The 72,089-nt window shown below is 40.0% G+C and overlaps 1 protein-coding gene across 1 annotated transcript; it reads left to right on the top strand.

Annotated features, from left to right (window-relative positions):
• Positions 1-18,560: 18,560 nt before the first annotated feature.
• LOC309401282 (uncharacterized protein) lies at positions 18,561-52,980 on the top strand (the record flags this gene model as incomplete). The annotated part of the gene is made up of 5 exons (XM_081970350.1): positions 18,561-18,742; positions 21,833-22,118; positions 22,796-22,914; positions 46,600-46,885; positions 52,228-52,980. 5 exons carry the CDS (start codon positions 18,561-18,563, stop codon positions 52,978-52,980), a joined length of 1,626 nt encoding a protein of 541 aa, XP_081826476.1.
• Positions 52,981-72,089: the final 19,109 nt, after the last annotated feature.

Raw genomic sequence — 72,089 nt, 5'->3', positions numbered from 1 at the left:
ATATTATATGTTTATACATTTTCTTTTTTAAAATTTTCAAAAAAAACATAAAGAACCTTCTTCTTTACATACTGTAGAAAGTGTATGAGTTGGTTACAAAAAGCTTTCATGCATCTCTTCCACCATCATCAAGTTTAGTTCATATTAACTCTAGTATTTTAACTCAGTTGTTTACACATGTTACCATCATCATACCTCCACTTTTATTTGACTATAATCATTTAAACGTCTTTCATCATAAAATATACCAAAATTTGGTACATAACCACATACTGGCATTTAATTTACTATTTCTAAAATCCTCCATTAACATTGAATCCTTATGTCCTATTCTAGCTAAACATCCGTAATATTTAATAACAAAAATGTCTAATCCTCCTTTCTAAATCACTGTTTACAATTTGCATCCAGTTTCCTTTTATTATACCCATACATATATATGAATTATTATCATTATCCTTTTTTATTTGACTATATCCTATATCATAACATTTCCCTCATAATAATCAAAAATTAACTGTGTCTAATTTAATTCTTTTTATTGTTATTATTATTATTATTAACCTTATGTATAATCCAAAAGGATTTCTAGCCTTCCCTTCATGGTTTTCATTCAATATTCATATCCAGTTATTGCTTATCATAACACTACACATTCTATACATTATTATCATTATCAATTTTTTATTTAACAATACCTATTATCACTAAATTTCACTATGTTTAGCTAGTTTTGAATTATACAATTCCATCTATCAATAACAAAACACTCTCATATCTTCTGCCATTTGTGGAACTAGTCTTCTAAACATTTTCTTAATCAGATCTGTGTGGACTTCTCTTAGCAACTCCTCACTTGTAAAATCTCTCATCTACTGTTGATGCCCTCTTTCTTTTTCCTTGTTCAGTTTGTGGTTTATACATTTATAATGTATTGTATTTATTAATATTTGCTTCAATTCTTGTTTCCAAATGATTGTTGCATTATTTGTTTGGTCTTAATCTACAATTAAAATAAATGAAGGCAAACCAGCAATATCCAGTATAAATCCTCCATCCCTTCCCTCTTTTTATATCTATCATGTATTATAGCTTCATTCCTTTCTAAGAAGTGTCTCATTCAACAACAGTGTTGGTGAAAAGATCACTTTTGACAAAAATGGAGAATTAATCGGCGGATTTGATATTATCAACTGGATCACATTCCCAAACCAGTCGTTTATTAGGGTCAAAGTTGGAAGAATAGATCCCACAGCTCCACCTGACAAATTCTTCAATATCTCTGTGGATTCCATCACGTGGCCATTAGGAATTCTTCAGGTTAGATGTATGAATTTTGGTTTCACTTCCTTCATTTATACAACCTAAAATGTCTCTCTATTGATGGAATATTCATAGCACCATCTCTTGGTTAAGCCCTGTAAAAAACCCACTGGGAAAATGTAAAAAAAAAGATGTTTATATCTGAAATATTTGGTATAGAAATATGCTTTTTTTTATAAATAAAATTTTATTGGTTTTTTGGGGGAATAAAAAAGGAAAGGGGTAATGGAAAGGTTACAAATTTTGGCAGTTGCAGTGTGCGGCAGGTGTCCCCTCCCCCCATACTCATAGTATGCATTTATTCCAAGTTCAATACTAAATAGCAATATTTAGTCAGCATGTAAATTCAGTTAATAATTTCTATCAATTTATATCAAGCAGATTTTCTTACTCATTTTTGTGATCTGAGTTTTCTTGGTATTGCCCCTTCTCCCCCCGCCAGCAGAGCTCAGGCCCCTCCCGTGTCCTGTATGTCTGTTGTGGGATCATCTGGTTTATCTAGGAATGCTTTATTTTTTTCCATAAAGGCCTGTGCCTCTATGGTTGTGTTGATTCTAACTCTTGTGTCCTCCCAGAATATTAGCATACCTTCAAGCATCAGCCATCTGAACCACACCCCCTTCTGGTAAAGTTTCTTTGCTAATTGCGAATAGTTTTTCCTTTTCTCCTTCACTTTCTTGGGGATCTGTTTCAGAATGGTTACCTCCCTATCTTGGTATGTCAAGGCTTGCCCCCTTTGTGCACTCAGAATTTCATCTCTTGTACTTTTTCTGAGAAATTTAATGTGTACCTCCCTGGGTACATTGTGTGTTCTAGAATATGATGAATTTACTCTATAAACCAGATCTAGTTCCCACCCCATCTGTTGCTTCTCTTTCTGAATGTATTCAGCCAAAATGCTTGTCATAATGTCCCTTATGTCTTCATCATCTGTCTCCATCACGTTTTGAAATCTAACATAAAAGGACATTCTTTCAAATTCTGTTTTCATCTGTTGGGTCTCAAGTTCTTTGGTCCCCTTCTGCACCCCTTCCATCTCCCCTCTCATCTCAGCCGTAACCACTCCAAAATATCCAGTCTCTGTGAGTTTTTACTGATCTGGTCCTGGTTCTCTTTAATTTCTTCTTTCATCTCTTTTAATTGTCTTTTTATCTCCTCTTGTCCCTGCAAGATTTGTTGAAAGATTTGTTGGAATTCAGTCTCAGTAGTTTTAGGCTGCATCAGAGATGTTATCGTTGATTGTGTACTGGGATTGGATGTTGTAGATGTCGGGGCAGAGGCAGCAAAGACGGGCTTCCCAGGAGGTGGTTTTTTACGTGACATTGTATATACAATAAAGAGTTCAGTCAATACGGAGAACGATCAGTCAGAGAGGTAGAACCACCAAGAGAGTTCAGGAGATTAAAGGTCCAGGCAGGAGGAGATTTTTCTGGTCGCACTGGCAGTAGAGTACAATTTTTCACTCCAGAGAGTCCAAAAAGTCACGATCAACAAGAAATTTATCTGAGTAGCACGGAGACAAAGACCGGAAGCCTGAGGTTTTATAGGTGGAGTAAATTTTCACTGTTTATAAAGACAACGGAAGTGAGCCATCTTACCCTGCCAGCTTCGGGGTTAGGAGGCATAGCAAAAGTTTCAAAGTTTCCAAAGTTTTCAGATCATCATTCAATTGTAAGGTTAAATCCGAAATTCGCCTTTGCTATGAGCGTGGCGTCATTAGTTGGCTCTCTCCCTGCCTCCTCCCCTAGGGCTGAGAGTGAAAACAGTTTACAGCCGCCTGTCTGAGGGGGGGGAATCCCCCTCCCTCCAGCCGTGCTTCTCCAAACCAAGTTGAAGGAAAGTTTTAAGTAGCTGGCAATTTCTTTACAAGCAAGCAAAGGGAATGGAGAGAAGTTTCCACCTCATCGGAAGCCGCGTCCTTCTGATCGCTCATTCTTCCAGCTGCCTCCTCACGAAGACGCCGGAGCGCCTCCCCATCATGCTTCCTGATGCCTAGGGCGATGAGCCACCCCCCCAGCTGCCACCGACCCAGGGGATCAACCGCGGTGCCGCCCCTTCGGCAGGAGCCTCTACATGGCATCCTGTGCCCCCCAAGGATTGAGGGCCCCACCGGGAGAGGGCGGGGCGAGCAGAGCCTGCCAGTCGCAATCAGCAGCCGGAACCGGAAGTGGTATAGAAATATGCTTAAAGCCTATAAAATGTCCCCTTTCTCTTGTAGTACCCCTAAATTGGGATTTCTCCCTCTGGAGGTCAAGATGGTGCCAATCATGCTGGAAATTTCTAGGACCCTAAAACTCTGGTTTTATGCCCATGTTTGGAGCTCGTACCATATGAAGGGAAACTGTACTTAGTTGTATGAGTGATATAATTGTAATTTTTCTTGGTTGCTTTGCATTTATTTTCCTATAACAAAAATATTATTATTTTTATTTCTTGATAGGCACCACCTTGTTCTTTATGTAATCATCCTTGTCAGGCAGGATACAGCAAGGTCAAGAAAGAAGAGAAGTCATTTTGCTGCTATGATTGTCTTCCATGTCCAGAGGGGAAAATATCAAAGGAGAAGGGTAGGGAGATTCAAGATATATTAGGGATAGAGTTATAGTACCTATTATTGTTGTAACAATTGCCACCTCAAATGGCCCTCATAAAAGGGTCAAATTTATGAAGATCGAAAAGGAGAATGAATTAAGGGTTCAGTATGTCACTGTGTATAAGCCAGAATATACAACTCTGTTTTGTTCTTTTTCAGACATGGCTGATTGCTCTCGGTGCCCAGACGATCGTTATCCAAACCCTGAAAGAAATATATGCCTTCCAAAGCAGATTAGCTTTTTATCCTATGAAGAACCCGTGGGGATAAGTCTTACAGCCCTTTCCCTTTGTTTTTGTTTTAAGACTATTTTGGTGCTTAACATTATCATTAAACATAAAGATACTCCCATTGTCAAAGCCAACAACCGGAATCTCACCTATACACTCCTTGTTTCTCTCCTACTTTCCTTCCTTTGTGTGTTTTTATTTATTGGGCAACCAAACAAAATTCTGTGTCTCCTTCGTCAACCAGCTTTTGGTCTCATCTTCTCTGTGGCAGTGTCTTGTGTATTGTCCAAGACCTTTGTAGTGGTTCTAGCATTTATGGCCACCAAACCTGGCTCCAAACTGAGGAAATGGGTGGGTGGAAGAATGGTTACTTTTATTCTTTTTTCCTGCTCCCTTGTTCAAACCACTATTTGCATAGTATGGTGGACAATTTTTCCACCATACCCAGATGTTGATATGAAGTCAATGTCTGAAGAAGTCATCCTGGAGTGCAATGAGGAATCGATCATGTTCTACTGCGTTTTGGGATTTATGGGCCTCCTGGCTATGATCAGCTTTTCTGCTGCTTTTCTAGCTAGGAAGTTACCTGACAGTTTCAACGAAGCCAAATTCATCACCTTCAGCATGTTGGTCTTTTGCAGTGTTTGGCTTTGCTTCGTTCCAACTTATTTAAGCACAAGGGGAAAATATATGTTGGCTGTGGAGATCTTCTCCATGATCTCCTCCAGTGCTGGATTATTAGTGTGTATTTTTTTCCCCAAGTGTTTTATCATTGTAATTAGACCTGAACTGAACGATAAGCATCAGTTAATGAAAAGAAAATAATAAATCATCTTTCTGTACATATGTGGCTGATAATGTTTCCAAGTATACATTTAAGCCAGAGAGTATACAGCATGTGCAATTACATAGCGGAATGGGACATGTAGCCTTGGCCAATCTGTTACAGTCAACTCATTGTGGGACAACTCACCATGGCCAACTCACCAAATGACAGTTCACCAGGGACAAAACCAACTATTCAATTTAAATATTTAAAACAATTTTAAAATATTTTAATTTGTATTATTCATATTTCAATTGGTTCCTCCTTTCTTTAATGATCCCATTCCACTATTTCTTCAATATTGGTGTAGTTCTTGTCTTGCTTGGAATTTTCCTATCATCAATTGGCTGCAGCAAGTTGGCTGGGGAAGTTGATTGTTCTAAATTGTCTACTGCAAGTTATCTGTGATAACTGGTCCAAGACTCATTAGATAGAACTTCTGTGCTTCAGTGTCTACCTTATGAAAAAGATCCCTCTGTATGATTTAGATGGTTCTGACCCTTTTATCTTCTTTAAGGATGTGAAGAACAGAGTTTTCTCCCAGATGTTAATTTGTTACATATATTTATTGCATGATACCTTGGAATTTTTTTTTTTTTGCATTGGATTAAAGTCTAAGGAAAGTCTGAGGTTTATGTTCTGCTGCTTGTGTTTGCATTGTATTCAATTCCAATAATACATGGTCACATTCACCCAAAGTTCTTGTAATTTTAACCCATTCTACCACCACATTTTTCTCTGTTAGCAAGAATTAGCAATAGCAATAGAAGTTAGACTACTGCAGCACTTTACGGCGATTAACAGCCCTTTCTAAGGGGCTTACAGAGTCAGTATATTGTCCCCAACAATTTTGGGTCGTCATTTTTCACGCTTTGGAAGGATGGAAGGCTGAGTCAACCTGAGCCTGGTGAGATTTTAACTGCCAATTTTCTGGTAACCAGCAGCCAGCTGTCAGGAGAAGTACCTGCAGTACTGCACTCTAACCATTGTGCCACTGTGGCTCATTAGGTCCATTAAGGCAGCCCCTGTATTCCCTCCTCTACCTTTTGGATGATAAAGTTGTCACTTAGTCAGTCCAGAATGTGTTGATCTCTCACTTCATGTTTCCAAGTTGATGTCAAGTAATTGAAGTCATGTCTCAGCGTTCCAAATATCATGTAGAATTAAATCATTGTCCAAGGCAAAGTGATCCTTAAAACTCCAATTTAATAAGACAGGCATTTTGGCATTATGCTGTTAAATTTCAACTCTAACGTACATCCTGTGAGTTGACCCAGTTAAAAGTTCATCATCTATCCCCACACCCCATAATTCATCACATGGTCCAATCTTCATCTTCCACGCTGGCATGTACACCCCTCTTCTTCCGGCCAGGATTCGAGGTGCGGAGACAAAAGATGACCTTGAGCTTCTAAGAAAATCCATAACAATACATTCCACAATTCTACTCCTTTCTATTCCCTCCCCTCCCAACTACTACACTATTGAAACAGCATAGAAAATTATAAGAAAGTGTGGCAGGCCAAAGATCCTAAAGAGAACATAACTACAGGCCTGACAGGCAGCCTCTCCTCAAAAGAAAAATGTTTCCTGAAAAGAGAATAACATAAAAGTTAACTTATTAAAATTTAACCACCTCTTCCTCCTCTGAGGTGGCCAGGGCGTTTTCAGTGGCTCCGCTCTCTGCCCCTGCTGGCTGTTGTGCCAGACGACTTTTTTCTGGTGGTTTTCTGGGGGTTTTCTTGATTGTGCTGGCAGGTGGTTGGCGTGGTTGTGGAACTGGGGCTGGAGCCCAGCATGTAGATGCCCGGTGCCCAAGCTGACCACAACGGTAGCACTTTATTTTGGGGCCCCAGGGTTGGTGGGGGCTTTTCAGTTTGCTGCCTCTGCGTTCGGTGGGCTAACGGTTTTTTTTCAGGAGTTCTGGTACCCGGCTTTGGATAGGTGTTAATCTCATGGTCCAGTATGATTGCCGTGGTGTACCATTCTTGGATACGATCTGGGGTCCCCCTTACAGCACAAGCTTGTTTCAGCTTGTTTCAATTTGGGATCTAAGGCCTTTTTGAACGTATAGACCAATAGTATTTCTGGCCAGTATCGTAGTCTTCTAGCTATTCTCTGGAATTCCCAAACTAATTCTTTGACCGGCCGACCCCCCTGTCATAATTCCTGGATCTGGTCTTCAGCATCTCCCTGTTGGGCCACATCGTAAAATCGGGCCCGCATCAATTGGATGAACCCCGTTATGTCATCTAACTCAGGAGCTGCTTCCTCATGGAGTTCCGCTATCCATTGGGCTGCCTCTCCTTCATTCATCCCCTCTGCTATTTCTTGGATCAGTTCTCGATCCGTCAGGTATTGTGGGCCTACTTGGTCAACGTACGCCAATACTCGATTCATAAAGTAAGCTAGTTTGTCTCGGCTGCCATCATAGGTTGCACGGAACCTTGGGGGTGTGGGAGGAGGAGGGGGTGCTGGTGGTTGAACCGGATCAACCTGTCGGCCTGCTGCTTGGGGTGGTAAGCTTCTTTGTGGGGCCACACCCATCGGTTGGGCAAAAGCCTGCTGAGGCATTGGGGGGGGCTGGACCCTGTGGTGGTCCCAGTCCCTGGCTCTGCCTCTGGGCAGCTATTTGGGGTGGCGCCATTAGTTGGGAAGGGGCAGGCGTCCACTGGCATTGAGCCCATCCACGACCCGGGAAGAAAGCCCAACCTGCATTGGCTTGATTGATGGGTTCAGAGCCTCACCTTGCAGAGGGGGGGAGGTGAAAGTGTTCCAGGCCCCTTTCAGCTGGTTAGTTTTTACTTCCCAACTTTTTTCCACTCCAGGAGGGGGGGGTACTGATTCGCTGGTGGCTGTGTGGAAAGAACCAAGGTCTCCACTCCATTGCACAGCAGTTTCTCTGCTGGGAAAGGATAATGTGGGCTTTGCTAGGCTCCACCCGGGTGGTTCTGGGGGCCCCAGGGGTTTTTGTTCACTCACATTTAGGCGTCAGAATTGGTCCTGAAGGCCCATCAAAGACTGGCTGCGAGAGAGCGACTGAGATCTCCATTCATTTGCTCTTCTCCCCATGCTCCAGTCGTCTGTCAGAGTTCCCTTGGGGGGGGGCCCTCTCCTTCTAGCAGGAATTCCTGAGAAGCAATAAATCCCAAAGCTTCATCTCGCAGGTCTAATTCCGTCTGTGAGGAAAATCTTGGTTTCGGTTCCTTTCGCCGGGCGCCCAGCTGAAGTTCCCTTTCCCTCGCCTCTGCATGTTGAACTATTTCTTTAGAATGTGCATAGATAGTTTCGACAAAAATAAGCGATCCATCATCCTTAGCTTTCTCTGCTGCATTCTTTCCTTCCTCCATCTTCACTGAAATTTCGTACTGCCCAGGATTGGGTCAGAACTGGGATTCAGTACCCCGATGAAAGAAAAAAAAATTCATGGGAGAGTTGAAATAATGTCAGCGTTCCAAATATCATGCAGAATTAAATCATTGTCCAAGGCAAAGTGATCCTTAAAACTCCAATTTAATAAGACAGGCATTTTGGCATTATGCTGTTAAATTTCAACTCTAACGTACATCCTGTGAGTTGACCCAGTTAAAAGTTCATCATCTATCCCCACACCCCATAATTCATCACATGGTCCAATCTTCATCTTCCACGCTGGCATGTACACCCCTCTTCTTCCGGCCAGGATTCGAGGTGCGGAGACAAAAGACGACCTTGAGCTTCTAAGAAAATCCATAACAATACATTCCACAATTCTACTCCTTTCTATTCCCTCCCCTCCCAACTACTACACTATTGAAACAGCATAGAAAATTATAAGAAAGTGTGGCAGGCCAAAGATCCTAAAGAGAACATAACTACAGGCCTGACAGGCGGCCTCTCCTCAAAAGAAAAACGTTTCCTGAAAAGAGAATAACATAAAAGCTAACTTATTAAAATTTAACCACCTCTTCCTCCTCTGAGGTGGCCAGGGCGTTTTCAGTGGCTCCGCTCTCTGCCCCTGCTGGCTGTTGTGCCAGACGACTTTTTTCTGGTGGTTTTCTGGGGGTTTTCTTGATTGTGCTGGCAGGTGGTTGGCGTGGTTGTGGAACTGGGGCTGGAGCCCAGCATGTAGATGCCCGGTGCCCAAGCTGACCACAACGGTAGCACTTTATTTTGGGGCCCCAGGGTTGGTGGGGGCTTTTCAGTTTGCTGCCTCTGCGTTCGGTGGGCTAATGGGTTTTTTTCAGGGGTTCTGGTACCCGGCTTTGGATAGGTGTTAATCTCGTGGTCCAGTATGATTGCTGTGGTGTACCATTCTTGGATATGATCTGGGGTCCCCCTTACAGCACAAGCTTGTTTCAGCTTGTTTCAGTTTGGGATCTAAGGCCTTTTTGAACGTATAGACCAATAGTATTTCTGGCCAGTATCGTAGTCTTCTAGCTATTCTCCGGAATTCCCAAACTAATTCTTTGACCGGCCGACCCCCCTGTCGTAATTCCTGGATCTGGTCTTCAGCATCTACCTGTTGGGCCACATCGTAAAATCGGGCCCGCATCAATTGGATGAACCCCGTTATGTCATCTAACTCAGGAGCTGCTTCTTCATGGAGTTCCGCTATCCATTGGGCTGCCTCTCCTTCATTCATCCCCTCTGCTATTTCTTGGATCAGTTCTCGATCCGTCAGGTATTGTGGGCCTACTTGGTCAACGTACGCCAATGCTCGATTCATAAAGTAAGCTAGTTTGTCTCGGCTGCCATCATAGGTTGCACGGAACCTTGGGGGTGTGGGAGGAGGAGGGGGTGCTGGTGGTTGAACCGGATCAACCTGTCGGCCTGCTGCTTGGGCTGGTAAGCTTCTTTGTGGGGCCACACCCATCGCTTGGGCAAAAGCCTGCTGAGGCATTGGTGGGGGGGGGCTGGACCCTGTGGTGGTCCCAGTCCCTGGCTCTGCCTCTGAGCAGCTATTTGGGGTGGCACCATTAGTTGGGAAGGGGCAGGCGTCCACTGGCATTGAGCCCATCCACGACCCGGGAAGAAAGCCCAACCTGGATTGGCTTGATTGATGGGTTCAGAGCCATCACCTTGCAGAGGGGGGGAGGTGAAAGTGTTCCAGGCCCCTTTCAGCTGGTTAGTTTTTACTTCCCAACTTTTTTCCACTCCAGGAGGGGGGGGTGCTGATTCGCTGGTGGCTGTGTGGAAAGAACCAATGTCTCCACTCCATTGTGCAGCAGTTTCTCTGCTGGGAAAGGATAATGTGGGCTTTGCTAGGCTCCACCCGGGTGGTTCTGGGGGCCCCAGGGGTTTTTGTTCACTCACATTTAGGCATCGGAATTGTCCTGAAGGCCCATCAAAGACTGGCTGCGTGAGAGCGACTGAGATCTCCATTCATTTGCTCTTCTCCCCATGCTCCAGTCGTCTGTCAGAGTTCCCTTGGGGGGCCCCTCAAGATCCTAAAGAGAACATAACTACAGGCCTGACATCATGCTTTATTACTGTGGTATGTTTCCCAGGTACTTTGGTTAACGAAATAGCAAAATAAATTTATATGTATTTGGCTATAATTTCTATCTTTCTTTTTCTGGATCAATGCCTATCATAATTTTCTAATTTTCTAAACATATAATAATATAAGCTGGAAGAGTTACTTCACTTCATCAGATAAGTTAGAAGGTGTCCAGTTCCGGCTGTAGAACGTCACGGGCGTGTTTTGCTTTCCCCGCACGCTCTTGGTGGGCTCCCCCCTAATGGGGGGGTTTCAGGGAGCCTCGTAGGGGCCCCTGTCGAGGGGGCGGCTAGCTGGGAGTCCTCTGCGTCAGTGGCGGCCGCGGTGGGGCTCCCTGCATTGCCCTTGGCACCAGGAGGCAAAAGGGGAGGCGTGGGGACTCCTCGCGCTTACGCGTTGAGACAGCTGGGCGAAATTGACAATTGGAAGGCTGCAGCTGCAATGTAGTGAGGTGGAAACTCCCCCTGTTCCCCTTTTTGACTGAAAAAAAAAGGATTGCCAGCTTTTTAAAGCGTTCAATCTGCTCCTGGGAAGTGTGACTGGAGGGAGGGGGATTCCCCCCCTTGGATAAGCGGCTTTAAACTGCTCTCTACCCCCGGAGGAGGAGGAGGGGGGAGAGCTCTGGAATGAAATCACGCTCATTGCAAGCAGCAGATGAATACTCTGTTGCAATTGTGAAAATGAGGTGATGATCTGACTTTTTTGAAAACTTTGAAAACTTTTGGTTTGCTGCCTTCTGATCCCGGTGCTGGCAAGGCAAGATGGCACACTTCCGTTGTCTTCATGTATTCTGAAATTTGACTCCATCCACAGAAACTGCTGGCATTTTGTCTTTGTCTCCGTGACACCCAGAGATATCTCTTGATATACTATACTCTGGACTTGGAACAATGGATTTTATTGCCTGGATTTGAACTATAGAAAAGGTCTCTATTTCCCTGGACTGCCTGCGTCATGCTCTCTTTTGGCTATCCACTTTTACAGTCGCCTTCTCACTGTATTGACACAGATATTGCTGAGCTCTTTTTACTAAAATGGCACCAAAAAGACCACCACCCGGGAAACCAGGCTTTGCTGATTCTGCCCGAACATCCTCAACATCCAGCCCCAGCGGGCAACAGACACTAACATCTCTGTTGCAGCCCAAGGTCCCGGAGGAGGAATTAACCCAACAGATGCTCCAAACGATTTTAAAGGAGCACGAGGAATTGAAGAATCAACTAAAAGAAATGAACGAACAGCTCAGAGAAAATCAGAACCGAACGGCTCAAAACGCGCAAAGACTGGAAGTTTTGGAGAGGGGATGGCTGAGATGAGGGGGGAGGTGGGGGGGGGGGTCCAGAGAGGAAACCAAGAACTTGAGAACCATCAGATAAAAATGGAGTTTGAAAGGATGTCTTTTTTCCTTAGATTTCAAAATGTAATTGAAGCTGATGATGAAGACATAATAATAATAATAATAATAATAATAATAATAATAATAATAATAATAATAATAATAATAATAATAATAATAATAATAATAATAACTTTTATTTCTAGACTGCACCCTTTCCTAGGCAGGACTCAGGGCGGTGTACAATCATGTTAAAACCATAAAGAAATACATATACATGAACATAGACATAGACATAGACATAGACGTGGACGTAGACGGAGGAGTTAAAAAATATACTGTACAATTCTTAGCTAAAATACAAATATTAAAATTCCCTTAAAAATTCCCCAATAAAATGTTTGCCAGGAGGTGGAAGATGGAACTGTAAATCAGCTAAGCCAGCTAGTCGGAACAGGTGAGTCTTGAGCTTCTGTCGGAAGGAGCGGAGGTCATTAGTAATTTAATATTGGGAGGGAGGTCATTCCAGAGGGTTGGGCCCATCACAGAGAAGGCTCTACTCCTAGGCGTCACCCGCTGGCACTGCTTGGCGGATGGCACCTGGAGGAGTCCCTCCCTATGAGAGCGGATAGGTCGTAGGGATGTATGAGGTGAGATGCGGTCCCGCAAGTAACTAGGTCCCATGCCATGGAGCGCTTTGAAGATAGTAACCAACACCTTGAAACACACCCGAAAAACCACAGGCAGCCAGTGCAGCTCGCGCAGGAATGGTGTTATATGGAAGTATCTTGATCCTCCCATGATAACCCGTGCGGCCGCATTCTGAACTAGCTGTAGTCTTTGGGTGCATCTCAAGGGGAGCCCCATGTAGAGAGCATTGCAGTAGTCCAGGCGAGACGTCACCAGCGCATGAACTGTGCATAGGGCGTCCCGATCCAATAGGGGGCGCAATTGACGCACCAGGGGAACCTGGTGGAACGCCCCCCTCGCCACAGCTATCAGATGGTCATCCATCGACAAACGGGCATCAAGGAGGATGCCCAGATTGCGTGCCCGTTCCACGGGGGGCAATAATTCACCCCCTATGGCCAGTGATGGCTTCAACTGGTTAAATCGGGGCGCCGGTAGCCACAGCCACTCAGACTTGGAAGGGTGGTTTGATGGAAGTTATGACAATATATATATTTAATATATTCAGCCAATAACTTTGTCATAACTTGATGGAAGTTATGACAAAGTTATTGGCTGAATATATTAAAAAAGACAGACAACAGCTGGGATGGGATATTGACCTGGTCTATAGAGTCAATTCAGCTTACGCTAGAACACACAATGTTCCAAGAGAGGTTCACATTAAATTTATTAGAAAGACTACAAGAGATGAGATTCTGAGTGCACAAAGGGGGCAAGTGTTAAAATACAAGGATAGAGAGATAGTCATCCTGAAACAAATCCCAAAGAAAGTTAGAGATAAAAGAAAAAAATATTCACTCTTAGCGAAGAAATTATACCAGAAAGGGGTTTGGTTTAGATGGCTTCTGCCAGAAGGTATGCTGATATTCTGGGAGGACACTAGAGTTAGAATTAATACAACTATGGAGGCTGAGGCCTTCATGGAAAAAAACAAAGTGCTCCTAGACAAAACTGATGATACCACACGGGACACACGGGACATGGGAGGTGCCGGAGCCTTGTTGGTGGGGGGAGAAGAGGCAACACTGAGAAAACTTAGATCACAAAAGTGAATTAGAAAAATAATGCAATTGCTAATACAGAGAACTTTTTCTGTTTGATATAAAATAGATTGAAATTACTTGAAGATAAAAGGTTAAAATATGCTGTCAAAATATTGTTAAGTAGTAACTATTCAATATATTAATAAGTGAAAGTTATGAGAATTGGGAGGAGTGCCATTTCCTGCAAAATGTAGATGTCAAAATTTGTAACCTTATCCATTATTCCCTTTCCTGAATATTTTTGTAAAACCAATAAAAATCTTTGTTTGAAAAAAAAAACAGATAAGTTAGAAGAATGGATATAAATATAAATATATTTATAATTTTAATATAGTTTTTAATTAAAGATTTAAATTAAATTAAAAATTAAAAATAATCAAGGAGAAGTAAATTCTGAGCAGGATTTAAAAAGCAAGGAATAGAGATAGGGTGGTGGCTCTGTCTCCAAATTAAGACAAGATATAAAATATATGTAGAACAGCATGGCATTAATGGAAACAAATGGAATTGGATGAGATATTGCAAGGGACAGGAGAGAAATGATGACCAAAGCATACATTAAATTTGAAGGATATGCGTAAAATGGAAGACAAAACATGAAGGAGATGATGATAAGTTGAGCTAGAAACTTTGGCTATAGTATTGAATTAAATCACCAGGATAAATTAGGGGAGAAAATTGCAAATTGATGGTTTCAAAGCCTATAAGGAAAACTTGTATAAAATATTTTACTGTTGGCATTTCCCTTCAGCGAGTTGGTCAAAATGTTTCCAAATTGCTCACCTGAATGTTGGAGATGCAGCTACAAACAAGGAACCTTCTACCATATGTGGTGGACCTGTACCAAAGCCAGAAAGTATTGGCTTAAAATAAAGAAATGGAACAAATTACAGAACAAAAGTTCAAATTGAACTATTCTTATTGGGCATATTAGGTGAAAAAATGTGCAAAAATTTTCAATATATAATATTACATATACTAACCACAACAAGAATCATATTTGCTTGGACTTCCGGTTCCAGCGGCTGACGGCGATGGGCAAGTCTTGCTTGCCCCGCGCTTCCCCGGTGGGCTTCCCCACTCCTTGGGGGGCACAGGACGCCCCGTAGAGGCTCCTGCCAGAGGGGCGGCACCACGGGGGATCCCTGGATTGTCGGCGGCCGGCGGGGCCCCCCCGCCTCGCTCCAGGCACTGGGGAGCACGATGGGGAGGCGCTCCGGCATCTTCGCTGTGAGGCTGTGCGGAGAAAAAGAGAGCAGTAGGACATGGCTGCGGTGCGGTGAGGCGTAAACTTCCCTCCATTCCCCTTACCAAGTTGAAGAAACTGTCAGCAGTTTAAGTTTTTTTCCTTTCGGCTTGATTTGGAGAGGCACGGCTGGAGGGAGGGGGATTTCCCCCCCCTCGGACAGGCGGCTGGAAACAATTCTGCTCTCAGGGGAAGGAGGAGGGGGAGAGCCAACCAATGATGTCACGCCCTTACTAAGTGAATTTTCGGATTTAATCCCATAACATAATGATGATCTGGAAACTTTGGGAACTTTGAACTTTGAAAACTTTGTTTTTTGCCTCTAAACCCGATGCTGGCAGGGCAAGATGGCACACTTCCATTGTCTTTATGAACTGTGAAACCTGACTCCACCTTTAAAACTAATAAGAACTCACAGAGACTGGATCTTTTGGAGGGTGGGATGGCTGAGATGAGGGAGGGGATGGAAGGGGTGCAGAAGGGAAACAAAGAACTTGACACCCAACACATGAAAATAGAGTTTGAGAGAATGTCTTTTTACCTTAGATTCCAAAACGTGATGGAGGCAGATGATGAAAATATAAGGGACATCATGACAAGCATTTTGGCAGAATACATCCAGAAAGAGAAACAACAGATGGGGTGGGAAATAGACCTGGTTTATAGAGTGAGCTCAGCCTATGCTAGAACACACAATGTACCCAGGGAGGTACACATTAAATTTCTCAGAAAAAGTACAAGAGATGAAATTCTGAGTGCTCAAAGGGGGCAAGCCTTGACATACCAAGATAGGGAGATAACCATTCTGAAACAGATCCCCAAGAAAGTGAGGGAGAAAAGAAAAAGTTATTCGCAATTAGAGAATAAATTATACCAGAAGGGGGTGTGGTTCAGATGGTTGATGCCTGTAGGTATGCTAATATTCTGGGAGGAGACAAGAGTTAGAATTAATACACCCATAGAGGCGCAGGCCTTTATGGAAAAAAACAAAGCACTCCTAGAAAAACCAGATGATCCTTCAACAGACATACAGGACACGGGAGGGGCCGGAGCTCTGTCGGCAGGGGGAGATGGGGCAATACCGAGAAAGCTCAGATCACAAAAATGAGGAAGAAAAACCACCTGATATAAACTGATCGAAATTATTAACTGAATTTATATGCTGACTATATGTTACTACTTGTTAATGAACTTTGTGTAAATGTATACTATGAGTATGGAGAGGGGGGGCACCTACCGCACATCGCAACTGCCAAAATTTGTAACCTTTCCTTTACCTTTTTCCCTTGTAAAATGTTAAAAAAACCAATAAAACTTTGTTTTAAAAAAAAGAATCATATTTGCTCAAAATTGGAAGCAGAATAATATCCCTTCAGATGCAATAATGATAAGAAAGGTACTTGAGTGTGCAGAGATGGATAGGTTGACCATGGAACTGAAAGACAGAGACGAATCAGAGTATTATAATGTGTGGGGTAGTAGGCATATATGGTTGGACAATGGACACAAAAATACTGTGTAAGAATTAAGTATTATCTACAACAAATATGACAACATTGTGTATATTTGTAAATATTATTACCGTGTTTCCCCGAAAATACGCCAGGGGCTTATATTTTTTTGACCCACGAAATATGGCCTTGGGCTTATTAAAGGGGAGGGCTTATTATTTTTGGGTTGCCGGGCGGCTGCTCCCTTGTGACTGGGTTCCCGAAGAGCCGGGCACAGCCTCAGGGTCGAATGGCTGTGTTGCGCTGTCGCAGCAGCAACGCAGCAGCCATGAGGTGACCAAGCTTATGAGCAGCCGCCCGGCAACCCCCCTTTCCAGCCGGGTACAGTGCCACTGACTGACCTAGCAGTACCCAGAAGGCACCAAGCAACGCGAGCGCCTGTTCGCCGCCCTCCACCTCCCGTGGCTCGGTGCCTTCGGAATGCCCCTAGGTGAGTGAATGGGGCTCTGCATGGCTGGAGGGGAGTTCGCAGTGGCTTTTCCTCTCCCCGCTCGCGCGAAGGGCATCTGCGCTGCTGGCGCCGTCCGCCGCTTGGTTTTTTTTTTCAAAGCACGGAGGATGGATGCCGCTCTGGAAGTACGCTCTATGGTTGTGGGCTGCAGATTGTACAACCATACAACACGGGTCCAGTAAACATGTAGTGGCTCGCAGTTGCCCACGCAACCTGTCCATATCCTCGGAGGCAACAAAGTCAAACTCCTCCCAGAATGGTCCCTCAAGACTCGCCTCTGATGAACCCCCTAGACCACTGAGGGGGACACATTCACTCTGGATTTGAGCGATTTTGTCCTGCAGATATTCCCCAAATTCCTCTGCTCTGCCCTGCAAAGGGGCTTCCCGCGGCCTCTATAACAGGAGGGAGCGGGTCACCCAAAACAGAGTGGTTGTCTGCGGACGCAATAAGAGCGGCACAGTGTCAATGCTTGGCCGCTCTCAATGCCACAAGGTAGGTCTGTAAATAGGCTCTTAACCTGTGTTCGGTCAGATTCGGAGCGTGAAGATCTCCATCTGCACTCTAGGCGTCTCTTGTCACGTTTCATCACCCTCAGCTCCTTGGTAAACCAAGGGGCCCGGGTAGTTCGCTGCCGCAGGAGAGGCCGCAAAGGCGCAACCCGGTCCAAGGCCACGGCAGCCGCACTATTCCATGCGGCCACTAGGTCCTCCATCCAGAGCGAGTCAGTGCTACAGGAAGTGGCGCAAGCTCCGTCTTAACCTATCGGACCATGACCATGACAGGGGCGTGTCCCCCCCCTCATCTCAGCCGCCCCATCCTCCAAAAGACCAGTCACTGTGAGTTCTTATTAATTTTATCCTGGTTCTCTTTAATTTCTTCTTTCATCTCCTTCAGTTGCCTCTTTATTTCCGCTTGTCCCTGTAGAATTTGTTGAAACATTTGATGAAACTCCAGGCCCGTAGATTTAGGTTGCTTGAAGGCTGTTAACGTTGATTGTGTGCTACGACTGGAGGTTGCAGATCTTGGGCAGAGGCAGCAAAGCCTGACTTTCCAGGAGGTGGTCTTTTAGATGCCATTGTTTATGAAGTAAAGAGTCCAGTCAGTATAGAGAAGGATCAGTCAGAAGAGTAGAACAGCCAAGAAAGTCCAGGAGACAGAGAGTCCAGGCAGAGGGGGATTTTCTAATCACCCTGGCAGATGAGCAAAAGTTTTTCACTCCAAGGAGTTCAAAGGCAAACAATCAAAAAGAGAATTATCCAGGTAGCACGGAGACAAAGACTGGAAGCCTGAAGTCTGGAAGGTGGAGTCAAATTTCACATTTAATAAAGACGACGGAAGTGTGCCATCTTGCCCTGCCAGCTTCGGGTTTCGAGGCAACAAATAAAGTTTTCAAAGTTCAAAAGTCCCAAAGCTTCCAGATCTCATTATTTTATAGATTTAAATCCGAAAATCCGCTTAGTTAGGGTGTGGCATCTTTATGCTCTCCCCCTCCTCCTTCCCTTGGGGCTGAGAGCACACTTGTTTCTAGCCACTTGTCCGAGGGGGGGGAAATCCCCCTCCCCTCCAGCCACGCCTCTCCAAATCAAACCAAAAAAGAAGTTTGCACAACTGACGAGTTTTTAAATTGGTAATAGGGATGAAGGGGGTCTACGTCTCACCGCTCCGCCGCTGCATCCTTCAGTTTTCTTTTTCTCCGCACAGCCTCTCAGCGAAGACGCCCACGCGTCCTCCGATCTGCTCCCCGGTGCCTTGGGCGAGGTGGGGGCCCCCCCGCCAGCCGCCGCCGATCCAAGTATCCCCTGCGGTGCCACCCCTCCGGCAGGATGCCTCTGCGGAGCATCCTGTGCCCCCCAAGAAGTGGGGAAGCCCACCCGGGAGCCGAAGCAAGCAACAAGTTGCCCGTTGCCATCAGCCACCGGAACCGGAAGTCAACAACGGACCCTGTGTTGCATAACATCAGCCTCATGCCCTGGCTCTGTAGGTCCTGGCCATCTAGAGTGTGGGGGTTGGTGCAAGTGACCGGGCGTGTCCAATGGCCACGTTCTCCCAACCGACTACAAGATTTTCATCTATCCTCGCACCCACCCCTCCCTATGACCGTTGGAATAAAAAGGCCCTCTGCAGGAATATCATTCTCCCTCCCCTCCCCCACTCCACTCACTCCCCTCCCGACCACACCTGTTCGCCTGGCACTAATCCCACTCCTGGCCTGGTTAACCCTCCCCCCCCGGAACCCCCTAAAACAGTTAAAAAAATCTAGTTAAAAACCCCCTGAGTCTCTGCTTCCTCCACCTCTCTGGATCAATGAATCCGTCATCAAAGTGGGCCCTTGAAAGGGCAGAGGGCCATACCTGCGAGAGGGGGGGACTCCCGCAGTAGGAGCAGGTCTGACCTCAAATATATGATGAACTTATAACTGCAGCGGGGCCAAAGCTTGTTTCTGGGTACTGTCGATGTTAGCATAAATTAGCAAGCCAGGGTTCCATGCGAAAAGAGGTTAACAAGTGCTGATAGTCCACATCCTAGATGGAAGGGATGGTAAGCTGGTTTGATGGTCTATAGATGGGGACTGGAAGATAGTCAGTGGTGGGCGGTAAGGGGCAGATAGCCCATAGTTGGTAGTCGGTAGTGAGCGGAGGAGGCAGATGGACAGTAAAACGGCAGGGGTAAAGATGGTAGGGGGGTGGTCCAACAGGCGCGCACAGACAAGGCAAGTTGCTTCTCTCCTTAATTAGTTTCCACCCATTGCTTCTTGTTCTACACTTAGGTGCCTTGGAGAATAAGTTGACTCCCTCTTTGTTGTAGCAGACCCTGAGATATCGGAACACTGCTATTAGGTCTCTGCTAGTCCTTCTTTACATTAAACTTGACATACCCAGTTCCTGCAACTGTTCTTCATATATTTTACCCTCCAGTCCCCTAATCATTCTCTGTGCTCTTTCTAGAGTCTCAACCTATTTTTTACATCCTGGCAATCAAAACTGGATAAGTATTCCAAGTGTAGCCTTATCAAGCTTTATAAAGTAATATTGACACTTCATGTGATCTTGATTCCATCCCTCTGTTTATGCAACCTAGAACTGTGTTGGCTTTTTTGGCAGCTACTGATCACAGCTGCCTCATATTTAAGTCATTGTCCACTAGGAGACCAAGATCCCCCTCACAGTCACCACTATTGAGCAAGGCACTACATACAGTGTACTTGTGCATTTTTGGTGAGGAGGGTTTGCCTAAATGTAAAACCATACTTCTTTCACCATTGAATTTCATTTTTTTGAGATAGTGTCCAATGTTCAAGTCTGTCAAGATCCTTCTGGATCTTAAGTCTATCTTCTGCAGTGTTGGCTATTCCTGCTAGCTTGCTGTCATGTGCAAATTTGATGAGTTCCCCATCTATCCCCTTGTCCAAATGTTTGATGAAGATGTTAAAGAGTACTCGGGCTTAAACAGAGCCTTGGGGTACCCCACTGCATACTTCTCTCCATGTTGATGCAGTTCCATTGAGGACCACATATAGAACATGGTTGGGCAACTACTTACAAAACCAACTGGTGGATTATCATCTACTCTTATCTACTTTTATTATTATCTCCTTCTATTTCTCTTTCCATATTTCTTCACTGAGATATATAGTGATTTCATTTATTTTTTCCATCACTTCATCTCTCATAGGGCCCTTGTCCTTTTTTTTTTTTTTTTGAGTTGTGAATGTAAGAAACGTCTATACAGATGCTTGTCTCTCTATCATTATGAAATTAACTTGTTTGTATCTCCCAAATCCTGTGGGACTCCTTACAACTCTGTGAGTATAAACAGTGGTAGATATTACTGTCTATCTCTACCTGAAAAATAGCTGATGAGGTCATGTCAGACTGTTCTACTTGGGCACTTTCAAGAAATATGTTGCAGACAGGGACATTTGTATACCAAAAGAAGACATCTATGGATGATGGTAACATTGATGGTACCATTGTTGACACGATGAGCCTGCTTCATTGAGGACTGCACGTTGAGTGCAGTTGGTCAGATAGTTAAAAATCCATCTGGTGGATTATTACCTATTCTTATCTACTTTTATTATTATCTCCTTCTATTTCTGTTTCCATATTTCTTCACGGAGATATATAGTGATTTCATTGATTTTTCCCATCACTTCCTCCCTCAGAAGGCCTTCATTTTTTTTAGTTTTGAATATTAAAGAAAAACCTTTATACAGATACTTGTCTCTCTATCATTATAAAATTGATCCTTTTGTATCTTCAAATCATTGGGACTACAAGGCAAATTAATAGCCTGACTATGACAATCTTGTTAATGTTTTCCATGACTTTCAAAGTAGAAGCTGTTAAAACTCTGTGAGTATAAACAGTGGTAGATATTACCGTCTATCTCTGCCTGAAAAACAGCTGATGAGGACATCTCAGACTGTTCAACTTGGGCACTTTCAAGAATCATGTTGCAGAAAGGGACATTTGTATACCAAAAGAAGACTTCTATGGATGATGGTAGCATTGATGGTATCACTGTTGAAAGTAATGCCTCAACTGGCATGCCATGATCCTAATGTTCAATGTGAACATGATGAGCCTGCAACTATACGTTATACATATCATTAGCTTGGAGAAGTTAGCATTGGTAGCATCATTTCTGTGATCTTGTCATTTTCTGATCCCCCTGATTTCAGTCGACATCCTTTTCAGGAGGTTCAAGATGGACTTATGTATGTTTCTAATTGATTGATATTTCCAGCTCTGAGTCCAACTGTAGAATTATTTGAAGCTCAAAATGTTTTTCTGAGCTAACCCAGAAACACCGTTTTTCCATACATAGGATACTTTGATTTATTTTCAGTGTAGAATAAAAGTCTATTATGACACGTTATATCTAATTCAGTCTACGTAGATAATATAGATTTGTGTACATGATGCACATACAGCTAACATTTGAAGGAACTTTACTAGCTATGATTAATATTTAAATTGCTATTACTGGTTGGAAAATTTAGTTTCTTTCTTTAAGGTATGAGTCTGGAAGATTGGACATGCCATCTTCTGAAGCAGACCCTTTTCAATGTGTTATGTAATTCTTATTACAGAATATATTATCAAAACTACCAGCACATTCTGGCTTTAGTGTTTGCCATCAAGGAGATCAATGAAAATCCTCAGATTCTGCCCAATGTCACGCTGGGCTTTCACATCTACAATAGCAATTTTAGTCCAGGTTGGACTTACCTCGCTTCCATGGGGCTTCCCTTCACCGAGGGCAGATTCATTCCTAACTTCAAATGTGGGGTCTCCAAAAATCTGGCTGCTGTCCTTGTGGGCCCTGACATCTGTCTCCATGGGGCAACTATTCTGAGCATCTACAAAGTTCCTCAGGTAAGATTGAAGACTGACTAGGTTATAAACTCCTTGAAGACAGCTGGTCATTTGCATTCTTTTAGTGAGGTGTTAAGGCCACCTGGAGATTTTTCTGTGGCCATCAGGGTCACCTGAGTGGTGCAAATATGTGTGTAGCTTTCTTGGAATTATGGTGAGGACTGGGCTGTAGATTGGAAACAGGTGATATTGCATCCCTCCCACTCTGTTGAGAGACGGCTTTTGACATAGGTGGCCTCTTTGACCCATTTTTCAAACCAGGGGTTCTCTTTGTCCAAAATGTGACCTTTGCTATCTTCAAAAGAGTGGCCTTCTGTCATCTAAATGCAGATGGACTGACAACTCTAGTCTGGGTGTTTTTCATTCTCCTATGTTGTGCTATCTGTTAACTCTCTGCAACAAGTATATTAACTACCATCCAGTCAGATCTGAAACAGCATCTTGGATGAGAAGTGAAACATCTTCAAAGGAAAACCAGAAAGTCCAGTTGCCTTTTGAAAAAGCAACTTTGGGAAAACCATGACCTGGATGTTTGAGGATCTCCATAAACATTTGGAAATAAATGCAAATATTTGGAGTATGTTTTAGTATACAAGCTCAAGGAAACCCTATGATTCAATTGTATGTACACATTTTCAGAGGCTCAGAGCAATCTTTGTTTTTTTTAATTCCTTCAGCTGACCTATGGTTCTGCACTACTGACGGATGAAGAGACTCAAGCAGGTTTTCTCCAACAAATGTTTCCAAATGAGTCCCACCAGCATACTGGTCTTCTCCAGCTTTTGTTGCATCTTAGGTGGATCTGGATTGGAGTTATTGCTGTAAATGATGACAATGGAGAGAAATTTGTCCAGGAGGTTCTTCCCATGTTTTCTCAGCAGGGCATCTGCTTTGATTTCATAAAATACTTTCCTTATGTAGCTTTTTACATTGATTATAATCAAGTAATAGATGATGGAGTCCAAATATACCAAGTTCTCATGAACAGCACAGCCAATGTCATAGTCTTATATGGTGAAAGTAGGTCCATAACTTTTCTGAGAATGTACTTGCAGTTGGGAGAAGTGGATGATATACCATAGAAAACAAAGATCTGGGTGACAACCGCTCAGGCAGAGTACACTTTGATTTCCTTTCATAAATCGTCGGATATCAATTTCCTGCAAGGGGCTTTATCCTTTGCAGTTCACACAAAGGAGATTGAAGGCTTTACAAAGTTTCTTGAAAGCATAAGTCCAATCAACAACCAGCATGATTATTTTAGGAAAGACTTCTGGGAACAGGTATTCAAATGTTTCTTCACCGGTCCAGAAACAGAAAACAAATGTACTGGGCAGGAGAGACTTGAGACCCTTCCTACATCTGTCTTTGAAACACGCATGAGTGGCCACAGCTATAGTATTTACAATGCAGTCTGTGCTGTGGCACATGCTTTGCAATCTTTCTATTTATCAAAGTCCAGGCAAAGAATATTAGTGAAAGAAAGAAGGCAGCAATTTCCCAATCAAGTGTTATGGCAGGTAAGATCTAAAGCAGATAAATACACCATATGTGTAGTATCAACATCTGTTCATAAATCTCAATCTATATAAGTAAAATGGCTCTGTGTGTGTGTGTGTGTGTGTGTTGTGTGTGTGCATGTATGTTACAGCATATCTTTGGAACACCTTGAGCAATTTCATTCAAACTTGGTACACAGATAACTTACACTCTGAAAATAAATACTGTAGGGGTAAGACACCCCTAACACCCTCAGTGTGTGCCTGTGTGTCTGTCTGTGTCTCTGCTAGTGCGTGTTCCAGCATAACTCTGGAACACCAGGGCCACTGAAATAATAAATAAATAAATATATATATATATATAGTGTCAAATCACAGTACTTTTTCCAATAATAGTGTGCATTCATGTGATAGTGTTAGCATGCAGCCAGTTGTGCCTTAAAATGGCATCTACTGTACAGCACAGTGGAGTTGCCATGGTAATGGCTTCACAGTATTTCACAAGGGAGCTCCAAACTAATACAGAATTAGGATAAATAAATACCTGGGCAACACCGGGTCATCAGCTACTAAATAATATTTTTACAATCTTGATATTATTCTAAAAGTGAAATAGGCTACTGACTTACTGAACTGGAATATTTCTATGCTCATATTAAAATTATAATAAGCATTCTATAAAACTCCTGCAACAACCTTTTTGAATTATCTTCAATCCATCAAACTAACTGTCACAAAGATGAGTCTATAAGTAGATGGAAGGAGATCATCCTCTCTCTCTCTATTATGTGGTGGATCAGAGGATTGGTAACCTTTTGTTCTAGATTTGATTGGAATGTTTGCAGTGAATCATACAGACCTTTTTGTATGCCAACTTTTCAAGGCATTTCCTGATGAAGATGTGCTTCATGAATCACATCATAGACTTTCCAAAAAGGCTCACTTTCATTCCTGTACTGCTCATTATTTCTTTCTGCTAGGCTTGTGCTTCACTCGGAAGTCATTTTTTTTTTTTGAAAATTTACTCTGCTTTTTTGCCACTAAAATCAATTGTGCTATGTTGTTTACGGATCCTTGTTAACTCCTGTTTATTCTAGAAGGAAACAGAAAATAAGTTGGATATGTTCTATTTTACATTTTCTCTTCTCATTATTATAATATATTTAGTATGACCTACTTTTGTTTTTCCTTGAATAAAGTGTTAGTAAGTGGGAACAAAGGAGGTAGTGGGATACATTGTAGAAAACAAGCATGGTTTAAGAATATAATTTATGGATTTTGTGGAAAGTATTAATTTATCTGATCATTTCAAATACTTTTGCATAGCTGATATATATTTGCTCCAATTGCCACCTGAAAAAGTCCTGATGAAATTGTCAAATTTATGAAGATCATAATGAAAAAAATTGTTAAGAGGACAAAAACATCTGCACTTTATTCACTTTATCAATGTCCTTAAAGGCACTAGAACAGCTTCCCTTTTATAATGCCCTACTTTCTAGCCATTTGTAGGGAATGTTCTCTGACATAGTAAAATAACTTGGTTAAGAGGAAATTGAAATTTTGGGTCACTTTGGGTCACCTCTGAGATGTAGGTAGATATTTCCCCACTTGTAACACCAAAACCAGGCAACAGAAAGAACTATAAATACCTGTTTCTTACTAGCTGGACCTGACCTTCTATCACTGAATTATGACTGAACACAAATAATCTCTAAGTGAAATGATTGTGAGCAAAATCGATAGATAGATAGATGGTAGATCGATCGATCGATAGATGATAGATAGATAGATAGATTGATAGATAGATAGATAGATGATAGATAGATAGATAGATAGATGATAGATAGATAGATAGATAGATAGATAGATAGATAGATAGATAGATAGATAGATAGATAGATAGATATTATGTATATATGGTTAATTCCCAGTGAGTACAGGCTTGAAATACACACACACACAAATAATATTATATGTTTATACATTTTCTTTTTTTAAAATTTTCAAAACAAACATAAAGAACCTTCTTCTTTACATACTGAAGAAAGTGTATGAGTTGGTTACAAAAAGCTTTCATGCATCTCTTCCACCATCATCAAGTTTAGTTCATATTAACTCTAGTATTTTAACTCAGGTGTTTATAGATATTACCATCATCATACCTCCACTTTTATTTGACTATAATTATTTAAACATCCCTCATCATAAAATATACCAAAATATCTTACATAACCACATACTGGCATTTCATTTACTATTTCTAAAATCCTTCATTAACATTGAATCCTTATGTCCTATTCTAGCTAAACATCCGTAATATTTAATAACAACCTCCTTTCTAAATCACTGTTTACAATTTGCATCCAGTTTCCTTATATTATACCCATACATATATATGAATTATTATCATTATCCTTTGTTTATTTGACTATATCCTATATCATAACATTTCCCCCCCAATAATCAAAACTTACAATACAATACAATACAATAGTAGAGTTGAAAGGGACCTTGGAGGTCTTCTAGTCCAACCCCCTGCCTAGGCAGGAAACCCTATACCGTTCCAGACAAATGGCTATCCAACATCTTCTTAAAGACTTCCAGTGTTGGGGCATTCACAACTTCTGGAGGCAAGCTGTTCCACTGATTAATTGTTCTAACTGTCAGGAAGTTTTTCCTCAGTTCTAAGTTGCTTCTCTCCTTGATTAGTTTCCACCCATTGCTTCTTGTTCTGTCCACAGGTGCCTTGGAGAATAGCTTGACTCCCTCTTCCCTGTGGCAACCCCTGAGATATTGGAACACTGCTATCATGTCTCCCCTAGTCCTTCTTTCTCTTAAGCTAGACATACCTAGTTCCTGCAACCGTTCTTCATATGTTTTAGTCTCCAGTCCCCTAATCATCTTTGTTGCTCTTCTCTGCACTTAATTTAATTCTTTTCATTATTGTTATTATTATTAACCTTATGTATAATTCAAAAGGATTTCTAGCCTTCCCTTCATGGTTATCATTCAATATTCATATCCAGTTATTGCTTATCATAACACTACACATTCTATACATTATTATCACTATCAACTTTTTATTTAACAATACCTATTATCACTAAATTTCACTATGTTTAGCTAGTTTTGAATTATACCTTTCCATCTATCAACCTGCATCTTTCCAATAACAAAACACTCTCATATCTTCTGCCATTTGTGGAACTAGTCTTCTAAACATCTCCTTAATCAGATCTGTGTGGACTTCTCTTAGCAACTACTTGCTTGTAAAATCTCTCATGTTCTCTTGATGCCCTCTTTCTTTTTCCTTGTTCAGTTTGTGGTTTATACATTTATAATGTATTGCATTTATTAATTTTTGCTTCCATTCTTGTTTCCAAATGATTGTTGCATTATTTGTTTGGTCTTAATCTACAATTAAAATAAATGAAAGCAAACTAGCAATGTCCAGTATAAATTCTCCCTCCCCTCCCTCTTTTTATCTCTATCATGTATTATAGCTTCATTCCTTTCTAAGAAGTGTCTCATTCAACAACAGTGTTGGTGAAAAGATCACTTTTGACAAAAATGGAGAATTCATTGGTGGATTTGATATTACCAACAGGATCGCATTTCCAAACTATTCCTTTATTAGGGTCAAAGTTGGAAGAATAGATCCCACAGCTCCACCTGACAAATACTTCAATATCTCTGTGGGTTCCATCACGTAGCCATTAGGATTTCCTCAGGTTAGATGTATGAATCTTGGCGTCTCTGCCTTCATTTACAAAGCAAAAAATGTCTCTCTATTGATGGAGAATTGATAGCACCATCTCTTGGTTAAGCCCTGTAAAAATCCCACTGGAAAAATGTAAAAACAAAAAAGACTTTTACATTTGAAATATTTGGTATAGAATTATTTATAACAGTTTTCCTCTCATATGGATAATGCCTCAACATGGAGCTGCCCTTCAAGAGAGTTCAGAAAATTTAATTAGTTCAGAATGCAAAAGAGCATCTAGTCCAGTGATGGCTAATGTTTTCATTGTTGTGTGCCAAAAGCGCCAGTGCATGCACACATGATGCAATGTGTGCATGAACCTATGCATGCCCCACCCCTAAGCATGCACGCGTGACTTCGCTGTGTGATAGCTGCCTCCCTGGAAATGTGCACATGTATTTCACATGTGTTCTGCTCCCCCGCACATGCATGGCAGAGACCCAAAAACAAGCTGCCCAGTGGGAGGTGCATGCAAATGCGCGGTGGAGCTGAGCTGCGGTAATGGCTCGTGTGCCTGCAGAGAGGGCACTGTGTGCCACCTGTGGCCTGCGTGCCATAGGTTGGCCATCACAGATCTAATCATTGACTTCTAGGTTATTTTCCATAAGTAACATGGCTATTCTGTGTTCTATTCTATTCTATTCTCCCTTGGTTGCCAGTGTGCTGTCATGTGCAATTTAAGGTGCTGGTGTCAGCTTTAACACCTTTCATGGATTAGAACAAGATTACCTGAGAGATCATCTCTCCCAAGGTATTGCAATCCAATCCAGCCAGGAATATGCTTCAGGCTCCATCAGCCAAAGAATGTGTAAAGCCTATAAAATGTCCCCTTACTCCTGTAGTACCCCTCAATGGGAATTGCTCTCTCTGGAGGTAAAGATGACCCCATGCGGCTTTTTCTAGGACCCTAAAACTCTCATTTTATGCCTATGCTTGGAGCTCATACCGTGTGAAGGGAAACTGTACTTAGGTGTATGAGTGATATAATTGTAATTTTTCTTGGTTGCTTTGCATTTATTTTCCTATAACAAAAATATTATTATTATTTTTATTTCTTGATAAGCACCACCTTGTTCTTTATGTAACGATCCAGGTCTGGCAGGATACAGCAAGGTCAAGAAAGAAGAGAAGTCATTTTGCTGCTATGATTGTCTTCCATGTCCAGAGGGGAAAATATCAAATGAGAAGGGTAGGGAGATTCAAGATATAATGGGGATAAGGTTATAGTACTTATTATTGTTGTAACAATTGCCACCTCAAATGGCCCTGATAAAAGGGTCAAAGTTATGAAGATCAAAGTGGAGAATGAATGGGTTCAGTATGTCACTGCTTATAAAATAGAATATACAACTCTCTTTTGTTCTTTTTCAGACATGGCTGATTGCTCTCTGTGCCCAGACGATCATTATCCAAACTCTGAAAGAAATATATGCCTTCCAAAGCAGATGAGCTTTTTATCCTATGAAGAACCTGTGGGGATCAGTCTTACCGCCCTTTCTCTCTTTTTTTGTTTTAAGACTATTTTGGTGCTTAACATTATCACTAAACATAAAGATACTCCCATTGTCAAAGCCAACAATCGGAATCTCACCTATACACTCCTTGTTTCTCTCTTACTTTCCTTCCTTTGTGTGTTTCTATTTATTGGGAGACCAAACAAAATTCTGTGTCTCCTTCGTCAACCAGCTTTTGGTCTCATCTTCTCTGTGGCAGTATCTTGTGTATTGTCCAAGACCTTTGTAGTGGTTCTAGCATTTATGGCCACCAAACCTGGCTCCAAAATGAGGAAATGGGTGGGTGGAAGAATGGTTACTTTTATTCTCTTTTCCTGCTCCCTTCTTCAAACCACTATTTGCATAGTATGGTGGACAATTTTTCCACCATACCCAGATGTTGATATGAAGTCAATGTCTGAAGAGGTCATCCTGGAGTGCAATGAGGAATCGATCATGTTCTACTGCGTTTTGGGATTTATGGGCCTCCTGGCTATGATCAGCTTTTCTGCTGCTTTTCTAGCTAGGAAGTTACCTGACAGTTTCAATGAAGCCAAATTCATCACCTTCAGCATGTTGGTCTTTTGCAGTGTTTGGCTTTGCTTTGTTCCAACTTATTTAAGCACAAGGGGAAAATATGTGTTGGCTGTGGAGATATTCTCCATGATCTCCTCCAGTGCTGGATTATTAGTGTGTATCTTTTTCCCCAAGTGTTTTATCATTGTAATTAGACCTGAACTGAACGATAAGCATCAGTTAATGAAAAGAAAATCATAAATCATCTTTCTTTACATATGTGGCTGATAATGTTTCCAAGTATACATTTAAGCCAGAGAGTATACAGCATGTGCAATTACATAGCGGAATGGGACATGTAGCCTTGGCCAATTTGTTACGGTCAACTCATTGTGGAACAACTCGCCATGGCCAACTCACCCTCAGGAGCTGGATAAGATTTTGTTCGGCGGAGATAAGAAAGTATTGTCGAAGATCTATCAATTCTATAAGATGGCTTATAGATGGCATTTTCCCCCACATTGGGGATAACCCAGGAAACATTTTAGCCAAAATGTTTTCTGGGTTATCCCCACTGTGCTGGAAATGTGGAAGAAGGGATGGCACATTCTATTACATTTGGTGGTCCTGTATTGAGGCCACAAATCCTGGAGAAAGATTCAAAACTGGCTAAGTGAGGTTACCGGGGCAAGTACAGAATGGAAACCCGAGGCTTTTTTATTAAGCATAAAACCAGAAAACATGAGTAAATCTATATGGCATTTGAGCCTACATATAATCGTGGCTGCAAGAATAACCTATGCGCAATTTTGGAAATCTACTACCATACCATCGGAAGATGTCATAATTTAAAAGATTTATGAATGTGTAGAAACGGACAGAATGATGGGTTGGCTGAGAGACAAAGGAGAAAGGGAACATTATCTTAGATGGAACTTATGGTATATGTGCGCGACAAAGTGAACAGCAGGGACTTAAAACTGGAGAAGTTAAATAGTAGCTATTAACAATGGGAACTAAAAGTGAACGTGGGTATTGTAATAGATCCCTGAACTTTGTAACAAGAAGATGCTGGTTAGAAACGAAAAAATAAGGAAGAAAAGAATTTTGGACTGTGAACGACTGTCACTGGTGGGGGGGGAGGGTTAGTATGTTTAAAGCTGTATTTGTATGTCTTATTAAAAAAAATGTATAACCAAATATTGAGAATCACCCTTTACTACTGTGGTGTGTTTCCTACATACTTTGCTTAACCAAAGAGCAATATTAATTTATATTTATTTGGCTATAATTTCTTTCTTTCTTTTTCTTGATCAATGTCTATCATAATTTTGTAAATATATAATATTATAAGCTGGAGGATTACTAAAGAATCACTTCACTTCAACAGATAAGCTGGAAAAATGACTTTCTATATTACAGTTAAATCGGAAGTTATCTCTGTTAATATGAGCTGCCAGGCCTCGGGAGTGAAAGATTAGTTTTAATTATTAATTAAAAATAATCATCCTTAGGCTGTTGGTTTTAGCTCCAGGCTTGGCATCTTGATTTCAATTGTTTCATCACCATTTGAAGAGACTACATCAAATTGAATTCTAAATTGAAAAGGCACTAACAATTGTCTTCTCTAATGGTGATGAAATGTTTGGAAACAAATTGCCAAGCTTAGAGATCAAAGCAATAGCCTAACCAATAGTCCAGGCTTTTAATATTCAAACACATTTCAAAAAACATCCTGTCTTGTACCCTTGTAATTTTTAATTCTATTCTTAAATCTGTATCAGCTTTATTAGAATAGAATCAAACTTAGAATAGAATAAAAGAATTGGAAGGGACCATGGAGGTCTTCTAGTCCAATCCCCTGATCAGGCAGGACATTCAAAACCACTGCTGACAAATGGTTTTCCAATCTCTTCTTTAAAAATTCCAGTCTTGGATCATTTACAATTTCTGGAGGCAAGTAATTCCACTGATTAATTGTTCTAAATGTCAGGAAAATTCTCCTTAGTTCTAAGTTGCTCCTCTCCTTGATTAATTTCCACCCATTGCTTCCTGTCTTGCCCTCAGGTCCTTTGGAGAATAGCTTTGCTCCATCTTCTTTGTGGCATCCCTTAACATATTGGAACACTGATATCATGTCACCCCTGGTTCTGGTTTTTGTTAAACTAAACAAACCTTGCTCTTCTCAGTACTCTTTCCAGAATCTCAACAAATGTTTTACATTGCAGTGACCAAAACTGGATGCAGTATTCCATGTGTGGCCTTATCAAGGCATTATAAAGTGGTATTAACCCTTCAACTGATCTTGATTCTATCTCTCTGTTAATTCTACCTAGAACTGTGTTGGCTTTTTTGGCAGCTGCAACACTGCTGCCTCACATTTGAGTGATTCTCCACTAGGAGAACAAGGTCCCCCTTCACAATTGAGCAAGGTACCACATACACTGTATCTGTGCATTTTGTTTTCCTTGCCTAAATGCAGAACGTTACTTTTTTCACCTTTCAACTTCGTTTTGTTAGATAACGTCCAATGTTCAAGTCTGTCAAGATCCTTCTGTCTCTTAAGCCTATCTTCGAGTGTGTTGGCTATTCCTGCTACATTGGTGTCATTTGCAAATTTGATGAGTTGCCCATCTATCCCCTTGTCCAAATCATTGATGCAGCTGTTGAAGAGTACTGGGCCTAAAACAAAGCCCTGGGGTACCCCACTGCATACCTCATTTCATTTCATTTCATTTATTGGATTTGTCAATCACTCCCTCTCCAAAAGGGGACTCGGGGCGGTGTACAGACAGAATAAAAAACATTATATACAACAATTACAAAACCCCATAAAAACAAATTAAACACAAGTCTGTACAATAGTACAAAAAATAATTAGTGATTAAAACCAAATTAAAATACCCCAAAATTTAAAATAACCGGCCAGGAGAGTTGAGGGATTAGATCATGATTGTGATTGGGCCAGGCCAGCCAATTGGAACAGGTGGGTCTTGACTTTCTTACAGAAGGAGAGGAGATCAGTAGTGATTCTAATGTCAGGGGGGAGGTCGTTCCAGAGGGTCGGGCCCATCACAGAGAAGGCCCTACTCCTGGGCGTCGCCCACTGGCATTGTTTGGCGGCCAGCACCCGGAGGAGTCCCTCTCTGTGAGAGAGAATTGGTCGCAGGGATGTAGGGGGTAGGATGCGATCCCGCAAATAACTAGGTCCTGAGCCATGGAGCGCTTTAAAGGTGAGAATCAACACCTTGAAACGCACCCGAAAAGCCACAGGTAGCCAGGGCAGTTCGCGCAGGAGAGGTGTTACATGGGAGTACCTAGTGCTCCCCATAATTGCCCGCGTGGCCGCATTCTGGACCAGCTGTAGCCTTCCAGTGCATCTCAAGGGGAGCCCCATGTAGAGAGCATTGCAGTAATCCAGACGGGATGTCACCAGGGCATGAGTGACTGTGCAAAGGGCATCCCGGTCCAGTCGGGAGTGCAATTGGTGCCCCAGGCGAACCTGGTGGAACGCCCCCCTAGCCACGGCCGTCACGTGGTCGTCCAGTGACAGCCGTGTGTCTAGGAAGATGCCCAAATTGCGCGCCCAGTCCACGGGGGGGGGGGGGGGGTTGCTCGCCCCCAATGGCCAGAGATGGAACCCACTGGCTGAACCGGGGCGCCGGTAACCACAGCCACTCCGTCTTGGAAGGGTTGAGCTTGAGTCTGTTGTCGCCCATCCAGACCCGTACGGCCTCCAGGCACTGGGACATCACCTCGACGGCTTCATTGGGGTGGTTCGGGGTGGAGATGTATAACTGAGTATCATCAGCATACAGATGATACTCAACCCCGAAACCTCGAATGATCTCGCCCAGCGGCTTCATGTATGTGTTGAACAGGAGAGGTGAGAGGACCGAACCCTGTGGCACCCCACAAGTGAGTGGCCTCAGGGTCGACCTCTGCTCTCCTGCCAACACACATTGCGTCCGTCCGGAGAGGTAGGAGGAGAACCACCGCAGCACGGTGCCCCTCACCCCCAATCCCTCCAGCTGACGCAACAGGATACCATGGTCGATGGTATCGAAAGCTGCTGAGAGATCTAATAGGACTAGGATGGAGGAACAACCCCCATCCTTAGCCCTCCAGAGACCATCCACCAACGCGACCAAAGCGGTCTCCGTGCTGTGACTGGGCCGGAAACCGGACTGGCGCGGGTCTAGATAGTCAATTTCCTCCAGGTGACAAGGGAACTGTTGCGCCACCACACTCTCTACAACCTTCGCTAGGAAGGGAATGTTGGAGACGGGACGATAATTGGCAAGCTCTGATGGGTCCAGGGAAGGCTTCTTAAGTAGGGGCCTCACCACCGCCTCTTTCAAGACAGCTGGCAAGGACCCCTCACTCAATGAAGCGTTCACTAGTCCCAGGAGCCAGACTCATGTAACCTCCCAGGCTGCCAGAATAAGCCAGGAGGGACACGGGTCCAGTAAACATGTGGTGGCCCTCAGTCGCCCGCGTAACCTGTCCATATCCTTGGCGGCAACAGAGTCAAACTCCTCCCAGAATGGTCCCTCAAGACTCGCCTCCGACGTCACCCCTGGATCACTGAGGGAGACCCATTCGCTACGGATTTGAGCAATTTATAGGCATTGATCAAGAAAAAGAAAGAAAGAAATTATAGCCAAATACATATAAATTTATTTTGCTAGTTGTTTAACCAAAGTACTTAGGAAACATACCACAGTAATAAAGAGTGACTTTAATTACTTGACATCAACTTGGAAACATGTTTTGGGTGACCCGCTCCCTCCTTTCACAGAGGCTGCGGGAAGCCCCTCTACAGGGTAGAGCAGAGGAATTTGGGGAATATCTGCAGGATAAAATCACGATATTACAAGGGACAGGGGGGAAATGATTACCAAAGCATACATTTAATTTCTAAGATGTACGTAAATGGAAAATGAAACAGTGAAGGAGATGATGATAAGTTGGGCTAGAAACTTTGGCTATAGTATTGAATTTGACCACTAGGATAAATTATGGGAGAAAATTACAACTTGATGATGTCAACAGCCTATAAGGAAAACTTGTATAAAATGTTTTACTGTTGGCATTTCCCTTCAGCGAGATTGGTCAAAATGTTTCCAAATTGCTCACCTGAATGTTGGAGATTAGCTACAAACAAGGTACCTTCTACCATATGTGGTGGACCTGTACCAAAGCCAGAAAGTATTGGCTTAAAATAAAGGAATTGAACAAATTATAGAACAAAAGATCAAATTGAATTATTCTTACTGGGCATATTAGGTGAAAAAATGTGTTAAAAATTCAATATCTAATATTACATATACTAACCACAACAAGAATCATATTTGCTCAAAATTGGAGGCGGAATAATATCCCCTCAGATGCAATAATGATAAGAAAGGTACTTGAGTGTGCAGAGATGGATAGGTTGACCATGGAACTGAAGGATAGAGACGAATTGGAGTATTATAAAGTGTGGAGTAGAGGGCATAAATGGTTGGACAATGGACACAAAAATACTGTGTAAGAATTAAGTATTATCAGGACTTCCTGTGGTGATGTCATCATGCTTGGAGTTGAAGAATGGGAGCTCTCCTGACCTCTAACTCTAACTTCTTCGTTTGGGCTCATTTTTGAGTGCTGTGGATCCTGGAGGAACAAAAGATTAAGGGGAAAACTCTGAAGATGCTGGGGGTGATAAACCCACTAAACGGACAAGGAACTATCCTGCCACTTCGTCAGGACCGGTGCAATGGTGACCGCATAAGAAGGAAGCAGAGAGAGAAAGCAGTTGAAATCGAGACATCTGTTACTATTATTGACAACCCAAAGAAGAGAAGGACAACACCTAACTGGCAGAGAGGGTGAGCTGGAAAGAAGGAGGCTCTGGGAAGGAGATCTTTCAGATTTTTGCTGAAAAGCTGTGAGAGCAGAATTACTGAGTTGGAATTGATGGCGTAAATAACTTGAACTAAATTGGCCAGAGGGAGAACAAAAACCCGGCATGGACAACAGGAGTAGGACATAGCAACTGCTGAGAAGACGTGCAAAGCACAGAAGGATTGTTTAACATTCGGGTTGTTTGTTAACTTGTTGACTTTTTTCTTCTTGCTCTTTTGAAATGATTAGAGGGCTTCGTTACCTACCCCCTCTGTTTTCCTTTGTCGCTGGACTTGTTGCATTAACTGATTGACACTAACAGTGATACTGAACAGAGGGTGACACCTAGTGGATCAAAAATTTGAACCCTGCGATCTGACGTAAGAAACCTTAATGGTGACATAAGCTGATATATATGCATAGAGAGAAACTTATTACTAGAATTGAATACCCATATAATTGATACAATTGAGAGATATCTATTTGTATAAGATAACAGTGTGATATGTAACGCTAGGATATATAATAATTAAGGATCAAAATAGAATGGAAAAATACATAAGAATGTGTAGATATTGAAACGTGATATCAAGGAAGGTTAATTATTGCTAAATATTGAGATATATAATTATTGATAATATTGATATTGCTGATAAAGTAGAAGTAAAGTAGAATTTATATGCAATTGTGGACAAGAATAAATAGGGGGATAAGAATGGCAACTTCAGCAAAGTTAGTAAAAAAAACCACACCTAATATGATTTCGGCAACACCCCCCTCCTCAAATCAAAGATCAATTGAGAGCGCATTGGGGCTGGAGAAAGACAGAACGATGGCAGGAGCAATGGGGCCAGCACCAACAATGCAGAGTATGCAATTGATGCTCCAGATGTTACAAGAGACACTGATGAAAAACCAAGAAGTGATGGCTACAAATCATGAAGAGACAAGGAGGAATCATGAAGAAATGAAAAAGGAAATGGGAGAATTGAAAGGAAATATTAAAACCGTGGATGACAAAATTGAAAGGATACACAATACCTTAGCAATCAACGAACAGAAAATCCAGAACATCGAAACAAAAATAGAACAAACAGATGAGAAGATGGAAAAAATGGAGCTGGAATATAGACAAGTTAATAAAGAACTAGAGTTATCAATAATTCGACTTGAAAATGAAAGAGCTGCATTCTATTTAAGATTCCAAAACATACTGGAAGAGAAAGAGGAAGACCTGAAAGGAAAAATGAATGGAATCTTCACTGATATTCTACAGAGAAAAGAACAAGAGTTGAGAGGGGATATTGATGAAGCTTATCGTGTGCATACTAATTATGCCAGAAGACATAGGCTCCCGAGAGAAGTGCATGTAAGATTTGCCAAAAAAACAACTAGAGATGAAGTATACAAAAAAATCAGAGAAGGGACGATTACATACCAGGGAAAAGAGCTGATCACGCTTAAACAGATTCCACGGAGAATTCATGAACGATGTAGACAATACCAATTTTTAACAAATCAGTTAAATAAAAACAGAATAATGTACAGATGGTTGGTACCAGAAGGGATACTGGTGTCTTGGCAAGGAAAAAGGTATAAGATAGAGAATATAGAAGAAGTACAAGAATTCTATGAGAAATACTGCACAGGGGAAGAAGAACAAGGAAGTAAAGAGGGCCTAGAAAGTAGAAGTCAAAAGGAAGAAACATCAGAAGATAACAAAAGAAACAGGAAAGAAGAACAGAGGTAAGAAAGAGAGAGAGCAGAAAAGGAGGGCGCGAGAGGGAAAAGTCAGATACAAACTAAAAGCAACAAAAATACCCCATCTAAAGATGGACCAGGAAATAACAATTATTTCAACGTCTTAAATGGACTGAACGCACCAAAAAAAAGAGCACAGATGTTTAACAAACTTAAGAAACTGAAGATAGATATAATCTGCATACAGGAAGTACATATTAAAAGGGAACATAAGAACTTACTGGAAAACAAAAAACTAGGGAAATTATACACAGCACTAGCAGAAAAAAAAGAAGAGGGATAGCAACCTATATAAAGGAAAAAATAAATTCCAAAGAAGTCTACTCTGATGAAGAAGGCAGGATACTAATGACTGAATTAGAGAAAACAGAAAAAATGATAATTAATAGTCATATATGCACCAAATCAGAAACAAGAGGAATTCTGTAGGAAACTAGACAACAAAATAAATGAATTAGAATATGAAAATATTTGCTTAATTGGGGATTATAATACAATAGTGGATTAAAAAATGGACTATGAATGCAAAAATAAAAATAAAACAAATCCTTTTTTGAGATGGCAATGGAATATAAATTACATGATATTTGGAGAGAAAGGCACAAAACAAGAAAGCAATATATCTTTTATTCGAACCCCCACCAGTCCCTATCAAGAATTGACATGGCTTGGATTTCATCTGATCTATGCAATCAAGTAGACGAAACTGAAATAGAAGTAAATGAGTGGGCAGATCATAATCCAATAAAATTAAGATGGAAAGGTCAAAGAAGAAGAAAAAGACGGATGATGAATTCAAATATAGTAAATGAAATAGAATACACTCAAATGCTGGAGAAAGAATTGAAACAATTTTTTAGAATAAATAAAAAAGAAGATACCTCAATTCAAAATCTCTGGGACACTATGAAAGCATGCATAAGAGGCCTTACGATTGCCTACATGGTGAGAAAAACTAGAAAACAAAAAGAGCAAAAAGAATGTATGCAAAAGGAACTTATAGAAGCCGAAGATGAACTACAGAAAGACCCAAAGAATAAAATTAAAAAAGAAAAAAGAGAGATAATTAAACATAAGATCAACTTAATAAATCAAAAGGAATTAGCGCAGAAAATTAAAGTGGCCAGACAAAATTACTTTGAACAAGCCAACAAACCTGGACGATGGCTGGCATACAGACTGAAGAACGAAAGAGAAAAAAGGATGATATATCAATTAAAAGATGATGAGGGAAGAATTCAATACAAAGCAGAAGAAAAGAAGAATATTATTCATAAATACTTTACAAAACTATATGCACAAGATAGTATGGAGGAAAACAAAATAAAGCATTATTTAAACACAGCAAAGATAACACCAATCTCAAAAGAGCAAACGGAGATGATAAACAGGCCAATAACGTTAGCCAAAGTGGAACTAGTCTTGAAAAACCAGAAAAATAATAAAACCCCAGGACCAGATGGAATAACGGGGGAGCTATACAAATATAATAAAACAATATTGGAAGAGTTAGGGGTGGAAATGTTTAATGAAGATTTAGGAAAAGCCAAGATACCGGAATCATGGACAGAAGCAATAATATCGCTGATCCCAAAAGAAGAAACCAGCCTACAAGAAATTCAAAATTACAGGCCAATTTCATTACTAAACTCTGATTATAAAATATTTCCAGCAATTATAGCAGGAAGAATTAAACAGGTTTTAAATGAACGAATACACCCAGATGAAAACGGATTTTTATCTCACAGACACATTAGAAATAATACGAGAATCATTCTAGATAAAATGGAGTACTACGAGGCGCATCCAGAAAAACAAATGATACTGGTTTTCCTTGATGCACAAAAAGCATTTGATAACGTAATCTGGAAATTTATAATAACACTATTGGATGAGACGAAATTCGGAGAAAAATTTATAAAAATGATAGAAAGATTTTATAACAATCAGACAGCCAAAGTTCTGATGAATGGAGAATTAACAGAAGATTGAAGTAAAAAAAGGAGTCAGACAGGGATGCCCCCTCTCTCCTTTGCTGTTTATATTGAAATTTTATTAAATGAAATTTGGAAGGACCAGGGAATAAAAGGTTTAAGACTCAAAAATGAAGAATATAAGGCCCAAGCCTGTGCCGATGACTTAGTATTTGATCTAGAGGATGCATTAGAATCCAGTCTGAAATTAATTCAAAAATTAGAAGAATATGGCGAAGTGGCAGGACTAAAGATCAATAAAAACAAAACAAAAATGATAGCCAAGAACATGACAAAAAAGCAAGAAGAGGAACTGGAAGTAACAACCAGAATGCAAATAACTTAAAAAATGAAATACTTGGGGATCTGGGTGTCGGCAAAATGTTCCACAATGAAAGATGATAACTATAATAAATTAGTGATACAAATAAAGAAAGAGTTAGAAAATTGGAAAAATATTCAACTATCACTCATGGGACATATAGCAACAATTAAAATTAATATTTTACCAAGAATCTTATTCCTTTTGCAAGCCGCACCCATTAATCCGGGTAAAAAATTATTTCAAGAATTAAACAAAATAACCACCAGGTTTATTTGGCAGGGACGAAAAGCAAGGATTAAACTAAAGTCAATGCAAGACAGCAAGGAGAGGGGAGGTTTAGCATTACCAAATTGGGAGCTGTACGCATCAGCAGTATTAATAACATGAGTGAAGGATTGGATAGAGCTAAAGAATAAAATAATTTTGACCTTGGAAGGCCATGATTTGCAAGCAGGCTGGCACACATTCCTATGGGATGATAAAAATAAAAGACACAAATATTTTCAAAATCATTTAATTAGAAGAGCGTTATTGCAAAAATGGCTCAACCCCCCCCCCCAAACTATGTGAAAATTCCGAATTGGCTATCACCGACAGAAAGGATGACCCATCCAAACTTTATAGATTTGAACAAAATGCTAAGATATAGAGACTTAATTGATAGACAGGGAAACTTAAAAACAATTGAAGAATTGGCAGAACAGAACATGAAAATTGACTGGCTAACTTACCTTCAAATCAAAACTAAATACAATAAAGATATCAAATTATATGACATTGAAACAGAACCACACGAATTGGATAAAATTATTCCAAGCTCAGATAGAAAGATGATAGGGAGAATATATATATTTCTCCTGACGTATAAAATGGAAGAGGAAATTGTGAAAGAACAAATGATAAAATGGGCGCAGAACTTTGAATATAATATTGAATTAGACAAATGGGAAACATTTTGGGGAACAAACTTAAAAATGGCACTCTCAATTGCATACAAGGAAAACCAATAGAAAATGTTTTATAGATGGCACCTGGCACCAGCAAGGATAGCTAAAATATCAACAAATACCTCCTCAAAATGTTGGAAATGTGAATTGATACACCTATTACCATTTATGGTGGACCTGTGAGGATGCTAAACAATTTTGGAAAAAGATCAAAAATTGGCTGGAGGCAATAATGGGGGTCAAAATAGAATGGAAACCTGAAATTATTTTATTAGGAATAATGTCTGCGAAATACAAAAAATAAATCCAGTATTTAATACTACATATAATTACAGAGGCAAGGATTACTTTTGCCCAGAAATGGAAAAACAAACTAACTCCAAGTGAAGATGAAATAATAAGAAAGGTTATGGACTGTGCTGAAATGGACAAACTAACTAAAGAAATTCAGAGAAAAGAAGAATCAGAATTCTACCAGATATGGGATAAATGGTATAGGTGGATGGAGGAAAGAAACAAGAATCAATGAAGGAATGTAACAAAATTCAAAAATAATAGTTATGAGTAAAATAAGAAAGTTAAGAATGGTGAAACTCAAATGAAATACAATTGAATGAGAAATAATATAAGGTGAGTGCTATCGATTGATAACTGCTATTATAAACAACAGGAAGCTCCTGTTTGCATTGCATTGTGTAAATGTGTTGTACGTCTAAGTTTTGTGTGTGCACATTTTATATGTTTGTTAATAAAATTGAAAAAAAAAGAATTAAATATTATCTACAACAAATATGAAAACATTTTGGACTGCTTCCGGTTGTTCAGAACAACGGACATGTTCGTCTGCCCTGCGCTCTCTTGGTGGGCTCCCCTCGGCTTGGGGGGGCACAGGGTACCTTGAAGGGGCGCCCTGCCTTAGGGGCTGCTCGTGGGGGTCCCCTGGATTGGTGGCAGCCGCGGGAGGGTATCCGGCATTTCCCCAGAAGCCGAGAAGTGAGAGGGGGTGCACGACAGAGCTCCTACGCTCCCGCGCGCTTTCGTTTCAAGGCAGCTGGATGATCAACAATTTGAAGGCTACAGCTGAAGTGCGGTGAGATGGGAATCCTCCCCAATTCTCCTTTTGATATTTAAATGAAAGAACATCAGCTTTCTAAAAGACTTTCAATCTTCTCCTGTGAAGTGTGATTGGAGGGAGGGGGATTCCCCCCCTCGGAAAAGCGGCTTTGGATTTATCTTCTCTCTTTCGGAGGAGAGAGAGTTTTAAAAGGAATCACACTCATTATAAGCAACAGCAAAATGACTTTCTTATTGCAATTGTGAAAGAAAAGTGATGATCAGACTTCTTTAAAAACTTTGAAAACTTTTGACTTGTTGCTTCCTGATCTCCGGTGCTGGCGAAGCAAGATGGCACAGTTCCTCCGTCTCTATGCTCTTTGAAATTAGACTCCTCTTATGAAAATTGCTGGCATTGTACTTTTGCCTCCGTGACTCTCAGAAACATCTCTTGCTTCATAGTATCTTGGATCTGGAATAACTGATTTAATTGACTGGATTTGAACTATATAGAAGGTCTTTATTCCTGTCTGGACTGTCTGCCTCGTGGTCTCTCTTGGTTGTGTCTTTCCACAGTCGCCATTTCTTTCTATGGACATAGATATCTCTGAGGTTTTTTTTTTTTTATGATGTCTCCAAAGAAACCACCACCTGGGAGGCCAGGATCTGCTCCAGCATCTTCAACATCCAGCCCAATTGGACAACAGTCACTAACATCGTTTCTACAACCTAAAGACCCTGAAGAGGAATCAGTAACTCACCAGCTGCTTCAAAAGATTTTAAAAGGGCAGGATGAACTGAAAAATCAATTGAGAGAAATGAATGAACAACTCAGGGAAAATCAAAACCAAACTGCACAAAACAAGCAAAGACAAAATGTTCTGGAGGAGGGGACAACTGAGATGAGGGGGGAGGTGAGGGTGGTCCAGAGAGGAAATTTAGAACTTGAGAACCACATGATAAAAATGGAATTTGAAAGGATGTCTTTTTTCCTTAGATTTCAAAACGTAATTGAAACTGACAATGAAGACTTGAAGGAGATCATGACAACAATGTTAGCTGAATATATTAAAAAAGATAAACGGCAGTTAGGATGGGATATTGACTTGGTTTATAGAGTTAATTCAGCTTATGCTAGAACACACAAAGTTCCAAGAGAGGTTCATATTAAATTTCTTAGAAAGGCTACAAGAGATGAGATTCTGGGGGCACAAAGGGGGCAAACATTAAAATACAAGGACAAAGAGATAGCCATCCTGAAACAAATCCTGAAGAAAGTAAGAGATAAGAGGAAAAAATATTCACCATTAGCAAAAAAATTATTTGATAAGGGATTCTGGTTCCGGTGGCTAATGCCAGAAGGTATGTTGATTTTCTGGGAGGGCAGCAGAGTTAGAATTAATACAACTATGGAGGCAGAGGCCTTCATGGAAAAAAACAAAGCTCTCCTAGACAAAGTGTAAGACAGTACACAAGATATGAAGGAAGGAGGGGCCGAGGCTTTGATGGCAGGCGGGGGGGGGGAGGCAACAATGAGAAAACTCAGATCATAAAAGTAAGTTACAAAAACATTGCAATTGCTGATACAATGAATCTTAGTAAATGATTGAAATTATTGAAAGATACAATGTAAAAATAAGCTGTCAAGATTTAGTTAAGCAGTAACATTTTGTTTATCATTTTGTAAAGGTTATGAGACTTGGGGGGAATACCATTTTCTGCATGATGTAGCTGTCAAAATTTGTACCCATATCCATTACCCCTTTCCTTAAAATTTTGTAAAACCAAAAAAAAACCTTTTTTTTTCAAAAAAAACAAAAACAAATATGAAAACATTTTGTATATTTATAAATATTATTATATTCTAAGCAACTATATAATGTAGATTACATGAGGGAATTTAGAAATAGAGCTTATGTAAATATGAATTATATTAATGATATTGATATGGAAATGCTGTAATGAGTAGAAATTTGTGCCTTGTTTTTAATGTTTAAATAAGTTCAATTAAAAATATTTTAATTAAATAAAAATAATCATCCGTAGGCTGTTGATTTGAGCTCTGAGCTTGGCAGTTTGCAAATGTTTCATCACCATTCAAGGAGAGTAGATCGGTAAGTTTTGAATTTAAAATTTAAAATGCACTAACGATGTCTCCTCTAATGGTGATGAAATGTTTGTAACCAAATTGCCAAGCTCAGAGATCAAACCAACAGTTTAACAATCAAACCTGGTTATTAATATTCAAACGCATTTCAATAAACATCCTGTCTTCGACCCTTGTAATTCTTAGTTCTATTCTTAAATCTGAGTCAGTTTTATTAGAATAGAATCAATCTTAGAATAGAATAAAAGAGTTGGAAGGGACCTTGGAGGTCTTCTAGTTCAACCCCCTGCTTAGGCAGGAAACCCTATGCCACTTCAGACAAATGGTTATTCAATTTCTTCTTAAAAACCTCCAGTGTTGGAGCATTTACAACTTCTGGAGGCAAGTTGCATCTCTCCTTAATTAGTTTCCACCCATTGCTTCTTGTTCTACACTCAGGTGTCTTGGAGAATAGGTTGACTCCCTCTTCGTTGTAGCAGACCCTGAGATATCGGAACACTGCTATCAGGTCTCCCCTAGTCCTACTTTTCATTAAACTAGACATACCCAGTTCCTGCAACTGTTCTTCATATATTTTACCCTCCAGTCCCCTAGTCATTCTCTGTGCTCTTTTTTGAGTTTCAACATATTTTTTTACATCCTGGCAACCAAAACTGGATAAGTATTCCAAGTGTAGCCTTATCAAGCTTTATAAAGTAATATTGACACTTCATGTGATCTTGATTCCATCCCTCTGTTTATGCAACCTAGAACTGTGTTGGCTTTTTTGGCAGATACTGATCACAGCTGCCTCATATTTAAGTCATTGTCCACTAGGAGACCAAGATCCCTCTCACAGTCACCACTATTGAGCAAGGTACTACAAACAGTGTACTTATGCATTTTTGGTGGGGAGGGTTTGCCTAAATGTAAAACCATACTTCTTTCACCATTGAATTTCATTTTCTTAGATAGTGTCCAATGTTCAAGTCTGTCAAGATCCTTCTGGATCTTAAGTCTATCTTCTGCAGTGTTGGCTATTCCTGCTAGCTTGCCGTCATCTGCAAATTGGAAGAGTTCCCCATCTATCCCATTGTCCAAATGTTTGATGAAGATGTTAAAGTTGGCCTGGCTCAACTTTGATCCAACTATATCGCTCCTGACGGGTTTTTTATTTGGGGTATTTTAATTGCATTCAATTTATTTAGGGGTTTTTAAACATTATGTTTTTACTTGTTTTTATCTATCAGTTCACCTCCTCCTTGTATATGTCGTATATATGTCTTGGTATATGTTTTGTTATATGTATGTCGATATATTTATTTCCTATGTTTTGTTGTACGCCGCCCCGAGTCCTTCGGGAGAGGGTGCGGCTAAGAAATAAATATTTATTATTTATTATTATTATTATTAAAGAGTACTGGGGCTTAAACAGAGCCTTGGGGTACCCCACTGCATACTTCTCTCCATGTTGATGCAGTTCCATTGAGGACCACATGTTGAACATGGTTGGGCAACTAGTTACGAAAGCAACTGGTGGATTATCATCTACTCTTATCTACTTTTATTATTATCTCCTTCTATTTCTCTTTCCATATTGCTTCACTGAGATATATAGTGATTTCATTTATTTTTTCCATCACTTCATCTCTCAGAGAGCTCTCTTTCTTTTGAGTTGTGAATGTAAGAAATGTCTATACAGATACTTGTCTCTCTATCATTAAGAAATTAACTTGTTTGTATCTCCCAAATCCTATGGGACTCCAAGGCAAAACATTAACCTGACCATGATAGCATTGTTAATGTTTTCCATGACGTTCAAACTAGAAATCCTTAAAAAGAGTGGTAGATATTACTGTCTATCACTGCCTGAAAAAGAGCTGATGAGGTCATGTCAGGCTGTTCTACTTGGGCACCTTCAAGAATCATGTTGCAGACAGGGACATTTGTATACCAAAAGAAGACTTCTATGGATAATGGTAGCATTATGGTATCACTGTTGACAGTAATGCCCCAAGTGGCATGCCAGGATCCTAATGTTCAATGTGAACACGACGAGCCTGCTTCATTGAGGACTGCATGTTGAGTTCAGTTGGTCAGACAGTTACAAATCTATCTGGTGGATTATTATCTATTCTTATCTACTTTTATTGTTATCTAATTTCTTTTTCCATATGTATGCACTGATAAATATACATACATACAGTGATTTCATTGATTTTTCCCATCACTTCCTCCCTCAGAAGGCCTTCAATTTTTTAGTTTTGAATATAAAAAAAAACTTAATACAGATAATTTTCTCTCTATATTTATAAAATTGATCCTTTTGAATCTTCAAATCCTATGGGACTCCAAGGCAAATTAATAGCCTGACTATGACAGTCTTGTTAATGTTTTCCATGACTTTCAAAGTAGAAGCCGTTAGAACTCTGTGAGTATAAACAGTGGTAGATATTACCATCTATCTCTGCCTGAAAAACAGCTGATGAGGCCATCTCAGACTGTTCTACTTGGGCACCTTCAAGAATCATGTTGCAGACAGGGCATTTGTATACCAAAAGAGGACTTCTATGGATGATGGTAGCATTGATGGTATCACTGTTGACAGGAATGCCTCAAGTGGCATGCCAGGATCCTAATGTTCAATGTGAACATAATGAGCCTGCAACTATACGCTATACATATCATCAGCTTGGAGAAGTTAGCATTGGTAGCATCATTTCTGTGATCTCGCCATTTTCTGATACCCCTGATTTCAGTCGACATCCTTCTCAGGAGGTTCAAGACGGACTTATGTAGGTTCCTGATTGATTGCTTTTTTCCAGCTCTGATTCCAATTGTTGAATTATATGATGCTCAATTTTTTTTTCACTCTCAAAATCCAGAAACACCCATTTTTGAAAAATGGGATACCTTGATGTATTTTCAATGTAGGTCAAAAGTCTATTATGACACCTTATATCTAATTCAGTCTACATAGAGAATATAGATTTGTGTACATGATGTACATACAGCTAAAATTTGAAGAACCTTGATTAGCTATGATTAATATTTAAATTGCCATTACTGGTAGAAAAATTGAGTTTCTTTCTTTAAGGTATAAGTCTGGAAGATTGGACATGCCATCATCTGAAACAGACTCTTTTCAATGTGTTATGTAATTCTTGTTACAGAATATTTTATCAAAACTACCAGCATCTTCTGGCTTTAGTGTTTGCCATCAAGGAGATCAATGAAAATCCTCAGATACTGCCCAATGTCACGCTGGGCTTTCACATCTATAATAGCAATTTTAGTCCAGGTTGGACTTACCTCGCTTCCATGGGGCTTCCCTTCGCCCAGGGCAGATTCATTCCTAACTACAAATGTGGGGTTTCCAAAAATCTGGCTGCTGTCCTTGTGGGCCCTGACATGTGTCTCCATGGGGCAACTATTCTGAGCATCTACAAAGTTCCTCAGGTAAGACTGAAGACTGACTAGATTATATACTCCTTGCACACAGCTGGTCATTTGCATTCTTTTAGTGAAGTGTTAAGGCCACCTGGAGATTTATCTGTGGCCATCAGGGTCACCTGATTGGGTGTGGAACTTTCTTGGAATTGTGGAGAGGACTGGGCTGTAGATTGCAGAAAGATGATGTTGCATCCCTCCCTCTCTGTTGAGAGACAGTTTTGACATAGGGGGCATCTTTGACCCATTTTTCAAATCAGTGGTTCTCTTTATCCAAAATCAGAAATTTGCTACCTTCAAAAGAGTGGCCTTTTGTGTTCTAAATGCAGATCCACTGACGAATCTAGTCCTGATGTTTTTGTTCTCCTATGTTGTGCTATGTGTTAACTCTCTGCAAGAAATATATTAACCACCATCCAGTCAGAGCTGAAGCAGCACTTTGGATGAGAAGTGAAACGTCATCAAAGAAAAACCAGAAAGTCCAGTTGCCTTTTGAAAAAGCAACTTTGGGAAAACCATGACCTGGATGTTTGAGGATCTCCATAGACATTCGGAAATAAATGAAAATATTTGGAGCATGTTTTAGTATATAAGCTCAAGGACACCCTACGATTCAATTGTATGTACACATTTTCAGAGGCTCACAACAATCTTTGTTTTTTACTTCCTTTAGCTGACCTATGGTTCTGCACCAATGATAGATAAAAAGACTCAAGCAGTTTTCCTCCAACAAATGTTTCCAAATGAATCCCACCAGCATACTGCTCTTCTCCAGCTATTGTTGCATCTTAGGTGGATCTGGATTGGAGTTCTTGCTGTAAATGATGACAATGGAGAGAAATTTGTCCATGAGGTTCTTCCCATGTTTTCCCAGCATGGCATCTGCTTTGATTTCATACAATACTTTCCTTATGTAGCTTTTTACATTGATTATAACCAAGTAATAGATGATGGAGTCCAAATATACCAAGTTCTCATGAACAGCACAGCCAATGTCATAGTCTTATATGGTGAAAGTAGGTCCATAACTTTTCTGAGAATGTACTTGCAGTTTGGAGAAGTGGATGATATACCAAAGAAGACAAAAATCTGGGTGACAACCGCTCAGGCAGAGTACACTTCGATATCCTTTCATAAATCATGGGATATCCATTTCCTGCAAGGGGCTTTATCCTTTGCAGTTCACACAAAGGAGATTGAAGGCTTTACAAAGTTTCTTGAAAGCATAAGTCCAATCAACAACCAGCATGATTATTTTAGGAAAGATTTCTGGGAACAGGCATTCAACTGTTTCTTCACCAGTCCTGAAACTGATAACAAATGTACTGGACAGGAGAGACTTGAGACCCTTCCCACATCTGTCTTTGAAACATGCATGAGTGGCCAGAGCTATAATATTTACAATGCAGTCCATGCTGTGGCACATGCTTTACAATCTTTGTATTTATCAAAGTCCAGGCAAAGAATATTAGTGAAAGAAAGAAGGCAGCAGTTTCCGAATCAAGTGTTATGGCAGGTAAGATCTAAAGCAGAGAACTGCACCATATTTTAGGACAATGATATGATGAAAAGACTAGTGAGTTAATGAATTGGAATATATATATATATATATATATATATATATATATATATATATATATATATATATATATATATATATATATATATGTGTGTGTGTGTGTGTGTGTGTGTGTGTGTGTGTGTGTGTGTGTTTGTGTGTGTGTGTGTGTGTGTGTAGGTGTGTATGTATGTATGTATGTATGTATGTATGTATGTATGTATGTATCTGTGTTACAACCCCTGGTATGCCTAAATATGGGGGGAAGGTCACTACTCCCTCTTTCTGTCCTTCGGCTCATCACAGAAGACCATGCAGGCAGAAAACCATATTTTTATTTTTAATGTTGCCTTTTTATATTTGTGTTGTATTTGTACTGATAAATAAATAAAGTCTCCCTTTATTTATTTATCAGTACAAATACAACACACACACACACAAACACACACACACACACACGTGTGTGTGTGTGTGTCCACCTGCCTGTCTGTCTGTCTGTCTGTCTGTCTGTCCGTCCGTCCGTCCGTCCGTCCGTCCATCCATCCATCCATCCATCCATCCATCCATCCATCCATCTATCTATCTATCTATCTATCTATCTATCTATCTATCTATCCATCCGCTATCTATCCGCCATTATGTGCTGGATCAGAGATTTGGTAACCTTTTGTTCTAGATTTGATTGGAATGTTTGCAGTGAATCATACAGACCTTTTTGTATGCCAACTTTTCAAGGCATTTCCTGATGAAGATGTGCTTTGTGAATCACATCATAGACTTTCCAAAAGGCTCACTTTCGTTCATGTACTGCTCAATATTTCTTTCTGCTAGGCTTATTCTTCACTCAGAAGTCATTTTTAAAAACTCTGCTTTTATGCCACTAAAATCTAATGTGCTATGTTGTTTATGGATACTTGTTAACTCCTGTTTATTCTAGAAGGAAACAGAAAATATGTTGGATGTGTTCTTTTTACATTCTCTGTTCTCATTATTATAATATATTTATTATGACCTACTCTTGTTTTTCCTTGAATAAAGTGTCAGTAAGTGGGAACGAAGGAGGTAGTGGAATACCTTGTAGAAACCAAGCATGTTTTAGAATGTAATTTATGGATTTTGTGGAAAGTATTAATTTATCTGTTCATTTCAAATAATTTTGTATAGCTGATACTGTATATATTTGCTCCAATTGCCACCTGAAAAAGTCCTGATGAAATTGTCAAATTTATGAAGATCATAATGAAAAAAAAATGTTAAGAGAAAACAAACATCTGCACTTTATGCACTTTAGCAATATGGATAGTCCCTAAAGGCAATAGAACAGCTTCCCTGTTATAATGCCCTACTTTCTAGCCATTTGTAGGGAATGTTCTCTGACATAGTAAAATAACTTGGTGAAGAGAAAATTGAAATTTTGAGTCACTTTGGGTCACCTCTAAGATGTAGGTAGATATTTCCACACTTGCAACACCATAACCAGGCAATAGAAAGAATGCCAAATACAAGTTTCTTACTAGCTGCCACTGACCTTCTATAACTGAATTATTTAATGAAGACAAGTACTGAAGATCTCTAATTGAGATCATTGTGAGCAAAATCAATAGATAGATAGATAGGTAGGTAGGTGGGTGGGTGGGTGGGTGGGTGGGTGGATGGATGGATAGACAGACAGACAGACAGACAGACAGACAGACAGACAGACAGACAGACAGACAGACAGACAGACAGAAAGACAGAGAGAAAGAGAGACAGACAGAGAGACAGACAGATAGATACATACATGCATAGATGGATAGACGGATAGATGGATAGATATTATGTATATATGGTTAATTCACAAAGAGTACAGGCGTGAAATACACACATACACACACACACACACACAGAATCAAATAATATTCTATGTTTATACATTTTCAATGTATTGTATTTATTAATTTTTGCTTCTATTCTTGTTTCCAAATGTTTGTTGCATTATTTGTTTAGTCCTAATCTACAACTAAAATAAATAAAAGCAAACTAGCAATGTCCAGTATAAATCCTCCCTCCCCTCCCTCTTTTTATCTCTATCATGTATTACAGCTTCATTCCTTTCTAAGAAGTGTCTCATTCAACAACAGTGTTGGTGAAAAGATCACTTATGACAAAAATGGAGAATTCATTGGTGGATTTGATATTACCAACTGGATCACATTTCCAAACCATTCCTTTATTAGGGTCAAAGTTGGAAGAATAGATCCCACAGCTCCACCTGACAAATTCTTCAATATCTCTGTGGATTCCATCACGTGGCCATTAGGATTTCCTCAGGTTAGATGTATGAATCATGGCTTCTCTGCCTTCATTTACACAGCAAAAAAATGTCCTTCTATTGATGTAAAATTGATAGCACCATCTCTTGGGTTAAGCTCTGTAAAAATCCCACTGGAAAATGTAAAAAAAACACTTTTACATTTGAAATATTTGGTATAGAATTATTAATCACAGTTTTCCTTATGACCTCTCATATGGATAATGCCTCAACATGGAGCTGCCCTTGAAGAGAGTTCAGAAACTTTAATTAGTGCAGAATGCAACAAAGCATCTAGTCCAGTGATGGCTAATGTTTTCATTATTGCGTGCCGAAGATGTGTGTGCATGCACCTCTAATGCAATGAGTGCATGAACCTCTGCCTGCCCCACCCCTAAGAATGCACTTATGACTTCCCTGTGTTACCCCTGCCCCCCTGGACATGTGCACATGTGTTTCACAGGCATCCTGCTGCCCCCGCACATGCATGGCAGAGACCCAAAAAGGTGAATGCAAATGCACAGTGGAGCTGAGATGGGGTAACGGCTTGTGTGCCTGCGTGCCATAGGTTGGTCATCACAGATCTAATCATTGACTACTAGGTTATTTGTCATATGTAACATGACTATTCTCTGTTCTATTCTATTCTATTCTCACTTGGTTGCCAATGTGCTGCCATTTGCAATTAAAGTTGCTGGTGTCAGCTTTAAAATCCTTCATGGATTAGAACAAGATTACCTGAGAGATCATCTATCCCCAGGTATTGCAATCCAATCCAGCCAAGAATGCTTAAAGCCTACAAAATGTCCCCTTTCTCCTGTAGTACCCCTCAATGGGATTTGTTCTCTCTGGTGGTCAAGATGGCCCCAATCATGCTGGCCTTTTCTAGGACCCTAAAATTCTGGTTTTATGCACATGCTTGCAGCTCGTACTGTTTGAAGGGAAACTTTACTTAGTTGTATGAGTGATATAATTGTAACTTTTCTTGGTTGCTTTGCACTTATATTCCTATATCAAAAACATTATGATTTTTATTTCTTGATAGGCACCACCTTGTTCTTTATGTAACGATCCATGTCTGGCAGGATACAGCAAGGTCAAGAAAGAAGAGAAGTCATTTTGCTGCTATGATTGTCTTCCATGTCCAGAGGGAAAAATATCAAATGAGAAGGGTAGGGAGATTCAAGATATAATGGGGATAAGGTTATAGTACCTATTATTGTTGCAACAATTGCCACCTCAAATGGCCCTGATAAAAGGGTCAAATTTATGAAGATCGAAGCGGAGAATGAATTAAGGGTTCAGTATGTCACTGTGTATAAGCCATAATATAGAACTCTGTTTTGTTCTTTTTCAGACATGGTTGATTGCTCTCTGTGCCCAGACGATCATTTTCCAAACCCTGAAAGAAATATATGCCTTCCGAAGCAGATTAGCTTTTTATCCTATGAAGAACCTGTGGGGATCAGTCTTACCACCCTTTCTCTCTTTTTTTGTTTTAAGACTATTTTGGTGCTTAACATTATCATTAAACATAAAGATACTCCCATTGTCAAAGCCAACAATCGGAATCTCACCTATATGCTCCTTGTTTCTCTCCTACTTTCCTTCCTTTGTGTGTTTCTATTTATTGGGCAACCAAACAAAATTCTGTGTCTCCTTCGTCAACCAGCTTTTGGTCTCATCTTCTCTGTGGCAGTATGTTGTGTATTGTCCAAGACCTTTGTAGTGGTTCTAGCCTTTATGGCCACTAAACCTGGCTCCAAACTGAGGAAATGGGTGGGTGGAAGAATGGTTACTTTTATTCTTTTTTCCTGCTCCCTTGTTCAAACCACTATTTGCATAGTATGGTGGACAGTTTTTCCACCATACCCAGATGTTGATATGAAGTCAATGTCTGAAGAAGTCATCCTGGAGTGCAATGAGGAATCGATCATGTTCTACTGCGTTTTGGGATTTATGGGCCTCCTGGCTATGATCAGCTTTTCTGCTGCTTTTCTAGCTAGGAAGTTACCTGACAGTTTCAATGAAGCCAAATTCATCACCTTCAGCATGTTGGTCTTTTGCAGTGTTTGGCTTTGCTTTGTTCCAACTTATTTAAGCACAAGGGGAAAATATACGTTGGCTGTGGAGATCTTCTCCATGATCTCCTCCAGTGCTGGATTATTAGTGTGTATCTTTTTCCCCAAGTGTTTTATCATTGTAATTAGACCTGAACTGAACGATAAGCATCAGTTAATGAAAAGAAAATCATAAATCACCTTTCTATAAATATGTGGCTGATAATGTTTCCAAGTATACACTTAAGCCAGAGAGTATGCAGCATGTGCAATTATATAGCGGAATGGGACATGTAGCCTTGGCCAATTTGTTACAGTCAACTCATTGTGGAACAACTCACCATGGCAAACTCACCCTCAGGAGCTGGATAAGATTTTGTTCGGCGGAGATAAGAAATTGTTGTTGAAGATCTATCAATTTTTGACATGTCAAGATGTTATAGAAGAGATGGATAAAGGCCCTTTAACAGCATGGGAGAGAGTTTGGCCATGAGATTGAAATGGGTAAATGGCGGGATCTATGGAATAAGACTATTAAACTCACGATATCTACAGCGTTCAAAGAAAATATATATAAGATTGCTTTAGCCAAAATGTTTTCTGGGTTATCCCCACTGTGCTGGAAATGTGGAAGAAGGGATGGCACATTCTACCATGTTTGGTGGTCCTGTATTGAGGCCACAAATCCTGGAGAAAGATACAAAACTGGCTAAGTGAGGTTACCGGGGCAAGTACGGAATGGAAACCCGAGACTTTTTTACTAAGCATAAAACCAGAAAACATGAGTAAATCTATATGGCATTTGAGCCTACATATACTCGTGGCCGCAAGGATAACCTATGCACAATTTTGGAAATCTACTATCATACCATCGGTAGATGACATAATTAAAAAGATTTATGAATGTGTAGAAATGGACAGAATGACAGGCTGGCTGAGAGACAAAGGAGAAACGGAACATTATCTTAGCTGGAACTTATGGTATATGAGGGCAACAAAGAGAACAGCATGGACTTAAAACTGGAAAAGTAAAATAGCGGCTGTTAACAATGGGAACTAAAAGTGAACGTTGGTATTGTAATAGATCTCTGAACTTTGTAACAAGAAGATGCTGGTTAGAAACGAAAAAATAAGGAAGAAAAGAATGTTGGGCTGTGAACGACTGTCACCGGTGGGGGGAGGGTTTGTATGTTTAAAGCTGTATTTGTATGTCTTATTAAAAAGAACATGTATAACCAAATAATTAGAATCACCCTTTACTACTGTGGTGTGTTTTCTCCATACTTTGCTTAACCAAAGAGCAAAATTAATTTATATTTATTTCGCTATAATTTCTTTCTTTCTTTTTCTTGATCAATGCCTATCATAATTTTCTAAATGTATAATATTATAAGCTGGAGGAGTTAATAAAGAATCACTTCACTTGAACAGATAAGCTGGAAAAATGACTTTCTATATTACAGTTAAATTGGAAGTTATCTCTGTTAATATGAGCTGTCAGTCCTGGGGAGTGAAAGAGTAGTTTTAATTAATAATTTAAAATAATCATCCTTAGGCTGTTGGTTTGAGCTCCGAGCTTGGCATCTTGATTTCAAATGTTTCATCACCATTTGAAGAGACTACATCGGTGCGTTTTGGATTCAAAATTGAAAACGTACTAACAATGTCTTCTCTAATGGCGACGAAAGGTTTGGAACCAAATTGGCAAGCTCAGAGATCAAACTAACAGTTTATCAATCAAACCTGGCTGTTAATATTCAAACATTTCAAAAAACATCCTGTTTTTTACACTTGTAATTCTAAGTTCTATTGTTAAATCTATGTCAGCTTTATTAGAATAGAATCAATCTTAGAATAGAATAAAAGAGTTTGAAGGGACCGTGGATGTCTTCTAATCCAACCCCCTGATCAGGCAGGAAATTCAAAACCACTTCTGACAAATAGTTTTCCAATCTCTTCTTTAAAATTTCCAGTGTTGGATCATTTACAATTTCTGGAGGCAAGTTATTTCACTGATTAATTGTTCTAAAAGTCAGGAAATTTCTCCTTAGTCCTAAGTTGCTTCTGTCCTTGATTAGTTTCCACCCATTGCTTCCTGCCTTGCCCTCAGGTGCTTTGGAGTATAGCTTTGCTCCATCTTCTTTGTGGCAGCCCCTGAGATATTGGAACACTGGTATCATGTCACCCCTGGTTCTCTTTTTTTTAAAACTAGAGAAACCCAGTTCCTTAAACCGTTCTTCATACTGTATGTTTTAGAGTCCTCTAATCATCTTTGTTGCTCTTCTTAGTACTCTTTCTAGAGTCTCAACAAATGTTTTACATTGTGGTGACCAAAACTGGATGCAGTATTCCAAGTGTGGCCTTATCAAGGCATTATAAAGTGGTATTAACACTTCACCTGATCTTGATTCTATCTCTCTGTTAATTCTACCTAGAACTATGTTGGCTTTTTTGGCAGCTGCCGCACACTGCTGCCTCACATTTCAGTGATTGTCCACTAAGAGAACTAGGTCCCCACTCACTATTGAGCAAGATGCCACATACAGAATACTGTATCTGTGCATTTTGTTTTCCTTGCCTAAATGCAGAACCTTACTTTTTGCACCTTTCAATTTCATTTTGTTAGATAGCATCCAATGTTCAAGTCTGTCAAGTTCCTTCCGTCTCTTAAGCCTATCTTCGAGTGTGTTGGCTATTCCTGCTACCTTGGTGTCATTGGCAAATTTGATGAGTTGCCCATCTATCCCCTTGTCCAAATCATTGATGCAGTTGTTGAAGAGTAGTGGGCCTAAAACAAAGTCCTGGGGTACCCCACTACATACCTCCCCCCATGTAGATGCGGTTCCATTGAGGACTACATGTTTAGTGCAGTTGGTCAGCCAGTTAGGAATCCATATGGTGGATTATCATCTACTCTTATCTACTTCTATTTTTATCTACTTATATTTCTGTTTCCATATTTCTACACAAATATACGTATATATATAGTGATTTCATTTATTTTGTCCATCACTTCCTCTCTCAGAAGGCCCTCAATTTTTTTATAGTTGTGATGTAAAAAATCTCTATCAGGTACTTGTTTCCCTATCATTATGAAATTAGTCTATTTGTATCTTTAAATCCTATGTGACTCCAAGGCAAATTAATAACCTGACCATAACAGCATTGTTAATTTTTTCCAGGACATTCAAGCTAGAAATCCTTAGAAATCTGTGACTATAAAGAGTGGTAGATGTTACTCTCTATCACTGCCTGAAAAACCGCTGATGAGGTCATGTCAGGCTGTTCTACTTGGGCACATTCAAGAATCATGTTGCAGACAGGGACATTTGTTTACCAAAAGAAGACTTCTATGGATGATGGTAGCATTGATGGTATCACTGTTGACAGTAATGCCTCAAGTGGCATGCCAGGATCCTAATGTTCAATGTGAACATTATGAGCCTGCAACATTATGTTACACATACCATCAGCTTGGAGAAGTTAGCATTGGTAGCATCATTTCTGTGTTCTTGTGATTTTCTGATCCCACTGATTTCAGTCGACATCCTTCTGAGGAGATTCAAGATGGACTTATGTATATTCCTAATTGATTGATTTTTCCAGCTCTGAGTCCAATTCTTTAATTATATGATGCTCAAGATTTTTTACTCTAAGCTATAATAACAAAACCCAGAAATGCCATTTTCTCAAACATAGGATACCTTGATTTATTTTCAATGTATATTTTAATTGCCACATGAAAGCAGATTATAAATCCATTATGACAAACTATATCTAATTCATTCTAGGTCGAGTATATAAATTTCTGTGCATGATGCATACAACTAAATCTGAGGGAACTGCATTACCTATGATTAATATTTAAATTGATATAATTCTAGTGAAAATTGAGTTTCTTTCAACGATATAGGTCTGGAAGATTGGACATGCCATCACCTGAAGCAGACTCTTTTCAATGTGTTATGTAATTCTTGTTTAAGAATATTTTATCAAAACTACCAGCACATTCTGGCTTTAGTGTTTGCCATCAAGGAGATCAATGAAAATCTTCAGATCCTGCCCAATGTCACGCTGGGCTTTCACATCTCCAATAGCAATTTTAGTCCAGGTTGGACTTATCTCGCTTCCATGGGGCTTCCCTTCACCCAGGGCAGATCCTAACTACAAATGTGGGGTCTCCAACAATGTTCCCTCTAATTTTTTTTCAGTGTGAGCAGAAAAGTATAGTGTTTGAGCGGCACATTTTTATGCCTGAGAAGCACCTGAATTTTTTTCACAGGTGTCACCTAAGACAACAACAAAATCAGTATTATTTGAAACTCAAAGTTATGTTTATTCAAGGTACCCGCTTAATTAAAAATGTTATATAGTATCACTTAACAACACTCCTGCTTAGCAACCAATATGTTGGGTCAGAAACTCTGGCATTTGAAGCATGTAAGTCTTAAAGCTGTCAAGTTACAAGACCCTTGCACCCCTAACCCTTTAGAAAAAAAAACCCAGGGTCTTCAAACCTGACAGCTTGAAGACTTGTGGACTTCAACTCCCAGAATTCCTCCTCCAGACATGTTGGCTCAGGAACTCTGGCATTGAAGCATGCAAGTCTTAAAGCTGTCAAGTTGCAAGACCCTTGCACCCCTAACCCTTTAGAGAGAAAAAAACAAAGGTCTTCAAACCTGACAGCTTGAAGACTTGTGGACTTCAACTCCCAGAATTCCTCCTCCAGTCATGTTGCGGTGACGTCATCTGCATGGATCTGCTCTATCTTTGGGTTTTTTCACAGGGGGCAGGGCTGCCGCTGAAGATGCCAATGACGAGCCCTTGCTGCCACCAGAATAACAGCTGCCATCTCCTCCTCCTCCTCCTCCAACAGCACCACCACATTTGGAGTGAAGCCGCCAAAGCTCCCGCTGGCGCCCCCCTCCACTCGGAGCACCTGAGCTGGGCACCGCGTTACCCCTGCTGCCTTCTCCTCCGCTGCCATGCTTTTGATAAGCCATGAGGCCTTTTTCCCCTGCTCCTGCCCCCTCCGCCGCCTTCCTACTGGCTCCCGGGGCCTCATGGCTCCTCAAAAGCACAGCAGAGGAGGAGGGGGCAGGGGTAACATGGGGCTCAGCTCAGGTGCTCTGAACAGAGGGGGAGGCGCCACTGCCATGGGCGGGGGCGCCAACGGGAGCTTTGGCGGCTTCACCTCTGCTGCAGCGTCAGGCAGCAAATGTGGTGGTGCTGTTAGAGGAGGAGGAGGTGGCAGCAGATATTCCAGTAGCGGCAGGGGCTTTGGGGGTTTATTTTAGCTGCAGTGCTGGGCGCAAGCAGCTAGGATTGGCCGCCCACAAAGGACTTCCCCGGGCTTGCTTTCCTGAACTCAGTCGGCCCGCGCTCATCAAAACAAGTACGGGGAGGTCCTTTGCGGGTGGCCAGTTCTAGCCGTCTGCAAAGGACCTCCCCAGCCTCCGGCGCCTGTGATAGTAGAAATCACTATGCGGCAGTTGGAAACTGCTACGCGGTGTTTTCTTGCCACTTGCGCGGCCGCGCAGCCGCGCACCTTAGGGAACAGTGGTCTCCAAAAATCTGGCTGCTGTCCTTGTGGGCCCTGACATCTGTCTCCATGGTGCAACTATTCTGAGCATCTACAAAGTTCCTCTGGTAAAAGTGAAGACTGACTAGGATATATCATCCTTGCAGACAGCTGGTCATTTGCATTCTTTTAGTGAGGTGTTAAGGTCATCTGGAGATTAATCTGTGCCCATCAGGGTCACCTGAGTGGTTCAAATGGGTAGGTACTTTTTGGGAAACAAAGTTGTCTGCTAGGTTTGTAAGGAACCTATTGGATCTTCCACTTGATGCAGATTTTGTTTCCCAGTTGATGTCGGGGTAGTTAAAATCCCCCATTACTATTGTTATATGCTTCCTACATACCTTAGTTAGGTGACTAGCAAGAAGTTCATCTACTTCCTCTGCTTGGTTGGGTATATAGTACAGACATATGGCAATGTCATTTCCCTCCCCCCTTGATTATTGACCCAATTGCATTCAAGATAGTTTTCATCATTGTTGTGCTCTATTTCTGTAGAGGTGAAGCTATTTCTTATATACAGTGGAACTCCACCTCAACTTTTTTTTTTGAAATTTTTTTTATTAGTTTTACAAATTTTTAAGGAAAAGGGTGATGGGTATGGTTACAAATTTTGAGAGCTACATCATGCAGGAAATGGTATTCTCCCCAATTCTCATAACATTTACATAATGCCAAACAAGATGTTATTGCTTAGCTAGATTTTGACAGCTTATTTTTACATTATATCTTTCAATAGTTTCAATCATTTATTTTGTATCAAAAAAAAAGATTCCTTATATCAGCAATTGCCCTATTTTTCTAACTTACTTCTGTGATCTGATTTTTCTCATTGTTGCCTCCCCCCCCCCCCCCTGCCTGTCAGCAAAACCTCGGCACCTCCCATATCTTGTGTGGTGTCATCCGCTTTATCTAGGAGTGCTTTGTTTTTTTTTCCATGAAGGCCTCCGCCTCCATAGTTGTATAAATTCTAACTCTACTGCCCTCCCAGAATATCAGCATACCTTCTGGCAGAAGCCACCGGAACCAGAATCCTTTATCAAATAATTGTTTTGCTAATAGTGCATATTTTTTTCTTTTATCTCTTACTTTCTTTGGGATTTGTTTCAGGATGGCTATCTCTCTGTGCTTGTATTTTAACGTTTGCCCCCTTTGTGCCCCCAGAATCTCATCTCTTGTAGCCTTTCTAAGAAATTTAATGTAAACCTCTCTTGGAACATTGTGTGTCTCTGTCGTAAACAGGAATGGGACCACGTGTGCAGGAGGCTCCTCTAGCCTCAGCCTCCCTCCTGCTCACGTCACATTCCCCTCATACCGTGTGAAGGGAAACTGTACTTAGTTGTATTGGTTATATAATTGTAATTTGTCTTGGTTGATTGCATTTATTTTCATATATCAAAAATATTACTATTTGTATTTTTTGATAGGCACCACCTTGTTCTTTATGTAATGATCCTTGTCTGGCAGGATACAGCAAGGTCAAGAAAGAAGAGAAGTCATTTTGCTGCTATGATTGCCTTCCATGTCCAGAGGGGAAAATATCAAATGAGAAGTGTAGGGAGATTCAAGATATAATGGGGAAAAGGTTATAGGACCTATTATTGTTGCAACAATTGCCACCTCAAATGGCAATGTGAACTAAAAGTGAATGTGGGTATTGTAATAGATCCCTGAACTTTGTAAAAAGAAGATGCAAAAAAAATGAAAGCCCTCTGAGAGATGAAGTAATGGAAAAAATAAATGAAATCACTATATATCTCAGTGTAGAAATATGGAAACAAAAATAGAAGGAGATAATAATAAAAGTAGATAAGAGTAGATGATAATCCAGCAGTTGCTTTTGTAACTAGTTGACCAACCATGTTCAACATGTGGTCCTCAATGTAACTGCATCTACATGGAGAGAAGAATGCAGTGGGGTACCCCAAGGCTCTGTTTAAGCCCCAGTACTCTTTAACATCTTCATCAAACATTTGGATAATGGGATAGATGGGGAACTCTTCAAATTCGCAGATGATGGCAAGCTAGCATGGGGCTTCCCTTGGGACGCGCTCGAAGACTGCAGCTAGTCCAGAACGCAGCCGCGCGGGCTATTTTGGGGAGTACTAGGTACTCCCACGTAACACCACTCCTGCGCGAGCTGCACTGGCTGCCTGTAGTCTTTCGAGTGCGTTTCAAGGTGTTAATCACCATCTTTAAAGAGCTCCATGGCTCAGGACCTAGGTACATGTGGGATCGCATCCTACCACACACTTCCCTGCGACCGATTCGCTCTCACAGGGAGGGGCTCCTCCGGGTGCCGTCCACTAAGCAATGCCAACGGGTGGCACCTAGGAGTAGAGCCTTCTCTGTGATGGGCCCAACCCTCTGGAATGACCTCCCCCCCGATATCAGAACGACCACCGACTTTCTCTCCTTTCGACAAAAACTGAAGACTCACCTGTTCCGTTTAGCCGGCCTGGACCATTCATAATCTTATTATACCTCCTGGCAGATATATTTTAACTGGGTAATTTTAATTGGGTATTTTTTAGGATTGTTGATATACTGTTTTTATCTACTTTATGTATGTTTGTATTCCATTTTATCTGTTTTATTTGACTGTACACCGCCCCGAGTCCCTTTGGGGAGAGGGGGCGGTATAAAAATTGAAATAAAGGTAAAGGTAAGGTAGCAAGAATAGCCAACACTGCAGAATATAGACTTGAGAACCAGAAGGATCCTGACACACTTGAACATTGGATAATATCTAGGAAAATGAAATTCAATGGTGAAAGAAGTATGGTTTTACATTTAGGCAAACCCTGCCCACCAAAAATGCATAAGTACACTGTTTGTAGTACCTTGCTCAATAGTGGTGACTGTGAGAGGGATCTTGGTCTCCTAGTGGACAATGACTTAAATATGAGGCAGCTGTGATCAGTAGCTGCCAAAAAAGCCAACACAGTTCTAGGCTGCATAAACAGAGGGATGGAATCAAGATCACATGAAGTGTCAATATTACTTTATAAAGCTTGATAAGGCTACACTTGGAATACTAATCCAGTTTTGGTTGCCAGGATGTAAAAAATAGGTTGAGACTCTAGAAAGAGTGCAGAGAAGAGCAATAAAGATGATTAGGGGACTGGAGGGTAAAATATATGAAGAACAGTTGCAGGAACTGGGTATGTCTAGTTTAATGAAAAGTAGGACTAGGAGAGACCTGATAGCAGTGTTCCGATATCTCAGGGTCTGCTACAACGAAGAGGGAGTCAACCTATTCTCCAAGGCACCTGAGTGTAGAACAAGAAGCAATGGGTGGGAACTAATTAAGGAGAGAAGCAACTTGCCTCCAGAAGTTGTGAATGCTCCAACACTGGAGGTTTTTTAAAGAAGAGATTGAATAACCATTTGTCTGAAGTGGCATAGGGTTTCCTGCCTATGCAGGGGGTTGAACTAGAAGACCTCCAATGTCATTTCCAACTCTTTTATTCTATTCTAAGATTGATTCTATTCTAATAAAACTGACACAGATTTAAGAATAGAACTAAGAATTACAAGGGTCGAAGACAGGATGTTTATTGAAATGCGTTTGAATATTGATAGCCAGGTTTGATTGATAAACTGTTGGTTTGATCTCTGAGCTTGGCAATTTGGTTGCAAACATGTCCTCACCATTAGAGGAGACATTGTTAGTGCATTTTCAATTTTCAATTAAAAACCCACCAATGTGGTCTCCTTGAATGGTGATGAAACATTTGCAAATTGCCAAGCTCAGAGCTCAAACCAACAGCCTAAGGATGATTATTTTTTATTTTTAAAAAAATAATTTTTATTGAACTTATTTAAACATTAAGAACAAGACACAAATTTCCACTCATTACAGCATTTCCATATCAGTATCATTAATATAGTTCATATTTACATAAGCTCTATTTCTAAATTCCCTCATGTAATCTACATTATATAGTCACTTAGAATATAATATTTACAAATATATGCAGTTATCATATTTGTTGTAGCTAATACTTCATTCTTACACAGTATTTTTGTGTCCATTGTCCAACCATTTATGCCCTCTAACTCACACTTTATAATACTCTGATTCATCTCTATCCTTCATTTCTTGTTGTGATTAGTATATGTAATATTATATATTGATATTTTTTGCACATTTTTTTACCTAATATGCCCAATAAGAAGAGTTCAATTTTATCTTTTGTTCTGTAATTTGTTCCAATTCTTTATTTTAAGCCAATACTTTCTAGGTTTGATACAGGTCCACCAAATATGGTAGAAGTTTCCTTGTTTGTAGCTGTATCTACAACATTCAGGTGAACAATTTGGAAACATTTTCACCAATCCCGCTGAAGGGAAATGCCAACAGTAAAACATTTTATAAAAGTCTTCCTTGTAGGCTGTTGAAATCATCAATTTGTAATTTTCTCCCATAATTTATCCCAGTGGTCTAATTCAATGCTATAGCCAAAGTTTCTAGCCCAACTTATCATTATCTCCGTCACTGTTTCGTTTTCCATTTTACGTATAGCTTAGAAATTAAATGTATGCTTTGGTAATCATTTCCCCCCAGTCCCTTGCAATATCTTGTCCAATTTCATTTGTTTTCCATAAATGCCACGCTGTTGTACATATATTTTATATGTTGTCTTAATTTGGAGACAGAGCCACCACCTTATCTCTATTCCTTGCTTTTTAACTCCTGCCCAGATTTTACTTCTCCTTGATTATTTTTAATTATTAATTTAATTTAAATCTTTAATTAAAAACTACTCTTTCATCCTCCAGATCTGACAGCTCATATTAACAGAGATAACTTCCAATTTAACGGTAATATATACATAGAAAGTCATTCTTCAAGCTTATCTGTTGAAGTGAAGTAACTCTTCAGTAACTCTTCCAGCTTATATTATTATATGTTTAGAAAATAAGAAAATTATGATAGGCATTGATCAAGAAAAAGAAAGAAATTATAGCCAAATACATATAAATTAATTTAGCTAGTTGGTTAACCAATTTACTTAGGAAACATACCAAAGTAATAAAGAGTGACTTTAATTACTTGACATCAACTTGGAAACATCAAGTGAGAGATCAACACATTCTGGACTGACTAACTGACAACTTTATCATCCAAAAGGTAGAGGAGGGAATAGAGGGGCTGCCTTAAAGGACCTAATGAGCCACAGTGGCACAATGGTTAGAGTGTAGTACTGCAGGGTACTTCTCCTGACTGCTGGCTGCTGGTTACCTGAAATTTGGCAGTTTAAATCTCACCAGGCTTAAGGTTCACTGAGACTTCCATCCTTCCAAGGTGGGTAAAACGATGACCGAAAATTGTTGGGAACAATATGCTGACTCTGTAAACCCCTTAGAAAGGGCTATAAATCACTGTAAAATGGTATATTATTCTAAGAGCTATTTCTATTGCTATTGCTAATTCTTACTAACAGAGAAAAAGGTGGTGGTAGAATGGGATAAAATTACCAGAACTTTGGGTGAATGTGGCCATGTCTTATTGGAATTGAATATAATGCAAACACAAGCAACACGACATAAACCATTTTCTCAGACTTTAATCCAATGGAAACAAAAAAAAAAATCTAAGGTACCATGCAATAAATAAATGTAAAAAAATTAACATCTGGGAAAAAACTCCATTGTTCACATCTTTGAAGAAGATAAAAAGGTCAGAGCAATCAAAACCATACAGAGGAAGCTTTTTTCATAAGGTAGACACTGAAACATAGAAGTCCTATGTAAGGGGTCTAGGATTACTTGTTGCAGTCAACTTGCTTTTGCCAATTCACCACAAGCAACTTGCCCCAGACAACTGACCATGGGAAAATTCCCAGATGGACAAGTATTACACTAATATTGAAGAAATAGTGGAATAGAATCATTAAAGAAAGGAGGAACAAAATGTAATGTGAATAATAAAAATTAAAATATTTTAAAATTATTTTAAATATGTAAATTGAATAGTTGATTTGGCCCCTGGTGAACTGTCCTTTGATGAGTTGGCCATGGTGAGTTGTCCCACAATGAGTTGACTGTAATAGATTGGCCAAGGCTAAATGTCCCATTCCGCTATGTAATTGCACATACTGTATACTCTCTGGCTTAAATGTATACTTGGAAACATTATCATCCACATATGTAAAAAAGGTGATTTATGATTTTCTTTTCATTAACTAATGCTTATCGTTCAGTTCAGGTCTAATTACAATTATAAAACACTTGGGAAAAAAGATACACACTAATAATCCAGCACTGGAGGAGATCATGTAGAAGATCTCCACAACCAACATGTATTTTCCCCTTGTGCTTAAGTAAGTTGGAACAAAGCAAAGCCAAACACTGCAAAACACCAACATGCTGAAGGTGATGAATTTGGCTTCATTGAAACTATCAGGTAACTTCCTACCTAGAAAAGATAGGCTTAAGAGACAGAAGGATCTTGACAGACTTGAACATTGGACGCTATCTAACAAAATGAAATTCAAAGGTGAAAAAAGTAAGTTTCTGCATTTAGGCAAGAGAAACAAAATGCACAGATACAATATACCGTATGTGGTATCTTGCTCAAAAGTGAGTGGGTACCTTGTTCTCTTAGTGAACAATCACTCAAATGTGAGGCAGCAGTGTGCGGCAGCTGCCAAAAAAGCCAACATAGTTCTAGGTAGAATTAACAGAGAGATAGAATCAAGATCAGGTGAAGTGTTAATACCACTATATAATGGTTTGATAAGGCCATACCTGGAATACTGCATCCAGTTTTGGTCACCACAATGTAAAAAATTTGTTGAGACTCTCGAAAGAGTACAGAGAAGAGCAATAAAGATGATTAGAGGAGTCTAAAACATACAGTATGAAAAACAGTTGAAGGAACTGGGTATGTCTAGTTTAATGGGGGGAAAAAGGACCAGGGGTGACATGATACCAGTGTTCCAATATCTCAGGGGCTGCCACAAAGAAGAGGGAGCAAAGCTATTCTCCAAAGCACAGAGGGCAAGGCAGGGAGCAATGGGTGGAAACTAATCAAGGACAGAAGCAACTTAGAACTTGGGAGAATTTTCCTGACATTTAGAAAAATTAATCAGTGGAATAACTTGCCTCCAGAAATTGTAAATGATCCAACACCGGAATTTTTAAAGAAGAGATTGGAAAACCATTTGTCAGAAGTGGTTTAGGATTCCCTGTCTGATTATGGGGTTGGATTAGAAGACCTCCAAAGTCCCATCCAACTCTTTTATTCTATTCTAATATTGATTCTGTTCTAATAAAACTGACACAGATTTAAGAATAGAATTAAGAATTACAAGGGTACAAGACAGGATGTTTTTTGAAATGTGTTTGAATATTAATAGCCCTGACTATTGGTTAGGCTATTGCTTTGACCTCTAAACTTGGCAATTTGGTTCCAAACATTTCATCACCATTAGAGGAGACATCGTTAGTGCCTTTTCAATTTTGAATTCAAAACGCACTGATGTAGTCTCTTCAAATGGTGATGAAACATTTGCAATCATGATGCCAAGCTCGGAGCTCAAACCTACAGCGTAAGGATGATTATTTTTAATTATTAATTAAAACTACTCTTTCACTCCCCAGGCCTGACAGCTCTTATCAACAGAGATAACTTCCAATTTAACTGTAATATAGAAAGTCATCTTTCCAGCTTATCTGTAGAAGTGAAGTGATTCTTTATTAACTCCTCCAGCTTATAATATTATACATTTAGAAAATTATGATAGGTATTGATCAAGAAAAAGAAAGAAAGAAATTATAGCCAAAAAAATATAAATTAATTTTGCTCTTTGGTTAAGCAAAGTATGTTGGAAACACACCACAGTAGTAAAGGGTGATTTTAATTATTTGTTTGTACATTTTCTTTTTAATAAGACATACAAATACAGCTTTAAAGATACAACTCCCCCCCCCCCCCGGGTGACAGTCTTTCACAGCCCAACATTCTTTTCTTCCTTATTATTTAGTTTCTAACCAGCATCTTCTTGTTACAAAGTTCAGGGATCTATTACAATACCCACGTTCACTTTTAGTTCCCATTGTCAATAGCTACTATTTAACTTCTCCAGTTTTAAGTCCCTGCTGTTCACTTTGTCGCCCATATATACCATAAGTTCCAGCTAAGAGAATGTTCCGTTTCTTCTTTGTCTCTCATCAAACCCGTCATTCTGTCCATATCTGCACATTCATAAATCTTTTTAATTATGACATCTTCCAATGGTATGATAGTAGATTTCCAAAATTGTGCATAGGTTATTCTTGCGGCCACGATTATGTGTAGGCTCAAATGCCATATAGATTTACTCATGTTTTCTGGTTTTTTGCTTAGTAAAAAAGCCTCAGGTTTCCATTCCATAGTCGCCCCGGTAACCTCACTTAGCCAGTTTTGAATCTTTCTCCAGTATTTCATGGCCTCAATACACGACCACCAAATGTGATAGAATGTGCCATGCCTTCTTCCACATTTTTAGCACAGTGGGGATAACCCAGAAAACATTTTGGCTAAAATGTTTCCTGGGTTATCCCCAGTGTGGGGGAAAGTGCCATCTATAAGCCATCTTATATATATTTTCTTTAAACACTGTAGATATTGTGAGTTTAATAGTCTTACTCCATAGATCACACCATTCACCCATTTCAATCTCATGGCCAAACTCTCTCCCATGCTATTAAAGGGCCTTTGTCCATCTCTTCTTTAACACCTTGACAGGTCAAAAATTGATAGATCTTCAATAACAATTTCTTATCTCTGCAGAACAAAATCTTTTCCAGCTCCTGAGGGTGAGTTGGCCATTGTGAGCTGTCCCACAATGAGTTGACTAAAACAAATTGGCCAAGGCTACATGTTCCATTCCGCTATGTAATTGCACATGCTATATACTCTCTGGCTTAAATGTATACTTGGAAACATCATCAGCCACATATGTACAGAAAGATGATTTATGATTTTCTTTTCATTAACTGATGCTTATCGTTCAGTTCAGGTCTAATTACAATGATAAAACACTTGGGGAAAAAAATACACACTAATAATCCAGCACTGGAGGAGATCATGGAGAATATCTCCACAGCCAACATATATTTTCCCCTTGTGCTTAAATAAGTTGGAACAAACCAAAGCCAAACACTGCAAAAGACCAACATGCTGAAGGTGATGAATTTGGCTTCATTGAAACTGTCAGGTAACTTCCTCGCTAGAAAAGCAGCAGAAAAGCTGATCATAGCCAGGAGGCCCATAAATCCCAAAATGCAGTAGAACATGATCGATTCCTCATTGCACTCCAGGATGACTTCTTCAGACATTGACTTCATATCAACATCTGGGTATGGTGGAAAAATTGTCCACCATACTATGCAAATAGTGGTTTGAACAAGGGAGCAGGAAAAAAGAATAAAAGTAATCATTCTTCCACCCACCCATTTCCTCATTTTGGAGCCAGGTTTAGTGGCCATAAATGCTAGAACCACTACAAAGGTCTTGGACAATACACAAGATACTGCCACAGAGAAGATGAGACCAAAAGCTGGTTGACGAAGGAGACACAGAATTTTGTTTGGTCGCCCAATAAATAGAAACACACAAAGGAAGGTAAGTAGGAGAGAAACAAGGAGCATATAGGTGAGATTCCGATTGTTGGCTTTGACAATGGGAGTATCTTTATGTTTAATGATAATGTTAAGCACCAAAATAGTCTTAAAACAAAAACAAAGGGAAAGGGCTGTAAGACTTATCCCCATGGGTTCTTCATAGGATAAAAAGCTAATCTGCTTCGGAAGGCATATATTTCTTTCAGGGTTTGGATAATGATCGTCTGGGCACAGAGAGCAATCAACCATGTCTGAAAAAGAACAAAACAGAGTTCTATATTATGGCTTATACACAGTGACATACTGAACCCTTAATTCATTCTCCACTTCGATCTTCATAAATTTGACCCTTTCATCATTGCCATTTGAGGTGGCAATTGTTACAACAATAATAGGTACTATAACTCTATCCCTATTATATCTTGAATCTCCCTACCCTTCTTCTTTGATATTTTCCCCTCTGGACATGGAAGACAATCATAGCAGCAAAATGACTTCTCTTTTTTCTTGACCTTGCTGTATCCTGCCAAACAAAGATTGTTACATAAAGAACAAGGTGGTGCCTATCAAGAAATAAAAATAATAATATTTTTATATAGGAATCTAAATGCAAAGCAACCAAGAAAAATTACAATTATATGACTCATACAACTAAGTACAGTTTCCCTTCACATGGTATGAGTTCCAAGTACAGGCGAAAAATGAGAGTTTTAGGGTCCTAGAAAAAGCCAGTATCATTGGGTCCATCTTGACCTCCACAGAGAAACATTCCAGTTGAGGGGTACTACAGGAGAAAGGGGACATTTTATAGGCTTTAAGCATTTTTTGGCTGATGGAGTCTGAAGCATATTCCTGGCTGGATTGGATTGCAATACCCGGAGAGAGATGATCTCTCAGGTAACCTTGTTCTAATCCATGAAGGGTTTTAAAGCTGACCCCAGGACCTTTAATTGCACATGGCAGCACACTGGCAACCAAGTGATAATAGAATAGAATGGAATAGAATAGAACACAGAATAGCCATGTTACTTATGCCAAATAATCTAGTAGTCAATGATTAGATCCGTGATTGCCAACCTATGGTACGCAGGCCACAGGTGGCACACTGTGCCCACTCTGCAGGCACACGAGCCATTACCCCAGCTCAGGTCCACCGTGTATGTGCATGCACCTTTTTGGGTCTCTTCCATGCATGTGCGGGGCAGCAGCATGTGAAATACATGTGTAGATGCCCATGGGGGAAGGTGTCACACAAGGAAGTCACATGTGCATGCTTAGGGGTGGAGCATGCAGAGGTTCATGCACACATTGCATCATGTGTGCATGCACAGGCGCTTTCAGCACACAACAATAAAAACATTAGCCATCACTGGACTGGATTCTCTGTTGCATTCTGCATTAATTAAAGTTTCTGAACTCTGTTCAAGGGCAGCTCCATGTTGAGGCATTATCCATATGAGAGGTCATGAGGAAAACTGTGATAAAAAAATCTATACCAAATTTTCCCAGTGGGATTTTTACAGGGCTTAACCCAGAGATGGTGCTATGAATTTTCCATCAATAGAAGGACATTTTTTGCTGTGTAAATGAAGGCAGAGAAGCCATGATTCATACATCTAACCTGAGGAAATCCTAATGGCCACGTGATGGAATTCACAGAGATATTGAAGAATTTGTCAGGTGGAACTGTGGGATCTATTCTTCCAACTTTGACCCTAATAAAGGAATGGTTTGGAAATGTGATCCAGTTGATAATATCAAATCCACCAATGAATTCTCCATTTTTGTCAAAAGTGATCTTTTCACCAACGCTGTTGTTGAATGAGACACTTCTTAGAAAGGAATGAAGCTATAATACATGATAGAGATAAAAAGAGGGAGGGAAGGGAGAATTTATACTGGACATTGCTAGTTTGCTTTTATTTAGTTTAGTTGTAGATTAGGAATAAACAAATAATACAACAATCATTTGGAGAAAAGAATAGAAGCAAAAATTAATAAATACAATACATTGAAAATGTATAAACATAGAATATTATTTGATTCTGTGTGTGTGTGTGTGTGTGTGTGTGTGTGTGTGTGTTTCAAACCTGTACTCATTGTGAATTAACAACATATACATAATATCTATCTATCTATCTATCTATCTATCTATCTATCTATCTATCATCTATCTATCATCTATCTATCTATCTATCTATCTATCTATCTATCTATCTATCTATCTATCTATCTCACAATCATCTCACTTAGAGGTTATTTGTCTTCAGTAAATAATTCAGTTATGGAAAGTCAGGTCTACCTAGTAAAAAACAGGTATTTGTCATTCTTTCTATTGCCTGGTTATGGTGTTGCAAGTGTGGAAATATCTACCTACATCTCAGAGGTGACCCAAAGTGACCCAAAATTTCAATTTCCTCTTAACCAAGTTATTTTACTATGTCAGATAACATTCCCTACAAATGGTTAGAAAGTAGGGCATTATAACTGGCAAACTGTTCTAGTGCCTTTAGGGACTATCCGTATTGATAAAGTGCTTAAAGTCCAGATGTTTTTGTTCTCTTAACAATTTTTTTTCATTGTGATCTTCATAAATTTGACAATTTCATCTGGACTTTTTCAGGTGGCAATTGGAGCAAATATATATCAGATATACAAAAGTATTTGAAATGATCAGATAAATTAATACTTTCCACAAAATCCATAAAGTACATTCTTAAACCATGCTTGTTTTCTACAATGTATCCCACTACCTCCTTCATTCCCACTTACTGACACTTTATTGAAGGGAAAAAAAGAGTAGGTCATACTAAATATATTATAATAATGAGAAGAGAGAATGTAAAAGAACACATGCAACATATTTTCTGTTTCCTTCTAGAATAAACAGGAGTTAACAAGGATCCATAAAGTACATAGCACAATAGATTTTAGTGGCATAAAAGTAGAGTAAATTCTCAAAAAAAAAAGAGGTCAGAGTGAAAATATGCCTAGCAGAAAGAAATAATAAGCAGTAAAGGAATGAAAGTGAGCCTTATTGGAAAGTCTATGATGTGATTCATAAAGCATATCTTCATCAGGAAATGCCTTGAAAAGTTGTCATACAAAAAGGTCTGTATGATTCACTGCAAACATTCCAAACAAATCTTCTAGAACAAAAGGTTACCAGTCCTCTGATCCAGCACATAATGGAGAGGGAGAGGATGATCTCCTTCCATCTACATATAGACTCATTTTTATGACAGTTAGTTTGATGGACTGAAGAATATTCAAAAGGTTCTTGCAGGAGTTTTGTAGAATGCTTATTATAATTTTAATACGAGCATAGAAATATTCCAGTTCAGTAAGTCAGTAGTCTATTTCATTTTAGAATCATATCAAGGTTGTAAAAATATTATTTACTAGCTGATAACACGGTGTTGCCCAGGTATTTATTTATCCTAATTCTGTATTAGGTTGGAGCCCCCTTGTGAAGTACTATGAAGCCATTACCATGGCAACTCCACTGTGCTGTACAGTAGATACCATCTTAAGGCACAACAGGCTGCATCCTAACACTATCACACTAAAGCACACTATCATTGGAAAAAGTACTGTGATTTGACACTATAGATATATTTAATTTCTTTTCATTGCAGTGGCCCTGGCGTTCGAGAGTTATGCTGGAACAAACACAAGCAGAAACACAGACAGACACACAAGCACACACACTGAGGGTGTTAGGGGTGTCTTACCCATACAGTATTTATTTTCAGAGAGTAAGTCACCTGTGTACCAAGTTTGGATGAAATTGCTCAAGGTGTTCCAAAGGTATGCTGTAACATACATGCACACACACACACACACACACACACACACACACACACACGAAGAGCCATTTTTACTTATATAGATTAAGATTTATGAACAGATGTTGATGCTACACATATTCTGCATTTCTCTGCTTTAGATCTTACCTGCCATAACACTTGATTCGGAAACTGCTGCCTTCTTTCTTTCACTAATATTCTTTGCCTGGACTTTGATAAATACAAAGATTGTAAAGCATGTGCCACAGCATGGACTGCATTGTAAATATTATAGCTCTGGCCACTCATGCATATTTCAAAGAC

The sequence above is a fragment of the Natrix helvetica genome (assembly GCF_964273705.1).
Source record: "Natrix helvetica genome assembly, chromosome: Z".
NCBI classification, from domain to species: Eukaryota; Metazoa; Chordata; class Lepidosauria; order Squamata; family Natricidae; genus Natrix; species Natrix helvetica.
The sequence above is the reverse complement of the archived record's forward strand: the minus strand, read 5'-3'. Positions and strand labels throughout refer to the sequence as shown.